Source organism: Pteropus medius, unplaced genomic scaffold (genome assembly GCF_902729225.1).
Source record: "Pteropus medius unplaced genomic scaffold, Ma_sr-lr_union100, whole genome shotgun sequence".
In the NCBI taxonomy this organism is placed as follows: domain Eukaryota; kingdom Metazoa; phylum Chordata; class Mammalia; order Chiroptera; family Pteropodidae; genus Pteropus; species Pteropus medius.
The window spans coordinates 12914647-12986735 of record NW_024352787.1 but is presented as its reverse complement, the minus strand read 5'-3'; the positions used below and the strand labels follow the sequence as shown (position 1 = coordinate 12986735).

The following is a 72089-nucleotide window of genomic DNA, read 5'->3' as shown; positions in this document are numbered from 1 at the left end:
TTGTTTACATTAAGTAAATAGAATTGGAAACCCAGACATAAAACTCATAACATTTCAACAGAAAAATGCGAATACAATAGTAAAACCGGAACCAGTGAGCAGATGAAAGTCCAGAGGTCATTCTACCAGGAAGAAGAGAGGTAATTTTACTTCTGGGGACAAGGTCCACCTACAACTATAATAAATTTGCCACTCTTCAGGTAAAACTTGAGAAAGAGCTTTTTTCTTTATTCTCTTTAATCTGGGCAAGAAAGCTGTAGCAAAAGCTTAGATTGAAGTTAGGCAACTGGGATTCTCAGCTATAAAGATATATGAATAGCATTCTAACTTTGGGCAAATGTCTTGATCCCTCGAGCCTCATTTTTCATTTATTTGTTAAGTGGGGATAATAATACCTATTTTGCAAGATTGTGTTAAATTTGGAAATAATGCAAAGAAAGATGAATGAGTAACCCCCTTCCAAAAAGCAAAGTGAAAAAATATACAGTTCATGGAAAAGAAAACAAAAGTGGAGTTCACATATTTGAAATAAGTCTCAACTTGATTTATGAAAGAGAAATGGGTATTAAAACCACAATGAGGCATATTTTTTACCCATCATATTAGCAAAGATCATTTTATAATAGGTAATAAAGCATTTATAGCAGTATTGTTTTTAATACCAAAATATTAGAAACATCATAAATGACCATCAATAATTAAATTAATATAAGTACTATATATTATCTGTGTAATATGCAATTATTAAAAGAATAACATGTATAGAAAGATCTCTAATACATACATGCATAAACACATATGATGAATATACATGTATACAAAATTTCTGGAAGGATATAAGAGCAGCTGTTAATAGTAGCTACGTGTTAGGAAGAATTGATTCCTAGAGAATATTTTGATGGGAACATTATATACATTTTTTTTCTTTTTAAATTTTATTTATTTTAACTTTTTAACTTTTCAGTTTGAAAACTTTTTAGACTTAGGAAAAGGTTTCAAAAAATATCAAAGAATTCTTGTGTCTTATTTTTCAAATGTTAACATCTTATAAAAACACCATATAGGAAATTAATCTGATTATAATATAATTAATTGTGTACGACCTTCTTCAGGTTCTATCAATTGTTCTCTTGATGTTCTTTTTCTGTTCCAGGATCTGGTTTTCATGTTGCCTCCAATCTAGAATAGCTCCTCAGCTTTTTTGGTCTTTCATGACCTTGCCCAGTACTGTACAGTTATCTTGTAATATGTACTCAATTTCGGTTTGTCTCATGTTTTCTCCTGATGAAATTCAGATAATGCATTTTGGGCAAGAATATCACAGAAGCAGTGTTGTGCTCTTCTCAGTGCATCATATTAGGGGGCACATGATGTCAATATGTCTCGTGATTGGCAATCTTAACTTCGATCACATAGTTAAGTCAGATTTCTCCCCTACAAAAGTATTCTTTTCCCCTATTTTGTGAGGATATACTTTGAGGATATGCAATATACTTTCTCAACATATTTACCTTCATAATTTCAGTATCTATTGGTGATTCTTGTCTACACCAATTAATAGTGTTTACCAATTAGTAATTTCTATTTTCATCATTCCTTTTACATGTATAAACTGGATTTCTGCTGTGAGGAAGAGCTTTCCCTCCCCAACTTCAATTACTTATTTTCTTAATTATTTATGTCAGTATGGATTCAAGGATATTTGTTTTATTCTGTATGTTATAATCTACTGACATTTAGGAAGAACCCCTTGAATTTGGCCAGTGTGTCCTATTAACATATCCCTGTCATTGTTCATGTCCTATGCTCTTTTTTTTTTATCAAGCTTTTGGTCTTTTGTCCCTCAATATCAAAGATTTTTTTAATATTAGAAATAGTAACCATTTGTCTATGATATATTTTACAAAATCTTTTTGAATTTTATACTAAATGATTATATTTATTTTAGAAAATTTTTAAAATATACAGGAACATGAACTGAAAAGAAAGGAAGTTAAAAATATGGCAAATTTCATGATGGGAGTGATTTTGCTTCAGTTTTCAGTGAGCACTTCCCTTGGTCCTCATGATTTCGACTTGCCTTTTCTCTTAAGAACTCTCCAAGTGAGGTAGCAGACAGGTGCCAACTAGGGAGCTTGGTAAAAGGCCAGTTCCGAGCAACTGAAGGTGAGCCCTGACTCCCAGTCTCTCCTCATCTCTTTAGGTGCATGTGCCTATGCAGTGTCACTGGTTCCAGGAAATAAATAGAGAGTTACACACATGACTTACTTTCTTTCCCCATGGCCTCCTCATGCTCCAGCAAAAATTGCAGGAATGGTGTTCTTGGAGGCCTGTCAGGGATTCTCTTCTAAATATAAATTCAGAGACACTAAAAATAAACGGTGAAAAGGTGAGTTTTATTGGTTCCTAAAATGTCAGTACACCAAGGGTATAAACTTAGCTCTCAAGGAGCCAGAAAGAAACAGGTGGCTATCCACTTCTAACTGGGCCTTTGCAAATGAAAAAGACAAACTGTCTGAGGGTTGCTGAATAGCTAAATATCTTGATTTTTTTTAATTTTTTTTTTTAGTCAGCTGGACTGAAAGCAGGACTGCAGAGAAATCATTCTTTCATTGTCTAATATTTTTGTAGCTGGTTCCTTAAGCACACATAGTCTATAAGAAAGGAATTGAGGCTTGGTGAGCCCATCGCAGCTAACCAGGGCTGAAAGAATGCCATGATAAATTTCTGAATCATTAGGTGGTGAACAGGGCATTTGAACAGTGCAGAGTGCACAGAATCGTGAATCAACTAGCAGAGATGTGAGCCTGACATAGTGTCTGTCCCACAGTATGCCATTAATATGTTTTTGAATAAGTGAATAAAAAGGAATTTTATACGGTTTTGTATTGTTATTAAGGATCTGCAGGCCAATGTCAAATCTGCAAGAGTTCAGACGAGAAGGGCAAGGCAGAGAATGAGGGGCAGCAACACTCCTAAACAGATATCTGAGATAGGCAGAAGTATAGCCAGGAGTGAAACTTAGGACAGGACCTACCGATATCTAACCAAACAAAATACAACAGGTGACAATAACAGCAGATCCAAGGCATACTTGGAATGCAAGGGCCACACTTGTCACAACTGCCTTACAGAGAAGAAAGCACACTTACTGCAGGCAATATAGATACTTGAGAACAGGTTATATAACCTGTTATCAGACAAAGGCAATATTATCTTCCGGTACAAAGAAAGTGGCCAGAATATTTACACGGCCTCAATATTACCATAAGATTTATTTTCTCCAGCCACTCCTGGCCTCCCCACTCTTCCAAACAAATGTATTCTATATAACCAACCACAGACATTCTCTGAACAGGTCATATTCTCATACTCTTCCATGCCTTCGTTTATGCTATTCATTTTTCCTGTAATACTGTTTACTCATTCATTTGTTCATTCAGAAACAAATTTATTGATTTGTTTGCCAATTATGATTGAGTTTTTGATTCGCCAATTTATTGATTGCGAATTATGTCCATGTATTGTGCTAGGTGCTGGGAATATTGTGGTGAACAAAACAGACATCTGTCTCTTAGGAGAGAGATTCAATAAGCAAATAGAAATAAGTATTTACTTACATGTTGTGATAACTGCTAAGAAGAAAATGACTATACTAGGAGAGAAAACAGCAGAATAGACTGACCGTAGAATGTGGTTAGGAAAGGCCTCCTGGTAACCTACCGTGTGAAGCGTTTCCTCTCCAGCTCAAACTCCTGGCCCCATTCAATCAGTCACTTTTCTCTGTGCTCCTGTCATTTCTTCTACCTTCGATTTGACACCTTTTTACAACTAATTGTTTCTATATCTAAGCCTCTCACTGCTAAGACTATTAGTTCTCTCAATGCAAGGAGAATAGAGAGGAAAGCACATGGAATTTGGAGTCAGAAGACTTAACTATGAATAACAGACTACCATGTAAACTCTGGATATGTGGCGAGTCATCAGAGATCATGGTTTTAGTCTGGGTTCCCTGGAAGCAAAGCTGGAGTTACAAAAACTTGTGTACAGGTACTTTATTTGGGAAAAGACCCCAAGGAAAATGACCAGGGGAAGGAGGAACAGCCAACATAAGGATGCATTATTGAGTTGGCCATCACTACAGGCGATGGGCCCATGGGCCTTGGAAGGGGCCCTAAGAAATGAGTCTCAAATGACCGAGGGGAGCATTTATCTGTTGGCCCATCTCCCACTGATTAAGGGAGCCTGAATGAGCATGAACCTCTCTCCATTTCTACATTTCACACTATATGAGGTTCCAGTAGATACACCAGGCCCTCCATCTGAGGTGTCAGAGATGGTCCAGAGCAGGAAGTAGATATGCAGGCCCAAGGTCAGATGCTGTCCAGTTGCACCTGAGTGAAAATGGGTAATCTCTGCAGAGAACTGATTGAAGAGGCAGTGACTGGAGTAAGACGTGGAATGAAAGGGTTTAAATTTGAGGCATCTGATCTACAACCATGCTACCCTGAACAAGCCCGATCCCATCTGATCTCGGAAGCTAAGCAGGGTCAGGCCTGGTTAGTATTTGGATGAGAGACCACCTAGGAAGACCAGGTGCTGTAGGCATAAAAAATAAAGATAAAAAAATAAGGGATTGTAAGCTGACAAGATCCTCGCAATCTGTGAGGTCAACCAAGGGGTGCATAAACAAACAAACAAACAAAATAAATAAAAATTTGAGGCATCTGATCCCCTCATCTATAAAGCAATGCAGTAATGATAATGCCTGCCCCCTTAGACATGTGAGAGTTCAGTGAGGTGCTCTATGTGGAAGAATTCTGTAAACTGCCAACATATGCAAACGCTACCATTATAACCCTTAAGGTGCTCTTGCAGCTTATATCCCCAGTAAAGCGCCTGGCAGACAATAAAACAAAAACAATGTGAGCTGAGTGAGTAGGCAAGTAAGGGGAGTGAAGGAGCAAATACAGAGGTATCCCAGGCTCTTTACCCCAGCTTCCTACCAATGTAACAAATCTATTTCACTCAGTCCAGGTTCCTTCCACATTCAAATAGATTTGAATGATGTAAATGGTGGCAGAAGAGATATTTTTAAAGTAGCTTACTTGAAAAGTTCATTGAGGCTGCACCCTTAAGAAAGCTGGGAGAAGGTTTCTTTACCTATGAAATGTAATCCCATTAATAAGCTTAACTTCATTTGGCTTTTTCCAGTGTCTGACAAAATACTCAAATAGAATCTCAGTGAGAAATCATTTAAAACTAGAAGATACGATTCTCTCTATCTTAAAAGCTTATAACCCATGGAGAAAGCAGAGCAAGGCAAATGACACTCGGTCATGGACTGAGGCATATCACGTTGACATAGTCAATAGTCACGTGTGATAATGGTTTAACCGGATCAAAGTCAGGCAACACCAACCTGGGAATGTTTCTTTTCATCGAAACTTCATTCCAATTAGTACTTACAGGATCTAAGATAGGCAGAGCCAGCACTGTGCCAGCCAGTAGGGCTGCAGGGAGTGGTAAGGGTGACAGATAAGAAAATTAACAGTGAGAGCAAGTATAAATGCTATCAAGAGAGGTGCACAGAGGTGTTAATGGAGTATAGAGAATGGGTACAAATGAAGGGCACTTAAGTCAGCTTGCCGGGGAAGAGAGGAAGGGCCAAGGCAATTTTCCAAAAAAGAAGAGATTTCACCCAAGCCTCGACAGAGAAGGTGACATTTGTTAGATGGTGTGACAGGGAGAGGGCATGTAAAGCAGAGAGAAGAGCCTGGGCAAAGGCCTGGAGGTGGGCGGGAGCATGGGGCTTTGGAGGATATGCAAGAGGGTCAGTGTTAGGGAGTAAGAGGAACATGCTGAGATGTGGTGAGAGATGAGGCTTCAGCTGCAGGACCCTAGTGAGGCCAGGAGCGTAAGGAGACGTCTATGTCAGATGAACGCATTTGAACTTGCCAAAGGTAAAAGGCAAGCCACAGGATTTTTTTTATTTATTTATCTATTTTTAATTAAGTTTATTGGGGTACAGTGGTTAATAAAATTATATAATTTTCAGGTGCACATTATAATTTGACATCTATATATTCTATTGTGTGATTACCACCCAAAGTCCAGTTTCCTTCAGCTACCATATATTTGATCCCTTTATCCATTTCACCCTCCCCCTTACCCTGTCTACCTCTCTGGTAACCATTGTCCATGTCCCTGAGTCTCTGTTTGTCCTGTTCATTTGTTGCTTTTAGGTTTATATCCCACATACAAGTGATATCATGTGATTTTCAACTTTTTCTGTCTGATTTATTTTGCTTAGCATGATTATCTCGAGTTCCAGACATGTTGTCACAAATGGCAGTATTTCATCTCCTTTTAAGGCTGAGTAATACTTCATTGTATATATGAACCACTGCTTCTTTAGCCAATCATCTATCATAGGACACGTCGGTTGCTTCCATGTCCTGGCCACTGTGAATAATGCTGCTATGAACATTGGTGTGTAAATATCTTTTTAGATATGGGTTTTCAAGTCTTTGGGGTAAATACTCAGTAGTGGGATTGCTGTAGCATACGGTAGATCAATTCTTAGTTTTTTGAGGAAGCTCCATACTGTTTTCCATAGTGGCTGTACCAATATGTAGTCCCACCAGCAGTGTGTGAGGGTTCCTTTTCATCTACATCCTCTCCAACGTTTGTTATTATTTGTCCTGTTGATGATAGCCATTTTAACAGGTGTGAGATGGAATCTTATTCTGGTTTCGATATGTATTTCCCTAATAGCTAGCGATGTTGAGCATATTTTCAAATATTTATTGGCTATTTGTATGTCCTCTAGGGAGAAGTGTCTGTTCAGGTCCTCGGCCTATATTTTTTTTTTTGGATAGTTTGTTTTTTTGTTGTTATTGAGTCATATGAGTTCTTTGTATATTTTGCATATTAGGCCCTTATCAGAGGTGTTGCTTGCAAATATATTTTCCCATTGAGATAGTTGTCTCTTCACCTTGTTGAGGTTTCTTTTGCTGAGCAGAAGCTTTTTAGTTTGATGTAGTCCCATTCATTTATTTTAGCTTTTACTTCCCTTGCTTTTGAGGTCAAATTCATAAAATCTTCTTTAAGTCCCAGGTCCCTGAGTTTAGTTCCTATGTTCTGTTCTAGGCAATTTATTGTTTCAGGTGTTATATTCAGGTCCTCAATCCATTCTGAGTTAATTCTGGTGTGTGATAATAGACAACAGACTAGTTTCATTCTTTTGCAGGTGGCCTTCCAATTTTCCCAGCACGATTTATTGAAGAGGCTTTCCTTTTTTTACTCTATGTTTTTGGCTTTTTTGTCAAAAATTATTTGCCCATATAAATATGGGTTTACTTCTGGACTCTTGATTCTGTTCACTGGTCCATGTGTCTGTTTTTCTGCCAATACCATGCCGTTTTAATTACTGTCACTTTGTAGTCTAATTTGAAGTCAGGTAGAGTGATGCCTCCAGCCTCGTTCTTTTTTCCCAGGATGGCTTTGACAATTTGGGGTCTTTTGTGCTTCCATACAAATCTGATGATTTTTTGTTCCATTTCTTTAAAAAATGCCAATGAGATTTCGATGGGGATTGCATTAAATCTGTGTAATACTTTAGGTAATATGGTCATTTTAATTATGTTGATTCTTCCAATCCAAGAACACTAAATATCTTTCCATTTCTTTGTATCTTCCTCAATGCCTTTTAATAGGGTCTTGTACTTTTCATTGTATAGGTCCTTCACATGTTTTGTTAAATTTATTCCTAGGTATTTTATTCTTTTTGGTGCAATTGCAAAAGGAATTACTTTTTCCATTTCTTTTTTCTGACGCTTCATTATTAGAGTATAGGAATGCTATGGATTTTTGAACATTGATTTTGTATCCAGAGACTTTACTGTATTTGCTTGTTGTTTCTAGTAATGTTCTCATGGAGTCTTTAGGTTTTTCTATACAGAGAATTATGCCATCTGCAAATAGTGACAGTTTGACTTCTTTGTTTCCTATTTGAATGCCTTTTATGTCTTTCTCTTGTCTGATTGCACTTGCTAGGACCTGCAATGTTATATTGAATAGCAGTGTCAATAGTGGACAGCCTTGCCTTGTTCCTGATCTTAGAGGGAAGGTTTTCAGTTTTTCACCATTAAGTATAATGTTGGCTGAGGGTTTGTCATATATGGCCTTTATTATGTTAAGGTACTTTCCTTCTATATCAATTTTGTTAAGTGTTTTGGTCATAAATGGATGTTGTATCTTGTCAAAGGCTTTTTCTGCATCTATTGATATGATCATATGATTCTTATTTTTTTCCTTGTTTATGTGGTGTATCACGTTAATCGATTTGCGTATGTTGAACCACCCCTGTGCCCCTGATATGAAACCCACTTCATTGTGGTGTATAATCTTTTAAATATGTTGCTGTATTCAGTTCACTAGTATCTTATTTAGGATGTTTGCATCTTTGTTCATGAGAGATATTAGTCTGTAGTTTTCTTTTCGTGTGATTTCAACCCTCTTATATTTGTTGAAGCTATTTCTCTGTCCCAGTATGTGATTGATTCTTGAGAATGTTCCATGTGCTTATACTAGAGAATGTATAAGCAGCTGTTTTGGGATGGAAGGCTCTGTATATGTCAATTATGTCCAGTTAAGCCACGGGATTTTAAGCAGTGGAATAATGTGATCCCATCAATACTCTTTAGAAGAATACCTCTGGTGATGATGTGAGAGAGTGAGAGACGAAGTGGACATGTGTGGGAGCAGGGAGCTTGGTTTAGAAATGATTGTAGTGGTCAATTCGAGGAGAGATAATAGTGGCCTGTGGCAGCATAGTGGGGATAGAGAAGTGGTGATAAGTTTTCAAAGGGAACCAGTATGCTGGTGATCATATGTTTGGATGTAGAAAACAAGGGAGGAGATGATTAAAGTGAATCCCAGGTACCCACCTCAGGTGACCAGGTAGATTGTGGTGCCATTTGGTTAAAAGAAGAAAGTAGGGTGGAATTGAAAGAAGAGTAGAAACATGGTAGGAGGAGACATCTGCTTGGAATGTTTTATTTTTCTCTGTTTACTTTTGGGATATAGGATCTCTCTGTACTATTTTACACAGGAAAAGGGGTATAGTCTTCAAAACTCTCAGGATTCCCACATATGGTTATGCAGGCCATGACCTGCACAAGAGTGTCTGGCAAAGGAGAGTCAGTGGGACTGAAATGCAGTCGCTGCTCACTTATTAGATGTACCTGTCCAAGGCTGCAGCTGCCTGAAGAAAGGAGTGTCTCCTGCTGAATATTTCCCATTTGCCTCTCCAGCTCCACTCCCTACCACTTACCTCCTCTGTGCCCTGGATGGCTGGCCTGTATGGACTGCATCCTTGTTTCCAACTTCTGGCCACATTACACCAGTGGGAGGTATGGACAGATCAAAAGGAGAAGATTTTCTTTCTCTTGGCTCTTCCCCCTGCTGGGTGGCCATTCATTGTTTCTCCCTTTACTGAGGGTCACAGTTCCCATAGTTACAATTTCTGTTGAGTTTTGAGTATAAAACTCTCTCCCCTTGATCCTCAAGGCTGAATGGTAATCTTCCTACTGTTACTAGCCCCAATGTGCTACATGCCATTCCTGGTGGGTTTCCCTAAATCCTGCCCACACTTTTGTAAATGGTGCTTTCATTACACACTCCTCAATTATCCAGTTTGAAGTTGTCATCTGTTTCCTGCCAGGACCAGAATCTATTCAGAATATTTTCCTAATTAACACAAAGAAACATCTCCATTCATTTAACCATGCACCTGTGGAGCTGTGCTAGTCATAGGGACCTCTGTTTCTAATTCCTATGAAGGTGCTGTATTAGCAAGGGGGCTCTATAGGGCCTAAAACTCAGGCAGCCTTAATTCATTCAGAAAGTGGATGACAGACTGGTTTGAATTGGAAGGTAAAAGAGAAGAGAGTCGTTATATGAGTCTTCTTGGGCTACTACAACAAAGTACCACAGACTGGATGGCTTATAAACAACAGACATTTGTTTCTCATGTCCCAAAGACTCAAAGTCCAAGATCAAGGCTCCAGCATGGCTGCATTCTGGTAAGGGCTGCCTTCTTGGTTCATAGCCAGCACCTTCTCACTGTGTCTTCACATTATGGAAGGGGCTCAGAATCTCTGTGAGGTCTCATTTCAAAGAGTACTAATTTCATTCATGAGGCCTCCACTCTCATGACCTAAGCAGATCCCAAAGGGCCCAACTTCTAATACCATCACCTTACAGGTTAGGATTTCAATATGTGAATTTTGGGGGGACACAAACATCTAGAGCACAGCAGTTGGAAAGAGGAAGATGCTCAGAGTCAACAGACCCTGGGGAAAAGTGCTGTGAATTTGCCAGTGTCAGTTGTCAACATCCATCCATCAAACCTTCCTTGGGAATTGAGAGTTGACCTTGGGAATTGTTTGGGTAGGAATATAATGGCAGATGCCAATCTCCACTCTATCAAGATAGACTTCTCCCCTTCTTTAAGCCTCTCCCTTTCCTACCCAATTGCCCCCCATTCCCCACCCTGGCCAAATAAAACTACTTCTAATTTTTTTTATAATTTAACCCTGGAATCAGGTACAAGAGAATATCTTTCTTAAACTCTCTTGTTTAACAAGATATTGTGAAAGTATTGATCTCTACTCCTAAATGCTATAGAGGTAGAGAAATTATTTTTTAAAGCATATTTTTAAATGCATGCGATATGTATAAATTTAGACCCAGTTATTTGTTTATTCATTCATTTATTTATTCATTATTTATTAATTCATCAAAAAGCTATCGAATGCCATTTGAGACTAGATCCCTATATCTGTTCTCAAATAGCCCCTCACCTATTCCTCAAGGAATAGGGATGAGACATGCAAAGGCTAAAGAAAGATGGGCTAATACAAAGCCAGAATAAATAAAGGACAGGTGGAAGAGAGGTCAGGTGGGGCCTGCAGCTGATCCTTCCCCTAACTGCAGCCAGGCTGAGTATCCATAGCTAAGACAACTGTGGACAGGCTCATATTCTCACTCCATGTTTACGTTCACTTTGTCCTTACACCAATGGCTCTGCATGCATGGAGTGGGCTGTGCTAGCAGCCTATGTGTTACCAGATACCTGACCCAGCTGCATTTATGAAAGCTTTAGATCTTGCAAACATGAAGAAAAGGTCAAAGGATCTAAGGAGCCTGTGAGCTTGCTCCCAGTCCTTCCTATACTCGGTAACAAGGAGACAACTCATCTCACCACCAAGACTGAGAAAAGGGAATCCATTAGTTCATATTCTTCCTCTACCTTTCTAGGCTTTGCTGTGTGGTGCTATGCTAAAGGCAATGTTAAAGAGGCTCTGGCATCTCAAATTCATTGCTTGAATATCTAGAACCCTTATTCCAGGAAGTTATACAGCTTCCAAGCAGCATCTGTGAAATTAAACTAAAAAAATATATATTGCACTTTTATGTTCTGGGGAAATCCCAAGTATCAAGGCTCTTCCTCCTCAAAGCGAAAAATTGACAGAAGGTCAAATCTTGCTAAGGTTTGCCTGCCTTCCCCAGGGGTTTCTAATTTCCTGAAAACCAAGAGTGAGCAAAGGGCCTTACTCAGCCTTAGAGAGTTTTATCCTCTAACTTAAATTTACTTATGTTTTTTCTATATCCACTATTGATATTTGTACTGAAATGGTGGGATCTCCCCCAACATCTTCCTCTGCCTTCTCTGTTGACCATGATTGAATGACAGAGAAAGGGGGGGAAGGGAGAGAGAGAGAGAGAGAGAGAGAGAGAATTAGTCTAGAACTTGGATTAAGATCCACTCTCCAAAATTTTCCATTTTTTTCTTTTTATTTACCTTCTTTCCTTCCATTTTTTTCCTTCTGTTCCTTTCTCCCCTTTTATTTATTAATTTATCCAATTATTCATTTATTACATTGTATCTGGGTTTCAAGCTTAAGCTAGCTAGCACCCCTTTCCCATTAGGATTTAAATTTCAGTTTGGAAATGCCTGGATGATTTGTGGGGTGGGCCTACCAGGTATCTATATATGCGAGGGATAGGGGCCTCCTAACAAAGAATCCACAGGAAGAGAATTGGAGGATACATACTAGGTTCAATTGCAGCAGCCCAGTTTTAGAGTGGAGTTTGGGATAATCCTGGCAAGATTTTGGAAACAGCATAGTGCCTGTCACTCAGATGTCTTCTGGCCTAGCACCCAGGGACTTTTGCCTGAGTCTTAAGGTGAGGGTGTTGGAATAAAAAGGCAAGTAAAAACTAAAATAGCTCTTCATTTAAACATACCTAGGTTACAGAAAGCAGAAGGCAGCAGCAGCAACAGCCTGGAGCCAGGCAGATGTTAGTGTTCTTGACCTTGGGCAGAGACAGCTTTGGCATGAACAATGGTAACACCAGCATGGAGGTGATGCCTCAAAAAGCCACTTTTGGTATTAGCAGCAATGGACACCTCAGCCAAGTAAGTTCAAGCAGGTGAGGAAGAAAGTGGCAAGTGCCATGTGTAACAGCAGGGTCATGGGGCTCAGTATCTGTAGAATAATTATGGAAGATTTCCAGACTTTGGAAGATAAACTCGATGTGAGGATGGATGGTTGAAACATCCACAGAATACATTTGAGTAAATCCAGAAAACACTGTTTCATGTCCCTTATTAATTAATTTATATCGTGTTTCACTGCAAGCAGCTGAGTTTGGGGAATATGGATTGTTACACATTCCTTAGTTCCCAGAAGGATTTGCAGAAGTTTTACATGAAAGCCTCAGATATCAAAGGGCTAATCTTTTAAAAGGAAGATAAAGAACCATTGTCAAGAATGAAGACTGGAAAGAGGGGAAGAGAAGACATGTTGCACTAGAAAGCCTGGTCAAGCAAATGTTCGTGGTGGACTTGAAACCCCTATCTCTTTTAGGCTTAATTCCTGAGAATGGAAACTCTATACCTAATCAAGATCAGAAAAAAAAATGAAATGTAGTTATTCAGGCAGAGATGTCATATTTTCAAACATGTGTTACTGTGCCCAAACAGGAAGTTTCTACACTTTTTCATGTTTAGAACACTACCTGGAGGCATTGAATTTAGTTGGAGTAGATTTTTAGAAAATTCTGATTATTACTTCTTTGCCCCAATGCTATAAACAGCCCTAAAACTGAGCAAACTGAGTGCCAGGCTGGGGGTCATACAAATGGCTGGGGGAGTTGCGAGGACCCCATATTTGTCACCAGTGCTTTACCTCCTATCTTCTTTCATCCTCACAAAGACGCAGGAAGCTGGGAAGGCAGGTATAATTATCTCCACTGTGCAGGTAAAGAAACCATAAGGTAGAGAAGGCTATGACCTGTTCAAGGTCACACTTAGGTTCAGTGTTGGTGTTTGAACATAGGTCTCCAATTCTACATCCTTGCTGCATAAGCCCTTTCCTGGCCATAGTCCTGGAATAGTAACTCACCTGGATTTTTTTATAACCACTCCAGAAGATTTTGATGCTCATCCAGTTTTTGAAAATTTACCCCCCTAAACCATCTGTCTCAACCAGAAGGCTCAATGGGTGAATCATCTCAGGTTAAATAGGGGCAATAATATAGGAATATAATTACTAAATGTGATAGGAGGATAAGAAGACATGGTCCCTGAATGAGTTGTGTACAGCATGCTGGCTAATTGAGGCAGGTGTCAAAGAAATAGCAGGGCTTTTTTTTACTTAATCCCTTTAGACTGTTTATATGCCTGAAGCAAAATCATTTCAGCAGACAGTACCAAGGGAGGACTGGACTTAATGGATCCCACATTGTCCCCATTGACAAGTGCAGTTGGAATTTAAATGTCCAGAGTAGGCAGAGCAGACAGGGCTCTCACCTATCTGAGAGGGACACAGACACAAATATACCTTGTGCTCCTCTTAGCAGGAAAGGCCAAGGAGAATGTCAACTGACCTGCAATCCCCTTTGGCCCTTTAGAAATTCAAAATTACTGTAATTAAACATCCCCAGGATTTTCTAAGGTTCCCAGTATATTACAGAAAGTTGGACCTAGAAAGTTCCCAAGCAGAGGGTGATTAGGGGAACAGAAAACAAGAGAGCACTGTAGGCGAGATGGTAGCAAAGCTTTGAGGGAAGAAATGAGCTCATGCCTTTAAAACAGCAAAGAGAGCCCTGCTAGGCAAAAGAGAAGAAACAACATTTATTAGGCACCTAATATGTGCTTAACTCTGTGCTTTCACATATACCTGGTCTCATTTCATTCTCAAATAGCTCTATAGGTAAATATTTTGGTTCTATTTTATAGGTAAGGAAACTGAGGCTTAGAAAGGGCAGGTCATTTATCCAACATGACCCATTCAGCAAAAAAGAAGCCAAGACTTGAAATCCAGGTCTCCGAGGACACAAAGTCCGTGCCTATCTCACTGCATACATATGCACGTGTGCCTATGTGTAGTCTAGCAAATGCAGCATCTAGTAAGTTCCAGGCTCTGTCCTAAGTTCTTAGCAAAAATTAACTTATTTAATACTTGCAATGACCCTAGGAAATAAATGACCTATTATTTCCAGTCCACAGATGAGATAATTGAAGGAAGGAGAGAATATGTAGCTCGCCAAGATTCCATATCTGGTGGCAGAGCTGGCTGCCTGGCTAAGAGCCCATTCTTCCATTGTTACTCTATAGAGCCACTATGTGAATGGAAGCACATTTATTGAGTGCATACTTTATATTAGGCACTGTTAGTACTGTTTGAGTGCTTTAAATTTATTAACTTGTTCAGTTCACGTGGTCAGGGAATCTAGCTATTGAAGGCCTCTGAGATCATGTAGCATGGTTGCTAAATTATAAGTGTGGGCTTTGAAGTCAGTTCCTGTCATTTACTAGTTAAATGATCTTGGTTAAATCATATAACTTTCCTCATCTGTAAAGTGAGGGACATAATTGTTTCTACTTTGTAGATTTGTAGTAAAGATTAATTATTATCTATAAAGTGTTTGTTTTCTTTCTTTCTTTCTTTCTTTCTTTTTATTTTTAAAGACAAGCAAGGCACTTTGCTACAGAGTCATGAGGGTGTCCTAGTGAGATCCTGTATCTAGTTTCCAAGGATCAGAGTCCACACGGTACTGTGGCCTTGACTTACATCTCCCACACAGTCACTACCAGCTCTAGGACAAGCTGCTTGTGAGTGCTGTCCTTTGACAGGTTATGCCTCACCTGAGCACTGGCTGTCCATTGCTATTTTAAACTGAAGAGATAGGTTGGCTCTAATCCAAGAAATAAGCTGAAAGGGGAAAACTAGGAGTAACTAGGAGGCTGCAGGGTGCCAAAGGAAACTTGTCCACCGAGGACCAAAGAGCTTATCCTTGATAAGTAGCTCAGACTCTGTCATCCTTGAAACTAAGACTTGGCTGACTGGCAATTAATCAATATTTGAAAGCTTTTTGACATGGCAAAAAATAATAAATTACTCTGTGGTACCAAGATGACTGCTCAGCTTCGAGGCCAAGGATGGTGCTTGAAGGGTCCTCCCCAATGATCAGGAGGCAGAAAGCCCAAGGGGAGCAAGGCCAATATGCAGCGGTCTGATTTACCAAGGCTGTAACAAGGCTGGGTGCTCACTCCTCCACCCTCTCTCCAGCCTGGCCCACCTATTCCATTTTGGAAAGCTTGAGGCCCTGGGTATTCACCCAGTAGGGTCAGAATGTGTGTGTGGGCCAGAGCTGTTCCATGCAAGCTGGGTTCTTGCCCCCAGGAGGAATGGCTGCTTAGCTCTGAATAAAAATGAGACGAAACAGCTTAGTTTATCATGATCGTCTTCATCTTCAGTGGTCCTGTTTGCCTCCCCTGTGCCTCCTACATGCTTGATGAGATTTGCACATATTATCTCCTTTGCTAATTGGCATTATTCTCCCTGTTTTACAGATGAAGAAACTGTGGCCCAAAGACATTAAGTAAATTGCCCAAGATGGCACAGCAAGGAAACAGGTCTGGAAAGGTGGCCAGAGAGATGGGGAGGGCCAAAACACATTAGAGCTTTACCGTTGAATCTTTATCATAGAGCAAAGGAGTGCCATTGAAAGGTTTTAAGCACAGGCAGGGTGAAATTAGAATTTTGTTTTGAAGAGGACACTGGCTGCTGAGTGGAGAATAAATTAAATGAAGGGAGATGAGTTTTGAGTCTAATGCAGCGATCCAAGTGAGACAAGATGGTAAACGCAGGTGGTGGTGATGGAATGAAGTGAATGGGTTCCAGAGGTATTTGAAAGTTAAGGGCCTGCTTGCATTTCAGGGGGCTCTGGAAAATAAGTGCATCTCCTTTTCATCAAGTTTTCCAGAAAAGAAATATTTAAATGCCACACAGTCAAGAAAAAGAAAGAAATCTCAGATCCTGTGCTGACCAAAGAATAAATCTTGAAGCTCCCCAAGAATTATTAGAAAAAAAACTTGGTGCTTTATTTGCAGACTTTTCAGAAATGTAGTCAAGGCAATGAGCAACTGAGAAATATTGCACGACTTGAAGCTCTTGGAAAGAAATTAAGTTGGAAGATAGGAGAGCCCCAACCACTTCCAGACCCCTTCCCTGTCCAGCATTCTTAGTACAGAGCATTGGAGTCCTTGGCCACAGAAGCCACACGTCTCAGGAAAGACAATGCCAACTCCTCTCCCAGTTCGAAGGTCAGTGCTTTTAATCTGTTCTATTCCCAGCATTTTACCATAATCCATGTCAAAGTAAATGGAACTGGCAGTAATAGATTTAAGAGGAAAGAGTCAGAAAGCTAATTGGAGGGTCCAGAGAATGAACCTGACAACCAACTGGTGTCAGGCATTGAAATGAAGTGTGTAAACAGAGACCTTCTTGAAAAGCAGAGAAAGATGCAGAGTAACTAAGCCAAGTAAGCCCTGATTATGTAGCGATTTCCACTAAGGAACCACAGATGGAGAAGTGGGTGTGATCCCAGGCATTTCATGGCTGAAGACTGAGAGTTAGAAAACAGTGACTCTCCTAAATTTTCAGAGATAAATCAGACTCCAGGACAGGGAGCGGGGTGGGACTTTGTTGCTCTCTTTGGTTGAATGATAGAATTAATGAATTAATGAATTAATGAATGAGGCCACTAAATCTCCACTGGAAACCTGGTTCAGCCACTTGTACTCCTGCCTCAGGAACATGCTCCATCAGTCTGGAATTCTGGTCTTCATGTGGCTGAATTTCTGAATTAACCTACCAGGAACTCTCCACTACATCACTTTATTTCATTTTCCCTGAAGCACTTACCATTTTTTGAAATTTTTTTTCTAATTTGCTTGTTTACTGATCTATCATTTGTCTTATGTCCTGAAGAGCAGAGACTTTATGTTTTTGCAAAGCAAGTTCCCAGGCAGGCACTCAGTGTTGTTGAATGAAGGTCATAAGTTGATAAATAGGGAAACTGAAGCTTTGTAAATATGTTGCAAAAATCACTAGTTGGAAAATGGGAAATTCAGGCAAATAATTCATTTAATGTTCATGGTATAAAACAACTAGTTAGACCAATTTTTTAAAAATTTTGTCACTTAATTATCTTAGAATGTCTCAGGGACTGAAGCATGTTCATATTTATAAAACAAATGTAAAGTACAATATATTAATGTCAATAAAGTAACGTGCATATAAGTTCTCTGACAAAATAAGCTGTATTAGAGCACTTTTCAGTAATATTGCCAAAAGTAGCTCTAATATAAATGTTAACTGAAGTGTGAAATAAGGCAACTAAAATTTCGTTACTTCGTTTTTAGAAAGATAAATTTCCTCTTCTTCCAGGTTTTTCTAAGTTTCCAATCACTCGAAGTTGCAGCAGCAGCCTAAATAGTTTAAATAGAGCATTTTTTTGAGAGCACAATCATTGCAAGATGTCAGAGTTACAGTTGCAATTCAGACCTAGCCTCCTAGAAAAGAAAACCACGCAGGAGGAGAGTTCTAATTAGTCCTGCCCAGGGAATAAACCAAACCACCACTGCATAGAAATAAGAATAGCTGCAGGATATCCCAGTCCTTTTCCCCTCTCCCTTCAAGAGCTAGTGTTCACACTCCCGAGGTGAAGACACCCTAGAGATTTCAAGCTATAAGTTATCAGAGCCAATGTGAGCTTGGCCTCCTGTAAAGCATCCTCAGCAGAGGTGTATTACACACTGTTTAGTCAAGATGCTGAGGAAACTGACAAGTGGATGCTTTGTGTTGGTCAGGTTGTGGTTCAGCCAAGAACAATCCATCAGGAGTGTAACCATGCAAATCTTCACTTCTTTAAAATGACTTTTCTCTTCTCTTTCTCCTTGATTCAGACTGGCTTTGGGCTCACTTGCTTTTCTTTCCTTGTCCTTCGGCATACTGCAGGACCACTTCCTTAATCATTAAGGCCTTAGGTCAGCATCAAATGGTCTTAGGAACAAAGCTTCAGGTCTGTTGACCACGAAAACATTTTTTATCAAACTAAAGATAACATCTTGCAGCTCCCACAAAGGCAATAACCCTATCAGCATCCCTTGAAACCAGGAAGAATGATGTATGACTGACATCAGGACCTGATGCAATGATCAGCTGCCTTCTACCCTAGCTCTGACTCATCAGTAGAGCCCACGACCCCAACTCCCTATTGTGTCTTCCCCTATAAAACTCATCCCCTAGAGGCCATCGGGGAGCCAGGTCTTTGGGCGCTAGCTCACGTATGTCTCTGAGGTTGGCACCATTTTCTATATAAACCTCTGCTTTCTTTGCTTCAAACTCCAGTCTATGTCTCTTTGGGGTTTGACATGTGCAGCCAAAACGAACCCCTTGAGTTCTGTAACAGGAGGAGCCTGGAAAAAGTGAATAGGTAAGTAACCTCTCACCCTTCAACTTTTGCAACTGTGTACAGGCTTCTGAGCTATTGTTAATGAAACACACCTGGTTAAGAGTTTCTAAATGGAATTTCAATCTGCTAATCTGTTTTCTAAATTTCTTATTAGCAATTTGCTCTTACCTGGAGGCTAGTCAGGATAAAACTGAAAAACAGAGACATGGTCTTGTGGCTTGTGGCTCTCTCAACATTTCATTGCTTCTCTTTCCTCCTGCCACCCTTTGGACTGGAAGAAAGAGGAAGGAGAGAGGAAGTGAGTTTGCATCTTGCTGCCTGGTGGTAAGCAAAAGAAAGAAGCTTCTTGAAAATGGCAAAAGGTCTAGAAAACCCTGAAGTCTTTGAAGGACAGAGTACCTTTCTTGGTCTTCATGCCACATCGAAGCAGAAGGTATTTGATGAGCCAATCTACTTTTGGGTGCCTATTCCAAGTTTATCCACTTCATTGGATATGTCCCCAAAGTGGAGCAGTGATTATCAAAGCTATCTGTTCCTCCACTAACCCTAGGGTCTTGGCCTTCCTACTTACCTATGGGACACCACTTCACCTTCTCTCTGCTTGGGGCCCCTGCCTTGACTGGTGAATCTGTGGGGATTCAGAATAAGCCACTCCAAAATATGCCTCAGCGATATGCAGAATACTTTGAGCTACAAGCAATTTTAGGGTCAGGCTTAAGAGAAAATTCTGTCCCTCCCTTTAACCACCCAAAAGAACTTGAATCAGGGGCCTTGCCCATAATGAGATAGTCAGAGATAAATTTTTAAACCTATCTGTAGGGCAGGGCAAACTTCTGTTTACTGAACATTTGTTCTTATCATCCTGCAATGACCTTAGAAGCCTCCAAGTCACCTTATCTCATCCCTAGCTCAAGATGTCTTATATACCCATATTCCTTTTCTCTGAACCTCTCCTCCATGGGAAGTCTCTGACTCTCTCATGTATGCAAGACTTCCATGCATATGTACATATTAAAACTAGTTATTTTCTCTTGCTAATTTGTCTCATGTCAATTTGATTATTAGACCAGCCAGAAGAAACTTGAGGGTAGAAGAAAGTTTGTTTCTCCCCAACAAATCTTATATACTATTAGGGATAATTTTTCTGAATATTCAAGTTAAGATCTTCAAGTTTAAAATCTTTCAATTTCAGTCTGTATGCTGTACACATGAAACTAATATAAAATAATATCGAATGTCAACTCTAATTGAAAATTTAAAAAATTTTTTAAATTCTTCAACTTCAGATCTTTGATCTTTCAGAATATTATTTTCCTAATGCTATCTCTGCCATCTTGGAAGATTTATAATGACAAATTTATCCCTATTTCATTTATTTACACAAACATATAAACTAATACAACTACTTTTCTTCATTATAATCTTCCCACACAACAATATCCTGAGTGAGGGGAGCTCACCAAGTGTCATGGATAGGTAAGATTAGGCAAACGGTGATTTTAGCTCAGAGGATCTCTCCATTAGCCACATCTAATGATTATCTGACTGATATTGGAATCAAAGATCATTAATTAGTGTGGTGGGTGTTTTTTTTTTTCTTGCCTGAAGGCACTACCCAATCCTCATAATTCCAGTGGCAAAAAATCACATTCTTATTAGCTTAAAGTGACAGAGAAATTCAGAGCTGACAGAACAGCTGGAAATTTGGGGTGCAAGGAAGAAAAATCAAAGTGATGAGGCTCAGAAATAGTGAGACTCAAAATCTGAATGTAAACTCTGCCCCAATCCCTAGTGAGTGCTAAATCACACATACATAAGGAAAACCTTGGGGACTCCATTTAAAAAAAAAGTAGGACAGAATTGCGTTGGGTAAATTTATGAATTTGCTGCTTTTTGATTGAGTACTTTTCCCCTACACACTTCTAATACCAGATGATAAAGCTCAAGGCAAACAGACTAGCAAAGGAACTGAAAAATCTGATCATAAACCCTACCCAACAGAAATGCAACCTATTATACCATATTTAAGTTACCTGGCCTTGTCGCATCCCACAACCATTTCAGTTCACTTTCCTAATGTTATCAGAGAGTGAAGATCCTCTCCCAGCGTGTTGTCCAGGTTCTTGATGTCTCGAACAAAGAATTGAGCAAGATACCAAAATACAGTAGTAGAAAAGAAAAGCTTTATTAGAAGGGAAATGACACTTCCAGAAGTGAAAGTGAGCCTAAGTAAGAGAAGTGTAGCTCAAAAGGGCTGGTAACAAAGCTTTTGTGGTTTTTATCCCTATTTGCTGTGGGTGGTTACTTTTCTTAGAGGGGTGGTCTTCCTTGATTGGAAACTAAGATTGACAGGACTCAGTGATTCATCATTTGCTTTCTGCGCATGTTCGTTCCCTGAAGTCAGTCTGTCATAATGATATTAATGAACTTCCGGGCATATGCATCATATTATAATAATGACATAATGAGACTCAGGTGAGTTGACAGTCCTTGGGGTCTTCATTGCACAGGTGCAAATGACTGGCTTAAACTGATACCTAATTCTGCTTACTTGTTTCTTTGTGTGAGTTAAAAAAAATGCTTAATTATGGGTGGATTAGGGTGGACCCCTTCTAGGATAGGACAACCTCAGTATTTTTGCAAGCAGACCCAAAACCCCCTAACTTTCCTGCCTAACTCTTTTTCTAAGAGCCATGAACCCCCTTATTATTAATATGGATGTTGAGGGACTAGAGGTTTCTCCTTCCATATTTGCTTCCTGCTGAGAACGGCTGTTGTCCGTGCCTACTGGGGTTTCATGAAACTCTTTCCTTTTCTGCCTCAGTCGGGTGAGGTCTTGGGTTTCCTGCTGAAGTGCTGCCTCAGTCCCTAGACAAGGAAAAGAAGATACGAACTTGTTATTTGAATCATATATCTATTAATTTCTATTATTGATTTGCCTATGAAGTGAGTAAAGGGAAACAGGCTTGGTTAATATATTTCTTAAAGATTAAAAAAGACCTTTGGCCTAAAGTCCCCTCCCCTCTCAGACCTAAGGGCCCTGTCTGGCCTAACACCATTTCTGCTAACAATGGACTGAGGACCCTTATCAATAGCCAGAGAATATGAGTCACCAGTTTGGGGGCAATTATAGGCATTTGACGGAGAGGGGCTTTCTCTCGAAGAAGGGAGGGAAGAAAACTTAACTAGGTTTACTAAAAAGATTAAGAACTCTGCAAGAGATGTCCCATTTCATTTCCCTCTAAAAGATTAATAATTTTACAAGTGATGTCCCGTATGCCAACACACACACACACACACACACACACACACACACACATACACGAATACACATCCCAGGAAGTAGTTTTGAAATGCAGCAGGGACCAACAGTGGAGGTTGCTCTGGATGGGTTAAAGTCACCACAGAAGTCTAGAGGTAGAGCTTCATAATATTTACTGTTAAACAGGCCGTGGTATACGAAAAAAAAAATAGGAGAATGAGAGATTAGAAGAGTTATGAAAAATGTCTTGCATATATGTAGAGAATTCCCGAAACCAAATTTTACTACATTTCTTTGAACTATTAACAGCTGATAGGTAAAGAACAATAGTAGACAGACCCTCAGATGAACTTCAAGCTCTGTCATTAAATATGGGATGAGAAAGTAATCTTCCTTATTACTTACGAGAGCAAAGGATTTTAAAATCTGTACTGCTGGAAGCATATGAGTTTGAGCTCTTCTGGCCATTTACTGTTTCACTTGAAAGTGATTCTCTATCTCTGGCTTACGTCCTATCTTTTAGACTGAGGACTTCTCTTTGCTTTACAAAACAAAACAAAATGATCAACTATTTAGTTTATCTTTTATACTAATAGAGATTTTCATATGCTGACTTTGTCCAGTGTAGTATCTACCCTGACAACTAGGGTTAATAATATCAATCTTGCAAAAAAAGTCATTTAAAAAATACTAACTTTTTAATAGCAACCAAAAAGGGAGAAACAAAGTTACACAAAGGCTAGTAAACATTTCAAAATTCTCAGCCTCACAAGAAAACAAAACAAAGCAAAAATGCATATCAAAAAATGAGTCTTCTCCTATTAAATTGGCAAATATTTTAAAAACCATAATATTCATTATGTTAAGGAAAACAAGCATGTAAATCTTTCCATGGAATAGAAATTGATAGATTCTGGAAATTATGTCACAGTATTTGTCAAAAGCTTTGTCTTAGTTAAGTAGGTTAACTCCTAACAACAAAAATACACTCAAAAAGACAATGACCCAAACAGTAAAAGTTTATTTCTTGCATACATAATAAATACTAGATGGGAGAACAGAAGCTGCCAGCTCTGCCATCTTTAATATATGGCTTCCAAGTTTCTGTGGGGTTCATCTCCATTTTGACTGGATGGAAAGGTGGAAAACATGTTATACTTCCTAGGACCAGGCCAGAAAGTGACATACAACCCTCCTGCTCAAATTCTGTTAGCCAAAATTTTGTCCATGACCATATCTTATTATAAGAGATACTGGGAAGTATAGTCTGTGTGCCCAGAAAGAAGAGATGAATGTCAGTTTTGATGACTGGCTAACCGTTTCAGCTAGAAAACTTTAAAATATAGTTTAAACATTTGAACTCAGTAATCTAGGAATCTGTTTTAAGGAAATATTCAGAAATTCAGTCTGTAGCAGACCTACTAATTGTCCTCCAAAATCTATTTCCCCCTTTTTTTTCCTTAGTAACAGAAATTTTATATATATAGATATAGATATAGATATAGATAGATATATATATCTATCTATATCTATATCTATACACACACACACACACACACACACACACACACACACACATATATGATTTGAGAGAACAATTTCTTATTGTAATAAACCAGAAATACCAGAAACCATAATTTTGCTATTGCATAAGGAAAAAAGGCTATCTTTCTCAGCCCTTCTTACAACTAGGCCTGATATATGACTATGGTTGCAGCTAGTGAAATTCCTGTGACAGTTCCTAAATTCAATTCCTAGAACATTGCCTAATGTGCACACTTTTCTTTCTTTTTGGACTCTTCTCCATCCTTCTGCCAAGAACATGGATGTGAAACCTAGACATCTTGATGTCATTTTGGACCATGACGGCGAAGGCCACAGCCTAGGGATGACAGAGTGATGAACTGTATGGAATCAAGGGTCTCTAGAAGTCAACAAGCAGAACCCCACTGCCCACTCTCAGTTTGGAGGTAAGACAAAAATAAGCTTCTTTCATGTTCAAGCCGGTTATTTGAGTTTCTGTTATCACAGCCAAATCTAATCTTAACTAATGTAAGCCAGAGATTTGTCTTGTAATACATTAATCTTTTTTTCCTGCTTTTCTATATATAGTATGATGACAATTTGTTAAAATATAATTTTTATAATTTATTGGGACATATTTTTCTATAATGAAATGGGAGATTGGAAATGGGAGCTGTTTTCTCAAAGCTGCAAGCAATGTCCCCGTTTAAAGACTGAGATTTCGATTCACTTTTGTGGAAGGCTGTGACTTTGTTTTATAAAAATATCACTTAAAAGGGTCCTTGAGGAGCACAAAAGTAAAAATAAATAAATAAATAAGAACCAACCAATTGTTTGTGTGGAAATTGTGATGTTCTCGTGTGAAAATGAAATTTGTCATATACAATGGAACTAATGTCTTCAGACTTTTGTTTTTGTTTTAGATTGTTATTGTTGTGGTCTTAGGTGACAGTGGGATTGGAAAAGGGAGAGAAAAATGCTTCCAGGGTGAAATGAATGGAGGCAGGGCTACGTCTGCATTGTGGCTTGTTCCTGTGCAAGGAGCTATTTGTAGGTGGCTCATTTTAGTTGGCCTGTTGAAAATGAAGAGAAAGGGGAAAATCTGAAATGGATGATTTTGTGAGGACTTGGAGAGGAGCATGAGTCATGAATGCTTTAGAAGTGTTAGAAAAGAAATGAACAAAGTGTGATATTGGAGCGTTAGGAGGGTTGGTGGAACATGTTAGATAGGGTGGGTCCCATGATGTGAGTTTGGGGAAAATGGTTCAGACAGAGAGAGTAAATGTGTAAATTTCCATAGGAAAACAGAAACTCTGAGTCCCTGTAGTTAGCTGCCCACTAATGTCTCCATAAGGATGCCCTAAAGGTGTACCCTCCTCATGGCTACTCAAACCACTTAACCTATGTGCAGTCACTAACTCCTTGATACTTTCTCCTCCTATCCAAACAACCACTAAGTCCTGATCATCCTTCCACTTACATATCTTCAAGTCAATCACTTCTTTCATCCACACACTTATTAATATCTCCTTTTTAGCCCACATAATCTCTTGTGGGAATTTAAACAACAACTTTCTACTTGATTTCTTCTCCCTCCAGTTTCCTCCTACTCCAATCCATTCTCTGCATTTAAGACAGAATCATTTTTTTTTTTTAAATCTGGCCAATAATAGGAGAAAATTCTTCGGAGAAGGTATATTTTATTTTTCAGAAAAACCTCAAATAATGAGAAAACATTGCCGGGACATGTTTAAATTCTTAAATTGATAGATGCACCGTTATCCCTAATCACTCTTCTATTGAGTTACCATTAATGCTATACTCTCCAGTGCACCAAATCAATATTATAAAAATCTCCTTGTGCTTTGTTCCAGCCCTTAAAGGTTACTGTCTTCTTTTCTTTCATTTCAATCTTTCATTCACACTGATGTGCATTACTCAGAGCAACCCTTGAATATATGGCATACAGCACATGTATAATTCTAAATACATTTCATAGACTTGATTGCAGTTCCTACTTACCAGTCTTTAATAAATTGTCACTGTGGCTACTGTTTATCACACCAACTATCCAAGGATGTTTATTTGTGTGGAGTTAAGCATCACTTTCATCTTTCTAGGCTTCATCAGTAACACGAAGCCAGCTGGCCTATTTCTGTGCCATAAAACTATCTTTTAAAAAAATAAAAGACACTTGCCTTATTCTCTGAAATTGAGTTATTTAATTTTATTCCACCTTGCACTTCTTTTCTCCTGATTTTCTGGGTTACTAATTACTTGACTCATCTCCTGTATATAACTCCTAAGACTGGATGCATCAAGGTGTTTTGATTTAGTTTTTCTCTCCATCTATATCTCCCACTCACCCTCATTGCATTTGTCTGTCTCTGGCCACCTAGTCTGCTCCAGTCCAGTTCCCAGCATAGACTCTATGAACCCCATGTCGCTATTAAGTCTTTAGCTCTCACAGCTGTGATCCAGAATTAGTTTATATCTAAGATCTTTTACTGCCCTAAAATTCTTTAATGTCATTATCTAAAAGAAGTTATGTGAATATAACTTTATTATTTGACCCCTGACTTCTAAGTTCTTTAAAAAGCTCCTAATTTCTTCAATAAATACTTATCGGGTACCTGACTATGCCATGCATCTTGGTCTAATGGCTCTCTCAGACTTCCTTGGCTTCTTCCCTCTTTCCTTTCATGCAGGGATTTTCTCTAATAAAATCCTCACATGTTTAATCCCATTGTGGCATCTGTTTCTTGGAGAACCAAGACTAACATACACTGGTTTTGAAGTGTAGTACCCTCATTGCTATTATTTCTTTCTCTTTTTTAAATATCTGTCTAAAGCCAGGGGTTTTTTTTTCAGTTTTACTAAAGTATAATATACATACAATAGAATTTACCTTTTGTAAGTGTAAATTTTGATGATTTTTTACAAATATATTCAGCCATGTAACCATCACCACCCTAATCAACATACAGAGCATTTCCATTGACCTAGAAAGTTCTCTCATTGATTCCTGTTCTCAATCCACAGCTCCAAGCAATCTCTGCTCTGCTTTCTGTCATTATAATTTTTTCTATTCTAGAATTTCATATAAATGGAATCACACAATATGTAGCTTTGTGTGTGACTTCTTTCACTTAGCGTAATTATTTTAGACTTATCATATTGTGTAAATTAGTATTTCTTTCTTTTCTTTCTTTCATTTCTTTTTCCTTTTCTTTTTCTTTTTTTTTTTTGCTGAGTAATATTCCATTGTATCACAATTGTTTTTATTCATTCACCAGTTGTTTCTAGTTTGCCATCTTCCTCTCATAAAACACTTTTATGCAGTTTTCCAAAGTGACCGTACCATTTTTCATTCTCATAAGCAGTGTATTAAAATGACAGGTTCTACACATCCTCGCCAGTACTTGATATTTTAGTCTTTTAATATTTACCTATTCTAGAGGTAAATATTATCTCATAATATATCTCATAATATCTCATTATGGTTTTAAATTTACAATTCCCTGATGACTATTGATGACAAGATTCTTTTAATATAATTATTGACCATTTGCATATCTTTTTGTGTCTGTTGAAACTTTGCACACATTTTTAAATGGGCTATTTATTTTATTATTATTGAGTCATAAAAGTGTTTTATGAGAGGAAGATGGCAGACTAGGTAAAAGCAGCGTTCATCTCCTCCAAGGTCCACACTGAAATTACAACCGAATTATAAAATAATCAATGTGGAGAATCACCTGATGTCCAACTGATCATAACACCTACATTTGATAATATAAAGGAGCCACATTGAAGCCAGTAGGAGGGGCAAAGTCATGAATTGGGCTGGACCCGCACCTGCGGGTGGTGGAGGATCACCAGAAGGATGAGCGAGGCTGCAGAAACTCTCCTGAAGGAAAGGGGGTCCTGGTCTCATCTGGGGCCCTCCAGCCCAGGGTCCCAGCCCAGAGAAGAGGAGATTCCAATAACTCTGACTGTAGAAACCAGAGGGGATTCCAGCTGTATGGGTGAGACGGAAGGAGACTGAAACCCTAGACCTCCCTTTGAAGGATCTGCACAAAGGCTTTCTGACCTGTGGACACTCACCCGGGACACCTGCGGTGAGTCAGAGGCTCACTCAGGATTCATTCTGAGACAGTCCGCATTATCTGGCATCAGGAGGAGGGCTGGAAAGGCAGCTGCCATTGTGCCTTAGTCTGGCCCCTACAGGAAAATCGACAGACCATACCCGATTGATTGTGCAGACTCCTCCCACAGAACCATTAGGAAGCACTGGTCAGAGGGGATCAGTTCTCCCCACCCAACCTGTAGATTGCCCCGGGCAGGTGTTACTGGATGGCTGCCGAGTCCTGCTCCGATTCAGGGCCAAGTATTCACAGCAGGGAGCAGCCTGCACTGTGTGGATATATTCCAATCCCAGCAACAGCGGCCAGCACTGTGAACCAAATTTCCATTCTCAGTGGGCAACCTGCACTGGGAGCCACGTTTCAGAGATAGGGTCAGGCAGATCACTGCTGCCAACATGAACTCAGGCAGATATCGGGGTCCTATGGGCCAGTCTCAGACAGCAGCTGGTCTTGCTATGATCTGGGAATTCTCCGGGAACCCACACAAAGGTCACATCCAGAGCTCCCGATTTAAGGGATCAAGAAGAGTGCATCACTGGGCCACACAGGACACCTTCCACATTAGGCCATCTGGCCAAGGCTGAGAGACGAAACAAATATTCCTGACACATAGAAACAAACACAGAGAGGCTAATAAAATGAGAAAACAAAGAAACATGCTACATATGAAATAACAGGAGAAAACTCCAGAAAATAAGCTAAATGAAATGGAGGCAAGCAACCTACCAGAGACAGAGTTCAGAATAACGGTTATAAGGATGCTCAATGAACTTATGGGAAGAATGGATGAGCACAATGAGAACCTCAGCAGAGAGATAGTAAGCATTAAAAAGGACATGAAAACCATAAAAAAAGAACCAGACAGAAATGAGGAATACAATAAATGAAATGAAGAATATACTAGAAGGATTCAACAGTAGACTGGACAAAGCAGAAGATCAAATCAGCGATTTGGAAGACAAGGTAGCTGAATACACCCAACCAGAACAATAAAAAGAAAAAAGAATTTAAAAAATGAGGATCGTTTAAGAGACCTCTGGGACAACATGAAGCATAAAAATATCCGAATCATAGGAGTACCTGAAGAGAAAGAGAGAGAACAAGGGATTGAGACTCTCTTTGAAGAAATAATGACAGAAAACTTCCCTAACCTGGCAAAGGAATTAGACATACAAGTTCAGGAAGCACAAAGAGTCCCAAACAAGAGAAGTTCAAACAGATCTACACCAAGACACATCATAATTAAAATGCCAAAGGTCAAAGACAGAAAATCTTAAAAGCAGCAAGAGAAAGGAAGCTAGTTACTTACAAAGGTACTCCCATAAGAATGTCTGCTGATTTTTCAGTGGAAACTTTGCAGGCCAGATGGAATGGCAAGAAATATTCAAAGTTATGAAAAACAAGAATCTACAACCACAGATACTCTACCCAGCAAGGCTTTCAATTAAAATGGAAGGTGAAATAAAGAGCTTCCCAGGTAAGAGGAGAAAAAACTTAAGAAAAAAACTTAAGGAATTCATCACCAACAGGCCATCATTACAAGAAATGTTAAAGGGTCTTCTGTAAAAAGAGAAGGGGTAAAAAAGAAAATAGAAATAACAAATATGAATAATAAAATAGCAGTAACAATGTAGCTATCAGTAATCACTTTAAATGTAAATGGATTAAATTCTCCAATCAAAAGACATAAGGTAGCCAAATGGATAAGAAAACAAGACTCATGCATATGCTGTCTACAAGAGACCCACTTCAGATCAAATGACACTCACAGACTGAAAGTAAAGAGATGGGAAAAGATATTTCACGCAAATGGAAATTTAAAAAAGCTGAGGTTGCAATACTTATATCAGATAAAATAGACTTTAAAACAAAAGCTATAATAAGAGATATGAAAGGGCATTACATGATAATAAAGGGATCGATAAATCAAAAGGACATAACACTAGTAAACATATACACACCCAACATAGGAGCACCTACATACATAAAGCAATTATTGACTGACATAAAAGGAGAGATCAATAGTAATACATTCATAGTAAGAGACTTTTACACCTCATTGACATTAATGGACAGATCTTCCAGGCCAAAAATCAACAAGGAAACAATGGGCCTAAAAGACACACTAAAACAGATGGACTTAATAGATATTTTCAGAGCATTTTACCCCCAAACAGCAAAATATACATTCTCCTCAAGTGCACATGGAACATTTTCAAGGATAGACCACATGTTAGGACACAAATGAAGTCTCAATAAATTTAAGAAGATTGAATCATATCAACCATCTTCTCTGATCACAATAGTATGAAACTAGATATCAACTACAAGAAAAAAACTGGAAAATACACAAACACATGGAGGCTAAATAACATGCTACTAAATAATGAATGGATTATTAATGAGATCAAGGAAGAAATCAAAAGATACCTAGAGACAAATGAAAATGAAAACACAACGACTCAAAATTTATGGGACATGGCAAAAGTAGTCCTAAGCGAGAAATTCATAGCAATACAGGCCTACCACAAGAAACAAGAAAAAGCTCAAATAAACAATTTAACCTCTGATTAAAAGAACTAGAAAAAGAACAGCAAACAAAGCCTAAAGTGAATAGAAGGAAAGAAATAATAAAGATCAGAGTGGAAATAAATGAAATAGAGTCTAGAAAACAATACAAAAGATTAATGAAACCAAGAGCTGGTTCTGTGAAAGGATAAACAAAATTGACATACCCTTAGCCAGACTCATCAAGGAAAAAAGAGAGAAGACTCAAATAAAATCAGAAATGAAAGAGGAGAAATAACCACAGACTCCACAGAAATACAATGGATCATAAGAAAATATTATGAGCAATTATACACCAATAAATTAGACGATCTGGAAAAAAATGGGCACATTCCTAGAAACATACAATCTCCCAAGACTGAGTCAAAAACAAACAGAAAATCTGAACCGACCAATTACCACCAACAAAATAGAATCAGTAATCAAAAACCTCCAAAAAACAAAAGTCCTGGACCAGATGGTTTCATAGGCAAATTTTACCAAACATTCAGAGAAGAATTATCACCTATTCTCCTCAAACTATTCTAAAAATTTCAAGAAGAAGGAAGGCTCCCTAATCCCTTTTATGAGGCCACCATTACTTTGATTCCAAAACCAGACAAAGACATTACGAAAAAAAGAAAACTATAGGCTGATATCTCTTATGAACATTGATGCAAAAATCCTAAAAAATATTAACAAACTGAATTCAACAATGCATTAAAAATATCATACAACATGATCAAGTTGGATTTACTCCTGGGATGCAAGATTGATTCAATATCTGCAAATCAATTAATGTAATACACCACATTAACAAATCAAAAGATAAAAACCATATGATCATAGATGTAGAAACCAATAGATGTAGAAAAGGCATTCGATAAAATCCAGCATCCATTTATGGTAGAAACTCTTAGCAAAGTGGGAATAGAGGGAACATACCTCAACATAAACAAACCTACAGCTAACATTATACTCAATGGGGAAATGCTTTTAGCATTTCCTTAAGATCAGGAACAAGACACCACTCCTCTTCAATATTGTGTTGGAAGTCTTAGCCAGCAATAAGACAAGAAAGAGAAATAAAAAGCATCTGAATTAGAAAGGAAGAAGTAAAACTCGTGTTATTTGCTGATGACATGATACTATATATAGAGAACCCTAACGATTCCACCCCAAAACTGTTAGAACTGATCAATGAATTCAGTAAAGTAGCAGGTTACAAAATAAATATTCAGAAATCAATGGCATTTTTATATATCAATGATGAACTTTCAGAAATAGAAATTAAGTAAACAATTTACAATTGCATTGAAACTATAAAATACCTGAGAATCAAATTAACCAAGAAGGTAGAAGACCTGTTTTCAGAAAATTATATCATTGAAAAACAAAATTGAAGAAGATACAAATAAATGGAAGCATATACCCCGTTCATGGGTAGAAAGAATCAACATTGTTAAAATGCCTATAGTACCCAAAGCAATCTATAGATTCAATGCAATCCCTATCAAAATACCAGTGGCATTTTTCAGAGAGCTAGAAGAAATAAAATTTATATGGAGCCATAAAAAAACCCGAAAAGCCATGGCAATCTTGAGAAAGAAGAACAAAGTTAGGGGTATCACACTATCTGATATCAAACGATACTACAAGGCTACAGTAATCAAAACAGCATGGCACTGGCATAAAAACAGATACATTGATTAATGGAACATAATAGAGAGCCCAGAAATAAATCCACACCTATATCGTCACTTAATATATGACTAAGGAAGTAAGAATATACAATGGAGTAAAGACAGTCTCTTCAATAAATGGTATTAAGAATATTAGACAGATACATACAAAAAAAAAGAAGCTGTACCATCTTCTTACACCATATACAAGAATAGACTCAAAGAGATTAAAGACTTAAATGTAAGACCCAAAACCATAAAACTTCTAGAAGAAAACATAGGCAGTAAACTCTCTGATATTACTAACAGGAATTTCTTTTCAGATATATACCCTCGGGCAAGGGAAACAAAAGAAAAAATAAACAAATGGAACCTCATCAAACTAAAAAGTTTCTGTACAGCAAAGGAAACCATCAACAAAACAAAAAGACAACCGACTGTTTGGGAGAAGATATTCACTAATGATACATCTTATAAGGGGTTAATATACAAAATTTATAAAGAACTTATACAACTCAACAACAAAAAAACAAACAATCCAATTAAAAAATGGGCAGAAGACCTGAACTTCTCCAAAGAGGAAATACAGATGGCTAATACATGATAAGATGCTCAAGGTCGCTAACCATCAGAGAAATGCAAATTCAAACCACAATGAGATATCATCTCACACCTGTCAGAATAGTTATCATCAATAAACCAAAAAAACAACAAGTGTTGGCGAGGTTGCGGAGAAAAGGGAACCCTCATACATCATTGGTGGATTGCAAATTGGTACAGCCTCTATGGAAAACAGTATGAAGGATTCTCAAAAAATTAAAAATGGATATACCTTTTGACCCAGCAATTGTACTTCCAGGCATATATCCAGAGAAAACTAAAACAATAATTCGTAAAGATCTATGCACTCCAATATTCATGGCAGCACAATTTACAATAGCCAAGATATGGAAGCAACCTAAGTGTCCATCGACAGACGATTAGATAAAGAAATTACGGTTCATATATACAATGGAATATTACTCAGCCATAAAAAAATGAAATCCTACCATTTGCAATGATATGGATGGACCTAGAGGTTATTATGCTGAGTGAAACAAGTCAGACAGAGAAAGATACATACCATATGATTTCACTTATATGCAGAATATAAGGAACAAAAAGAACAAACCAGTCAAAAACAGACTCACAAATATAATGGACAATTTGGTGATGAACAGAGGGGAGGGGCATGGGGGGACTAGGAGAATGGGGTGAAGGATTAAAGAAATACAAATTAGTAGTTGATAGTTGGTCACGGAGTAAAGGAGCATGGCAGACGGAATGCAGTTAGCATTTATATGATGGCTAGGTGGAGGGCCGGGGAGGGAATGAGCAATTGGGGGGATTGTTTTATAAACTATATAGATGTCTAACCAATGTACTGTATACTTGAAACTAATTTAAATAAATGAATTTTTTTTAAAAGTGTTTTGTATATTCTGGATACAAGTTCTTGTCAGTTATATGTTATACAAACATTTTCTCTATGTCTATGTTTGGGGCTATTTATTACATTTTCTTAACCATATCTTTTGAAAAGCCTCTGCTCTTATTTTAACAAAGTCCATTTTATTAATTTTTTTCATTGCTTGTGCATTTTATGTTTTAAGAAATTTGCTCAGCTCCATGTCACAAAGATTTTAACCTATTTTCTTCTCTAAGCTTAATTGTTTTAGTTCTTATATTTAAGTCTATGATTTACATTGGGTTAATTTGTAGCATAGAAAGAGTTAAGAAACTAGGTTTATTTTTTTTCTTATACAGATACCCAATTGTCATTGAATTATGTTGACACTTTTGTGGAAAATCAAATGACCATATAAGTGTGGGTCTATTTCTGGCTTTTCTATTGCATTTCATTGATCTATATGTTTATCTTTACAGTAATACCTCACTAATCAGCTTTATAGTAACTCTTGAAACCTGGTAGTATAAGTCCTTCTATCTTATTCTTTTTCAAAATTATTTTAGCTAACTCAAGTCCTTTGCATTTGCATATAACTTTTTAGCATCTGTTTGTCAATTTATTTATTTATTTTTTGCTTATTTTTTTATTCAGATTGCATGAAATCTATAGATAAATTTAGGGGAAATTATTTTAACAATAATGAGTCTTCCAATCTATGAAACATGCTATATTTCTCCATTTATTTAGGGCTTCATTGATTTCCATTGTAATGTTTTATAGTTTTCAATGTTCATATCTCACACATGTTTTGGTAACTATCCTTAAGTATTTTATTTTTTTATGTTATTGTAAGTGGACTTTTGAAATTTCACTTTTTAATTGCCTGTTGTTAATATATAGAAATGCAATTGATTCTTATATGTCTATCTTGTATTCTGTGACTTTGCTAAATGTACTTATTAGTTCTAGGAACTTGTTAATGGATTCATTAGATTTTCAATGTGTATTATCATATCATTTGCAAATAGAGACTGTTTTACTTCTCTTTAATCTTTATGTATATTATTTTTTCTTATCTTATTGCACTGACTAGGATCTCCAATGCAGTGTTCATTAGAAGTACTGAGAATAGACGTTCTTGCTTTATTATTTTATTTAGAAAACAATGAGACATTCAATTCTGATATGAATGTAGCTATAGGTTCCTTGTTTTTGTAGATATTCTTAATCAGGTTAAGGAAGTTTCCTTCTTTTCCAAGATAGATGAGAACTATTTTCATAAATGGGTATATTAAGACTTTTTTATTGCCAATATTCTATTTTGTTAAGTGTACCACATAAACTTGAGAAATATGCCCAATATATTCTATTTTGTTAAGTGTACCACATAAACTTGAGAAATATGTATTTTAATTTTTTGTGTACTATTCAATACATTACATCAAGATGATTAATAATATTCAGATCTTTGTTGAGAAAGTGTTAAAATCTGCAACTATAATTTGAAATGTGTCGATTTTTCCTTTTAATTTTGTCAATTTTTATTTCATGTATTTTGAAGCTCTTATATTAGGTATACACACATTGATTTTTTTTCTTCCTCATGAACTGATACTTTTATGATATGAAATGTTCTTCTTTATATTTGGTAATCTTATAGTATAAATTCATTTTGTCTGATATTAGTATAACTAATCTAGAATTTTAATACTTAACTGTTCTCATGGTTTGTCTTTTCTCATTTATTTAGTTTCAGCATATCTGGGTCTTCATATTTAAAGTATATTCCTTATAGACAAAATATAGTTGAGTCATGTATATTTATCCCTTCTGAAAATTTCCACCTTATGGTTGAAATGTTTAGACCTTTATCATTTAACACAATTATTGATATAGTTGAGTTTGGGTCTGTTGTTTTATTATTTGTTTTCCACTCATAACTTCTGTTTTCTATTTTTCTGTTTCCTTTCCTTTTTTATTATTATTAGAATGATTTTTGAATTTCATTTTAATTTTTTACTGGCTTTTGTCATATTCCTTTGTATTACATATATTTAATGATTGCTCTAAAAGTTATAATATATATTTTTAATTTTTCACAGCCTACTAATAGTTAATATTGTATCACTTTATGTAATAAATATAGAAATCTTACAATCATACAGGTCCATCTATTCTCACCCCAGTCCCTTATGCCATAGTTGTATGTACTATATCTACATACTTTAAACTCCATAACTTTTTTCTTTTAAAATTGTATGTATAATAAATTAAGAGGAAGATAGTAAAAACCAAATAATTTAGCATTTATCCAGATAGTTACTATTTCTGATGTTCTTCATTCTTTTCTCAGATCTGAGATTTTATATGACATCATTTTCCTCTAGCCTGAAGTATTTTCTTTAGCATTTCTTGTAATACAGATCTGTTTGCAATCAATTCTATTATTCTTGTTTGATTTGAGAATTTCTTCCCTTCCAGTCTTGGAGCCTATTTTTATTGTCTGTAGAATCCTGAGTTTTTAGGGTGTGTGTGTGTGTGTGTTCTTTCAGGGCTTTAGAGATGCTCTGTGTTCTTCTGGTCTCCATAATTTCTTACGAATATCAGCCTTCTGAAATACTCTCAACCATCTGATTTCTTCTACAAAAATTAATTGTTTTACTCTCCTTTTACAGGAAAACTAATAAACTTGACCAACTTTCTTTTGCCAAAGAATTGGCGGAGATGTGAAGAGAATTTTTAGTTCTTTTATTTAGTTCTAAATAAAGGTAATTGGGGTGGGGGGGAGGCACCTATCAAACCCAAATGTCTCCAACTTTACCTTGAATTAATTATCTCTGCCCCCTGGGAAAAAGAAAGAAAGAATATCCTTTGCTAGCCTCAGGATGTATGTTCCTGAATTACTTTTTCAGAACTGAGATGAGAGATAAGTGTTTGCTTTGATGGCAGGCTTTTATTCCCAGGTGTATGAGAAATCTGGTATTGTGCATGGCTGACCTGGGGCTGGAATTAAGCCTATAATTATTTTAAGAATAAAATATCAAGGGGCTAAACACCCTTTCCGGAAGTACTCTCATCTCTGCCCAGATGAAAAGGGAGAGAGGTGGCAAACCCAAAGATCTAAGACGTATGTGTAAACAAGAGGAAATTAACTTCCGAAAAAAAAAATAATAAAAAAATAAAAATGAAGGAAACAAAACACACTGTGGTTCTGCCCTTTTAAACTTGTCCCTTCCTGTATCCAGAAAACACACACACACACAAACACACACCGCGTTTAGGGTTCAACCACATTTGTCTTTGGTCTTTTCTAAGAGGCTTTTGAAGGGAATGTGTCCTGTACTAGCATGCAAAAGGTGCTTTAGACTCTTAAGTCTCTGAAGAGGTACACTACAATGTTCCTCCTGGGTGCAGTGCAGCTTGAGAAGCCATATGGTGTGGTTCAGACTACAGGCTTTGGAGCCAGTGAACATGACTTCAAAAACCTTTCTGTGCCTCTGAACAGCTGTGTGACTTTGAGCATGTACCTTTAATGCTCTGCCTCACATCTTTTTGAAAGACATCAAAAAATCAACAACAAATATTCAACCTCTCATTTGTTAGTATCTGTGGCAGAAACTTCTAATGCTCATCAGTTCTTAGCTTTCTTCTTTCTCCAGGCACTTACATAATTAATTTGCATTTCCAACCCGCCCTTAAATCTGGGTGGGTATATGAAACTGAGTTCTATTCAACTGAGTGTGGGTCCAAATGATATACACCAATTACAGGCTTGGCTATAATCATGCCACAGGACACTCCTTGCTCTCTCTTCACTATCTCCACCCCCATTAGTGGGGCCTCATGATGGGAGCAGCTGGATCTCTGAGTTATAAATTGAAGGAGAGCCACCAGGATAGCCACCCATCCAGAAACATCCACACTAGATTTTTGCCTGGGCAAAAAATAAGTCTGTTTTGTATTAAGTTTCTGAGATTTGGAGGTCGTTTGTTATAGCAGTTAGTCTTCCTGATTAATAGCCTTTCCTAACTATTCAATGGGAAAGATAATATTACCTGGTTGGATTATGGTGAGGATTAAATGAGCGCCTAACCTAAAAATTGGCACCCACCTGAAGAAAATTTTGTTCTTTTCTATCAGACTACCAGAAAATTCAACTGCAGTCTCTTTTTCTTTGTGTCAAGAAAAACTACAAAACTGTAAGTTGCTAGGCAAATGAGACCTCAACTCTTCTCTGGCCAGTCTGGTCCCTCTAGGTGACTGCATTACAAACAATCTAAAGGTTTCTAATAGCTCCAGAACTTTTCTCAATGGTTTCTCCAAATCTATGTCTTCCTTATCCTTCCCTTCTAATTTTTAATTATTAAAAAAACTTCAGGTTTAATAATTGAAGCAAAAGCTTTAGATCCAAGGAACTTTGAACCAAATCCATACTCCTAAGCATACCAGTTTCTTTAGGCTAAAAGTTGGCAAAATCCACTCTCCATCTTTGGGATACATGACAATATGCCATCTAGCTGCATGACTTAGGCATTTTTTCTGAATTTGAGGCATAAACTGAGACCACCATCATGTCTGTGGTAAAAGAAAGACCCTGGAGCTACATGTATACTTATTTCTTCTGTTTCCCCCAAATTTCCCGATCTATGACCAGTTCAGAGCTTCCCCCTGTAAAGTAAATGATCTCTTCCTGAACATATCCTATTTCTCCTCCCAGAAAATTGTGAAACTTAGGAAAAATCAGAGCAAATTACAAAATTTGAAAATGTTTCCTAGCTTGTTGACCAAACATAAGAAATTGTCATTTGGGATGGACAACCCCCTGATATTAACATAAGGTAGAGAGGTTTGGGAAAATACATTTTTTTTTAAGTCCCCATTCTTGACAACTTACAACACTCTTCTTGGTTTCAGTGTGCTATGACTATAAATTGAATAGAAGTATAAATGTTGTGTGGGATTATTAAAAAATAGAGATCGATTTAGGTAGTTCTACATATAAGTAATATATAAGAAGTTCTCTAGAAATCATTTAAGTTGATGGCAGATAAGGAGATAGCTTTAAATATTAAATATAAGGTTGAGGCTAAGAAAATACCTGAAGGAAAATTCTCTGTTGGTACTAACAGAAGACCATCTATCAAAGTAAGAGTCCTGAGAAGATGGACAGGGTGTGCTCCTGGGCAAATGGGATCATAGAAATCCTCTTCCCACTCACCGCTTCCAGTTGAGGATGTCAGTGCAGGCTTATAGCTGTCACATAGTTATCTTGCTGCAATAAAAACCAAGTGCCCAGACCAAGGTGTCTAGCAAGCCATTCCAAGATAGCACAGCTTCATGGATAACTTTCAGTATGAAGATCCATGAGGAGCGCCCATGTTCCCAAGAACACTGACCTCTACTGAAAAGTTCTGCCACCTGTTGATGGTTGGTCCATTTGCTTCCCTGAAAGAAAGAGGGCACCTGGGGAGTGAAATCTATAGTCAACCTGGTTACCCTACCCCTTTATTTTTGTTGTCAAATTCAGAAGGATGGTGTTAAAAGGAAATGGCACTTAAGCCGCTACTTGAAAAAGTTAAATGCCTTTGCCTTTCTCCTTTCTTTGTATTCAACTTTGGGGTAAAATTATCTGCTCTACAGGCAAGTTCATAGAGGCTGAATGGGATTTGGGAATTCAAATCTGACAGAGAATTCCACTTGTAGGAACCTTTTATTATCATTCCACCTCCACTGTTGGAGTATTTTTTTTTTTTTTTATTTCACTTTAGATTTGTCTCAGGCCCACCAGCTTTTTCCAGTATATACAATTGCAGTTGTCACACAAGGGGCCTTTTGGTACATGAGCCACCAGCTATTATGACTTAGATGCTAACAGATCCTTTAAGAATTAACAGGTGATTTTAAAAATTAAAATTAGAAAACACAGAAAGAAAGAAATATAACATTTACCATCATGGATTTTTTATTCTAATAGAAAAGCTAAACTCAGATCCTGCTATGTCTTTCTCTCTCTCCCACCCTCCGCCACCTCCCTCACCCTCTTTCTTTCCCTTCCTTCCTTCCTTCCTTCCTTCCTTCCTTCCTTCCTTCCTTCCTTCCTTCCTTCCTTCCTTCCTTCCTTCCTTCCTTCCTTCCTTCCTTCCTTCCTTCCTTCNGAAGATCCATGAGGAGCGCCCATGTTCCCAAGAACACTGACCTCTACTGAAAAGTTCTGCCACCTGTTGATGGTTGGTCCATTTGCTTCCCTGAAAGAAAGAGGGCACCTGGGGAGTGAAATCTATAGTCAACCTGGTTACCCTACCCCTTTATTTTTGTTGTCAAATTCAGAAGGATGGTGTTAAAAGGAAATGGCACTTAAGCCGCTACTTGAAAAAGTTAAATGCCTTTGCCTTTCTCCTTTCTTTGTATTCAACTTTGGGGTAAAATTATCTGCTCTACAGGCAAGTTCATAGAGGCTGAATGGGATTTGGGAATTCAAATCTGACAGAGAATTCCACTTGTAGGAACCTTTTATTATCATTCCACCTCCACTGTTGGAGTATTTTTTTTTTTTTATTTCGCTGAGATTTGTCTCTAAAAAGGCCCTGGCTTTTCCAGTATATGCGATTTTGGCTGCTCACTGAGGGGCTGTGCTTTTTTTAGGTACATAGACCACTTGGCCTATTATGACTTAGATGCCATGAGATCCTTTAGATGAATTGATTTTAAAAATTAAAATTAAACACAGAAAAGAAAAAATGGGAACATTTGCCATCATGGTTTTTTATGTGTCTGTGGCCCCTAATGAAGAAGCTGGCCTCAGACCCTTACTGCATGTCACCTCTCTCTCCACCCTCCATACACTCCTCACCTCTTTCTTTCCCTTCACCCTTCCTTCCCCCTACTTCCTTCATACCATTATTCCCTTCTGTACAGACTTCTTCCTTCCTTCCTCCTTCCTTCCTTCCTTCTTTCCTTTCTTTATTAGGGGGATCTGGTTTTATCTTACACCATATTATTCTGATTCTTAACCTAAGGCTAACAGAGGAGAGGCAGCATCTGAAAAATGCAAAGGAAAGGGCTTATAGAAATGACCGACTCAGCTGGTTAAAGTCCATTCCTAATTGCCCTCTCCCATCTCCAGTTCACAACTGTTGATTCATAGTTTGCTATCCAACTAATGTTCTTCTTTATCTCTGTAGCTGTTTAGGAATAACATGACTGTATAAAACTGCTTGTTATGTTACAATCAGGGCTCAGCCTTTGGATAGGAATCTGCTGAGCTGGTGCCGGCATCAATAAATGCTACTTCCTGCTTATAGCCTCAGTGTCCCATCTCTCCATTCGAGAATCCTATAACCATGATGATAATGCCAAAGGTGCAGGTTCTACAAGGCAAACAACTTGTAAATAGATAAAGCCAGTGGTCTGAAAGTCTCTCCGCCCCCTGCCACCGCCGCCCCTTGCAGCCCCTCACCTGAAGCTCCTCCTCCCCATCCTGAGTCATGAGGCACACGTGAAACCTCAGATAAGGGAATCACGTGCCCTTTGCATGGACACTGCAAAAGTATATAAACTGTAATAAATCTAACCAAAGGGAGCTTTGGTGCTGTTGAAAGCCCCATGCACTCCGCAGGCAATAAATTCTCCTTCCTCTAACAAAGTTGTCAGGTGTCGCTTCCTGCAACAAGACATTTAGGGGTTGGTGTAGATACCGAGTGTTTTTTGCATCCAGCTTCAAGGATTCTACCCCTGGACTTGGACCTTTATTTGCCATTAGGCCCTGACCTATCCCAAGCTTCTGAAAGTGGACCTTCCTCTCTTCTTCCCTCTCTAAGCAAATTCTACTCTTCTGCAAATTTCTGTTCTTCAACTATTGTTCTTCACTGTGCCAAACCTTTAAAACAGAATTTTAAGTCATTTCGGATTTTTAATTATATAAGCACTGCATGAACATTATTTCCTCATACAAATTGAAACAATGCAGGCTAGGCTTAGGTCCCTTTGACCATCTCTCCAATCCCAGTATCTTCCCAAAGGTAACCACTGTGTGTAATCTAGCATCGATATAGCATAAATTCTTCTAAAATGTTTCTTTGCACTTACTACAAATATATGTATCTATAGAAAATATGTAATATTATTTTACTGTTTTTTTTTTAATTAAAGATATACTATATGAATCATTTTGGAGCTTGCTTTGGGCCAAAACTTTAAAGCACCCTGACTGATGATAGACGTCTCTTTTCTTTTGTACCTGATTTTCCTAAAAGCCAGAAGATGCCTTCTATCCTCCCAGTTCTAGGACTGGCCTCCCAGTGGTCCACTCACAAAATTCCTGCTCCTTCTCGAAGAGAGCCCTGGGAGCTGAGATGACAAAGAGAGGGTCTGAGTTCAGTGAAGGAGGGAGTTAGACTGGCCACACACATCTTGTGTTCTCACCCTGTAGTTCTTCCCTGAGAAGCAGTGACCTTACAAAGTCCTTTTATTATGCAATAAAACAAGACAATTTTCTTCTCCCCTGGTCATTAGCTGGAGAGTTCAAAACCAGGAAAAGGTGTCATGCTGAGCTGCGTTTTACTCTGGGAAAAAAAGGGTGGAGTCACAATCCTGCCATTGTAATAGGAATTCTTAACTCACTGCTTAAAGAGAAAAGGCAAAATCTGACACATTTAAATGATCAGGTTTTGTGCAGTCAGTTATTCAGGAGTAATGTCCGTGTCGCTTTGATGACTTATTTCATATTAATGATCACACCATTTTCTAGAAGGTAGAAGCTGCTTAGGAGAAATGATCAAAACTTCACCACAGTTTTGTATGACCATAAAATGACTTACACATTTTATACAAAGAGTATCTGAATGTTTCAAGGGTCCAAGAGCTCACTAACTTAAAAAAAACCACCTACTACATTGTGGAGCTGCTAATCAGCTCTTTTTTGTATTGTAATTTTGGATTCTATTCTGACTTGTAGGGTGACAAAGAATAAATTTAATCCCTCTTACTAATGATTGAATTTAATCAATTTAATTAGTAAATTTAATCCCTCTTACTAATGAGCAAATTTTTCACACACAAAATCTAGTTAATCTGAGAAAGCCTGTACCTATCTAGAATATGGCCAGGCCTTCAAGGCAGCTTATTTTTACCTAAATACTGTACATCAGAATTTAAAAGTGTCAACTTTTGTTTCATCATTAATAATGTGGTTGTTTTGCTTATTATAAAGTTCTCTGTTTGGAACGAGATATTTGGAATAAATCTCCTTTTCTTTTCTTATAGTTTCTGTAGAAATGAAGACCAAGGTTTTTTTGGATTATATGATGTTTGCCAAAGCAGGAACCCAAGAAATGGTAAGTTATGACCTAGCCCTTCATTCCGCACAATATTTAATGTTACCATTGCTTATTCTCATTTCACTTATTTTAATCCCATTGGATTGGTGGTTGATGAAGAAGAGTTTTGAAATGTTAGCTCATATTCTTCCCTTTAAGAGGCAAAAATCTTCAAATAAGAATTTGAATAAAATGGTGCTTTATAAAATAACGTCACCTGGTTAACTTTAAGATACAAAAAAGTCATATAGGATTATTCTTTGGTCCTTGTCCTCATGCCATTTTCACTTTATTTTGAATTGGGTGAATCTTCACTCATTTTGAGCTGCTATTTGCCAGTGTTTTATTTCTCTTAGCTATAAAAACAGTTCTGATAGCCTACTTGCCTTTAGATAGCCTTTCTTGCATTGTTGCCAACTTGAAAATGGTTTCAGTCTACTCAATATGCCTTGGAAAAGAGATACAGAGATTCCTGTGTGACCTTGTGAGGGATATAGCAAGAGATGAAGAGAACTTCTCTATCTCTTACATCCTATCACTGGCCCATCAATTTGATATAAATACTTCTCACTACCACTTGTCTTTTACTACATCCACCTGTGTTGGATATAGGGAGTGAATTAGTTTCCTTGGGTTTCCATGACAAATCATCAAAAATTATGTGACTTAAAACAACAGAAATTATTCTTTCACAGTTCTGGAAGCTAGAACTGTGAAAGAATAATGGGTCAGTAAGTTTGGTTTGTTTTGGAGGCTCTAAGGGAAAATCTTTTCCATGCCTCTCTCCAAGCTTCTGGTGGTTGACAGCAACCCTTGGCATTCTTTGGCTTGCAGTTGTACCTGCCTATCATCACATGGTGTTCTTTTTACATGTCTCTGTGCCCAAGTTTCTCTTTTTTTTTTTAATAAGGATACCAGTCAGTGGATTAGGGCTCACCCTAATCAGGTGAGCCCTAATTTTAACTTGGTTCTATCTGCAAAGACCCTATTTCCAAATAAATTCACATTCACAGAAACTAGAGGTAAGGACATCAACCTATATTTTTGGATGACATAATTCAACCCACACCAAGAAGGACCGAATTGGAGCACAAGCTCAGATGTTCTTGTGCTCTCCCTCAACTAGCCTGAGGTTTCTATTTGGGTTTCTATCATCTAGTACCACCTACCTCCAGGGGATAAAGGTGCAAAATGCCTTCTATTTAATCTCATTTCACATAATTTTATTGTTTAATTCCTTGGATCCTCTTCTCCATGATAGAATAAATCTATACACCTTCATGTCTGGCAGAAATTGCTCCTCCATTATGTCCCCTTTACAAAGACACTCCCTATGAAGCTCACTGCTCACATCTCTCAGCTTTGCTCTGACATGTCAACACTGAAGGCTGGTCAGAAAGATTTCCCAGTGCCCTTTGCTTGGGCTTAGCCATGGCCTTGCATCCATGGAAACCAACTGATGCTCAGGTGGGTCACCACCCCTGTTTACTCTAAATAGTATTCTTTTTCTCCTTAAAGACCTGGATATTCTCAGTATAGATGGTCTTACCCTTTGAATGAAGAACTTAAGGGGTAAAGGAGTTGTGGACTGGCTGACTCAGCAGATCACAGACCCCAGTGGACGAGGGGAAAGACCTAGTATATATTCATCTCTCCAGAAGTAGGAGACTTTAGAGATGAGATTAGCTGGTTCTGCATGCACAGAGTCCCCAACATGAAAGTACTATGCAACCCACTGTCTATGTTTAACTTCTTCATATAAGAAATTAATCTATTATGCTCCCTCTGCAGACTCATTCCAATTCTATTGGGTTCTTCAGCCCACTCAGAGTGGCTCAAAGTTGTTTGATGTGAGGTCATGAGTACTTTATCTGTGGTCCAAGTGCCATTAAAAAATAATACTGGTTTTATCTAAGCCTCAGTTTCCTTATGCATAAAATGAAATGGTAATAGCCTCTTTGAAAGGTTGTTATCATTATTACATAAAATATGTACAAAGCAACTAGTCTAGTGCCAGGTATTTAGGGAATGATTATTAAATAGTAATGCCCTTGCTTTAGTCTATCCTGCTTCTCTTTCTCACTCGAGATCATACCGTGTCTCTGAAATTGACCATCATTTAAACACTCCCTATCACCAGAAGAAAATTAAGAAAGGAAAAACAGTATTATATTCTCTAGAGCCCCTCTTGTCCACTTCCCTACAAGAGGTAACTTTAGCTAAGATTCAGAGGTTTTCCTGGGCATCTCACACCTCAGGCCAGACCTGATTCTATAATTGGTCAGCTTAGCTATATGAAAGCATTCCTAACTACAGAAATTTATGACATGTATGCCAATTCACCATCTTGCACAAAAATTATGTATAGCACAAAATATGTCTGAATTTTTTTAGAAGTGTCATTCGATCATCAGATTAATTTTAGTTTACATGTGTGCATTCTTCACCATTTGTTGCTCACAGTATCTTAGAAAAAAAGGAAATGCCAGTCAGTCACTGCACTGAGTCCTCTGGGGAAAGGAAGAGGAGTGGGTTCCAGGACCCCCGCTTTCCCATTCACTGAAGCCTTCTCTTCATCCAGGTCTGACCAGCTCAGTACAGAATTTTGTTGGAGAGGAGAGTAAGGGGCTAGCATCTCATCTGAGAGAAAGAGGATGTGAGAATTTTATTAAAAGGAAATAGTAAAGACTCAACTGGGAGTGTCTCCAAAGCAGCAGTTGGTTGGTTGGTTGGCTGGTTGATTAATTGGTTGGTTTTGTTTTTTGTTTTGTTTGTTTTGTTCTCTTGCAACAGATAAGCAAGCCCCTCCAGACGGAGTAACATTAGATAGTCCCATCTTAATCACTGATACCATCATTCACTCTGTTGCTTAGGTCAAAACCTAATAGTCATATGTGGCTTTCTTCTTTCCCTCATATCCTGAATCCAATGTAGCACCAATTTCTATCAGCTCTGCCTCCAAAATATATCTCAAATCTAATTCCTTCTTCCACTTCCGCTGTCATCTCTCGCCTAAGTCACAGCTTCCACTTGGTTCCCAATCTCTGCTCTGGTATCTCTACAGTCAATTTTTCACCCAGGTTCCAGAGAAATCTTTAAAATGTGACCAGATAATTTTATTCCCCTATTCAAAACCTTCCAATAGTTTCCCATTGTACTTGGAATGTAAATCATATTCCTTATCTCAGCCTGCAAGACCCTGAAATGATATCTCTAAGAAATTTTCTACCACTCTCTGCTTCCTCATCACTCCACTTTAAGCACACTATCCTTCTTGCCATCCTCCCCATCACCCAAACTTGCTCCCTTCTCACTTGCCCTCTGACTGGAACATTCTTACCTTCTTCCTTTCATTTAGATGTGACCAGTTTAAAGAGGCTTTCCCTGCCCTTCTATCATTTTCTGTTCCATTACTGGGTTTTATTTTTTCTTTATAATTTTTATCACAGTATTAAATTACATAAGTGGTATATATTTTCTTTGTGTATTTATCTTTCATCTTGCCATCTACATGAAAGCAAAGAATCCATTATGGCCATGGATTCTGAAGAGTGCATGGCCATAATGGATGCTCAAGAACAGTCTTCAAATGAAGGGATGAATAAATGATACCTTTAAAATACCTTCTTGTATTTCAACCTTCACCCTCAACCCCCAGGCTCTGAGTCTCCATATCTTCAATTAAATTAGTATTTCTGGGGATTTAGGATTCAGGAATTTTTTTAACTGCCCAGATGATACCAGTTGGCAGTCAAGGTTGAAAACCACTGAGATAAATCAGGGATTTTCAACAGATCATGTACCTGGAGATCTTGTTAAAATGCAGGTTCTGATTCAGTCATAGTAGTAATAGGTTTAAGTCTGAGAGCCTGCATTTTTAATAAGTTCCTGGTGATACCACTGCTGCTGGTCCATGAACAGTTCTTGGAGTAGCAAGGGTCTAGATGATTTCAAAGATCACCTACAGTTCTGCATTCTCTAACTAAGTGAAGATAACTCGATCCACCTTAACCTCCATCCAAGAAGCCTGTTAGTTTCTTCTACCTTGGACAACTTTGGTTTGAGCACTGTGGGGCACAACAGAGGATATATCACTTGCTTCATTTAAGATAATTTTTTTAATGCTTAACTTTAATTTTGAAATAATTTTATACTTACAAAAATGTGGCAAAAATAATATAAAGAACATCCTTCACCAAGATACCCTAAATGTTAAGTATCACTTGCGCATAGTATAGCTAACAGAAAGTTAATATCAGTATAGAATATTAATCTACAGACCATATATAAATTTTACCATTGTTCCCACTAATGTCTTTTTTTCTGAGGTCGAATCTAGCATCATGGATTGCATTTAGTTCTCATATCACTTTATCTTATATGACCTTGAAACATTTGTAGTGGGTTGGCCAGTTGTTTTGTGAAATGTTCCTCAATTTGGATTTGTCTAATGTTTCCTCAGGATTAAATTCATGTGGTGAATTTGGGGCAAGAATATCACAAAAGTGATGTTGTAACCTCCTCAGAGTATCATATCATGAGGCAAAAAATTTGAATTTATCCTACTACTAATGATTTTAACTATAATCTTTTGGTTAAGGTGGTATCTTCCAACACTATTTTTTCCTTTGTAATTACATAGGTATGTTGTTGGGAGAAACTTTGAGATTGTAGGTATCTGGTATTTCATCATATTTTCACCAACTAATTTTATATTTATTAATTATTCTTACCTGAATAAATTATTGTGGTATTTAATCAAATAGTAGTTATCAATTTTCTTTATTATTTTCTATATTTATCAGTTAGAACTCTGCTGTAGGGAAGAGCTTTCCTATTTCTCTCATTTATATATTTTTTAAATTATTTATATAAGTATGAATCTATAGATTCTTATTTTATGCTATGGATTATAATCCATTGCTACAATTATTAATTTGGGGGGGGGCTCAAATTGTTCTCAATTTAGCTAATAGAAACCTATTTGATCTGGCTTCTGTATCCTCTGACATGTCCTCATTTTTTGAGTACTTTCTATTTGGAACCACACGATATTCTAGGCTCATCTTGTACTTTCTCTGCCCCAGTCCAGAATCAGCCATTTTAAAAAAATTGCTAGTTCTTTTTATAAGAAAATGATATTTAGAAATCAAGATTTGGACACAAGATATGCTCATCAATACTGGGATATGTTGATTCTAAGTACATGCATTTATAAACCTATCTATTCCTATTTCTCTATATTAAATCTATATTACAAGTCATGAGTTCGTGCTGGTGATTTTTCTGTTTGTATTAGATTTTGGAATCACTGTCACCACCATCTTTAATTGATTTTAATTATCTCTTTCTCTCCCCCTCCTCCCCTCCTCTTTCCACTCCTCCCGCTTCCTCCTCTTCCTCCTCATCATTCTTCTTCTAGTCTTTGTCTCTTGATTTAACATGTGGCCATCTGGTATAATGAAAAGCAAAACTCTGGGACCTGAAAGATCTTCAGTTTCTGGCTCTACCATTTTATAGTGTATGGTTGTGGGCAAGCAATTTCTCACACTAATAGATCCTCAAAAAAGCAAAATCCTTTCCAGGCTCAATCTCTAGAATCAGGCCAAATTGTTTTCCTTTTTAACTCGTAGGTCTTTTTAATTCTCAGACCTTATGGGCTGGTTAACCTCTTTATCCCAACTTCAGTTCAAGTTTTCCTTTTATCAAGGCACACAGGCAAGCTACCTTCCACAAGCTGTTCTTCCCAGCACTCCTAAGAGTACTTTACTGTTTCCTTATTGATTCTTTTCAGACAAATGCATCAGCCCAAGTTGCCTACCTACTATGGTACTATGTGATGTCAGTTTTTGCTCCATTTTCATTTATCCCCTATATCCATTTACATAATGGTCTATCTAAGTGTCTTTCTGTCTATCCGTCTGTCTATCTATCATCTATCATCTATCTATCATTTGTCTATCATCTGTCTATCTATCATCTATCTATCTATCTATCTATCTATCTATCTATCTATCTATCTATCTATCTATCTATCTATATTTCAGGAAAGCAAAAGGATTAGAGCACTAAACCATCAATTTGAGAAGAACAATTCCTATCAGGATTGGTGCTATTTTTTCTCTTAGCAACTATGGGACAGCATCATAGACAAAATCATTTTGATTATCTAAGCTTTAAATGTTGTTTATTCCAAGAATATACTCTCAAAGGGCAGTTATATTTAAGATTATTTAAGAACAAAGACTTTGGCAAACCTGCAGTGGCATGGAACTATATTCACATTTGGGGGCATTTATATTTTAACAGATTGAGAAGTAAATCCACTTTTTAGAGGGAAGAACTATTTACCATCTGTGGTTCGTTAATATCTGAGGCAGGGAAATCTGTCATTCACACACATTTGTGATGAAGTTGGCAGATTTTGCTTTTATGTAAGGTTTCATCAGCAATGACTGATACAGAAACAACCTGCTCCTGAAAACCTGCCTGGTGCAATATGGTAACCCAGCTACTCAGCTTCTGTTTGTGGTAAAAACGTTAGTATCTTAAGAGTTATATCTTCTCTTTTTTTTCTTGTGACAAAAATTTGAGTATCATTGGTGGAAGAATTGGTACAGTCTCAGACAAAATAGTGACCAATAAATATATTTACCAGATTTCCAGGTATTGGTAAAGCAGTTCAAGTGGAATCAGGCTGCATTTTCCAAATGGCCTTGTGCTGCAGGGAGGGCCATAGATAAGGCATACAGAGAAGAAGGAGGCAACACAGGGAAAGAACAGGAACTCAAAAAGCCACCTTATGAAAGAGGACTATGTAGGAGCAGAGAGAGAAAAAGGAAATTTTGGCCATTGCCACGAGTGAAAAATTCTAGATGAGGAAAAGATGCTTAAAGAGGATATATAGAAAGGTACCAATGGTATGCTCTAAGCAAACCTTCTAAGCTGCCTTTTCAAGAAAGCTTAGCATAAATATTTATAGTATTTTTTAGGTTGTTTGGTTTAGACTGATGTTTCCTAATTTAAAACACACACACACACACACACACACACCACACACACACACACACACACACACACACACACACACACACACTAAGCACCTGCAGGATCTAGAGGTAATTTGGTATATTTGAATAGTAAGCAGGAATGCCACTCAATATAATGAATAATCACAGGCATTGGCACTGATCCATTAGAATGGATACTCAAAGAATTATAATGCAGTGTGCCACACGGATGTGTGACAGTATAACATCACCTCTGTTTATCAGTGTTTCCTAGGCCTGAAAGTGACAAGAACTCAAATGTCTTTTAGTGCTAGTTTTATCTGAGCCTCATGAGAAACTGTGGGGAGAGGGGAGGGCAAAAGCTAATGAATCATCTCCAGTGGCCTGACCCTTGCCTTTTGCATTTCTAGACAATGCTACTATCAGACATACATTTACTAACTATATTTCAAATGTAATAATAAGAGAAAGGGCAATCTTGTTCCTTTTTTGACCATATGTTAGAATGACAGAGTATAGGGTATCAGAGATAGTGCACATCAAATATCTTTTTCTCCCATTTCCTAGCATCGTTGAATTGAGGTTGGGGCCATGAGTAATTCTGGCCATTGGACTGTAAGCAGAAGTGACATGGGTAACTTTTAGACCAAGGTGGTTAAAAGTCAATGTGCTTCTTCCATCATTCTCTTGAGATAGCAGCTTTTAAGGCTATGCGTCCCAAATGGAATGGCTACCAGAGAGAGAAAGGATACCCAATCTGCATCAAACTTTATGTGAGAGACAAATCTGTGTTAAACCACTGAGATTTGCACAGCATAGCATAATTTATCCTAACCAGAAATCAATCCCTGCAGACACTGCATAATAGAAACATGAGGCATTTTCTTTGGATTTTTTTTTTTTTTACTGAAAAGCAGTGAAGACATGGATATTGGAGATTAAAAAGCTGTTGATTCATGTTATGCAGTAGCAAAACATTTTCTAAAGCTTCCATCTGCAATAATTTAGGGAGGTGGAGCATAAGCATAGTATGTCAGCAGTTCTGGAGGAAGATGTTAGAAAAAAGAATGTAAATAGTGTATACTGACTGCCTTTGGCTAGGTATTACAAGAAAAAAAATTGACATAAGAAAGAAATTGCAGGCAAAAATAAAAGTGAATAAAGAGTGTTCAGAAATCCAGAATCTGGTAGAATTTTTAAAGCCAGCTTTCCCTAGATCCCAACTGTAATAGACAAGATAGAAAAGATTTTGGTTCTGCTTCCACTTAGGATTTAGGAGGTAAAAAGCTTCAAGAGAACTTTTCTCTCACACTACTGAGGAAAAATCCTGGTGACTTACAAAATGATAAATTTTCTTGAACCCATCAAAATCTGAGATCCCAATATAACAGAGCGAAATGCTCAGTCTCTCTGTCTTCATCTTGTTCAAGCCTGCTTTGTTCCTATGGCCTTCAGGCTAATAGCTTCTGTTTAGTCTCGCATGTAGAAATGCTACTTATTAGAGGAATTCTGCTTACAGCTTCAGTTTCATAAAAACAACCCTTGATGGAAGGTGCCCCTCCTGAGAAGATGGGGAAAATATGTACAACAATATGATTGTTTATCAAAGATTTGCAGGAGCCTCATGATGAGACTGAAATCAACTGGGGTCAATGGACTGGGAACAAAGAGGTTTCACAGTCTTCTTCGGGCCCCTACTGGTGTCCGTATATCTGTGGTCCTCAATCACCTCTTGCTCCCAACCCCCACATATCCCTTTCCCTTGACATAAAGGAAACCTGAACACTGTACTTTCAGAAGATAGATTCCAAGTACCACTAGGACTTCCATCTTCTTGGTTAATGCCTTTTTGATCAATAAATTTTTCCTTACTCCAAACTCTGATGTTTTGAGTTTGGGCCTTTCAAAGTGCTGGGCACATGCACTTTGTACCAGTAACAACAAGATAACTAAGTAAACCAAACTCTATAGAGTGAAATTCTCCTAGAAGAGATAGGACACATGAACTGCCTCGCCTTTAGCAAAGCAAGGTAGAATGAGGTGGCCAGAGTAAAAATAGTAATAAGAAACCAGTTAAAATGTTACTAAATTCTTAAAGGCCCATTGTGGGTTAGCATAACCATTTAAAATACTCCTGGTAGTCCCCAAACCAAGGGGAGTTGGCAATCAATGGCAAGCTCTTTTTTGTGGACCTTCACCAGAAAAGCAACTTTGCTTTACAGAAAATCAAACTGAAAAAACCTGGGTTAAACATCAAATTACCTGCATTCATGGAGAGTGAAAAATAATGTGAAGAACATCAACTCACATTTCACTTCCTAGGCAAGTGCTATAAAACATTCGGTCTTAGGTCACAACCATTTTCTTACAATTAATTAATCAATTAATTAATTTATTCATCTTTTAAGACAGGCTCTCTGACTTCAGTATGTATTTATTTTATCTATAATAAATATGTACAAATATCTACTTATGCCTAAACATAAGCACCTCCACCTTAGTGTTGGCTCTGAGTTTAATTGTTTGTATACATATAAATTTTAAAACTTTCAGGTTTACAAAGATTTTATTCAAGGTTTGAGACTTGAACTATATGGTCTATTATTAGGTGTAAAGAAATCATTAAAGCTTCACAGATGAAATACAAAGTAAGATTATTATGTCGTTAATGAAAAAATACAAGGTTTAAAATCCTTTGTCTCTTGCCTCTACTAGGCCTATTTCAATTCAAGAACTGCTGAGAACCAGAAGAATTGCAAGGCCTTAACAGCACTACCTCTTCACTCTAAAATTTTTTTTCTGTGTTTAAAAACTATTGTTTTTTCTTTACTTAAAAATACATTTATATCAGAGTAATTTGGAGAAAGAAAATGAAATAAAAACCATAATCCTTCAACTAGGTATAACCAGTGTTAACAATTTACTATATATCTTTCCAGACTTTTCTTTCCTGTGCATTTATATATTTTCAAAATTTGTTTCATATATTATAGTCTGTTGGACCTTCTCAAATTTCTGACCCAAAATCAAGTATCTGAGAGTCAAACAGTAGGCTTATAGAAGGATCTGCTTCTAGAGAGCTCAGAACATTATAAAAATCCATAATTGTGATTAAGACATCATTTTTGCTTGAATATGCAATGTATACATATTATTTAATTCATAAATTCCCATCTATTATCATCTTTGGTAATGTTTCAATTACATTATACGGTATGGGAATAACTTCAGTTTCTACTAGTAATCTGGTTCAATAAGCACCGAATACTTTCAAACACAACCTAACCCAGAAAATCAAGTGGACACATTATTAAATAGTTAGGTTTTAAAATTTATGTTTTAGTTTATTCTAAATGCAAATAAAATATAGCTTCAAACTGAAGAGTTTTATTTTGATATCTCTATTTAGTTATAGACTAGGGATTATTGTTTCAAAGCATAAACTATTTAAGAAAACATATACTTAGAAATCTATATTTTTTTTAAATTAAATATACTAGAGTGACATTGGTAAATAAAATTACATAGGTTTCAAGTGTACAGTTCAATAATACATCATATGTATATTGCATTCCGTGTTCAACACTCAAAGTTAAACTTCCTTCTGTCACCATATAATTAACCACCTTTACTCTTATCTTTATTTTTATTTTTTGATTTTTTAAAAAAGTTTTACATTTTTATTTTTTTCAATTACAATTTTTTCAAATACAATCTTATATTAGTTTTAGGTATACAGCACAGTGATTAGACATTTATGTAACTTATGAAGTGATCACCTCAATAAATCCAGTACCCATCTGACGTCATACATAGTTATTACAATACTACTGACTATATTCCTCATGCTATACTTTACATCCCCATGACTACTTTGTAAGTACCAATTTGTACCTCTTAATCCCCTCTCCCATGCACCCATCCCTCTACCCCACAATTTGACAGCCTTCAAAATGCTCTCTGCATCTATGAGCTTGTTTGTTTGTTTGTTTGTTTATCCTATTCTCTAGATTCCACATATGACATTTGTCTTTGTCTGACTTACCCTACTCAGCACAATACCTTCTATGTCCATCCATGCTGTTGCAGATGGCAAGATTTCATTCTTCTTTATGGCTGAATAATATTCCATTGTGTATATATAACACCTCTTCTTTATCCTTCATTTATTGATGGACCCCCAGGACATTTTCATATCTCGGCTACTGTAAATAATGCTGCAATGAACATATGGGTTCACATGTCCCTTCAAAGTAACGTTTTGAGTTTCTTCAGATAAATATCCTGAAATGGGATGACGGGGTTCTTCTTTGTCTCTTGTTATAGCCTTTGTTTTAAAGTCTATTTTGTCTGTATGTGTCTTTGGTTCTGAAGTGACTCTCTTGTAGGCAGCATATGTAAAGGTCTTGTTTTCTTATCCATTCAGCCACTCTATCTTTTGATTGAAGCATTTAATCCATTTACATTTAAAGTAATTATTGCTAGATATATAGTTATTGCTATTTTATTATTCATATTTTTTATCTTTTTTTCTTCTTCTTCTTAAAGAAGTCTCTTAAACATTTCCTGTAATACTGGCTTGGTGATGATGAACTCCTTTAGCTTTTTCTTGTCTGGGAAGCTCTTTATCTGTCTTTCCCTTCTAAATGATAGCTTTGCTGTGTAGAGTAATCTTGTTGTAGGTCCTTGCTTTTTAAATATTTCCTGCCAATCTCTTCTGGTGAGAAATCAGCTAATAGACTTTTGGGAGCTTCTTTGTAGGTAACAAACTGCTTTTAAAATTTTCTCTTTGTATTTAAACTTTGGCCTTTTAATGATGATGTGTCTTGGTGTGGGCCTCTTTGGGTTCGTCTTGTTTGGGACTCTCTGTGCTTCCTGGGTTTGTATGTCTATTTCCTTTGTCAGGTTAGGGAAGTTTTCAGCCATTAATTTTTGAAGTAGGTTTTCAATTCCTTGCTCTCTCTCTCTTCTCCTTCTGGTACCCCTATGATGCAAATGTTGGTATGCCTGAAGTTGTCCTAGATACCCCTTAAACTAGCCTCTTTTTTTTTGGATTCTCTTTTTCTTGTTGCTTTCTGATCGGGTGTTTTTTGCTACATTATCTTCTAAATCACTGATTCAATCCTCTGCTTTATCTAAACTACTGTTCATTCCTCCTAAAATATTCTTCATTTCAGTTATTGTAGTCTTCATTTCTGACTGATTCTTTTCTGTTTTCTATCTCCACTTTTATGTTTTCTATCTCTTTGTTAAAGTTCTCACTGAGTTCATCTACTCTTCCCTTGAGTTCACTGAGCATCCTTACAACAAGTGTTTTGAACTCTGCATCTGGTAGATTGCTTGTCTGCATTTGGTTTAGTTCTTTTCCTGGAGCTTTGTTCTGTTCTTCCATTTACAACATGTTTCTTTATCTTCTCATTTTGGTTGTCTCCTTGTTTGTTTCTATATATTAGGTAGGGCTCTTAAGTTTCCCAGTCTTAGTAGACTGGCCTTATGTAATAGATGTGCTATGGGTTCTAGTGGCACAGTCTTCCCTGTTCACCTGAGCCAAGTGCTCCAGGTGTGTCCCTTATATGGTTTTTGTGTGCTCTCTTGTTGTAGCTGAGCCTTGGTCGCTGTTCGCACATTAGTGGGAGGGATTGATTCTCAGGCTGATTGGTTGTGATGACTGGCTGTGACCAGTGAAGTCGCTGTTGTGCAGGGGCTGACCCAACAGAGCAGGATTTGCTTTAGCAGTGTTCTCGTGAATGCCCTATGTGCCCTTTGGTGTGTAGTCCTCATATGTGACCCTGGGTGGTACTCCAGATCAGAACAAAACCGGCCACCAGGAGTGCAGGCTGGGGCCTCCTTGGAGGGGCCCTGCTGCAGGCCAAGTGCAACTACAGCCTGTGCCCTGCCCAGGGTTACATGGCATGAATCATCAAACAATCTTCAGATGGCTGCCACCCACGCTGAGCTCGGATGCCTTGGAAGGCCAAGCTGGGAACAGAGGCCAGCTGCCACTCGTGCTGGGCTTAGGGCTGCTCAGCAAAAGGTACAGGGCATGCTGAGGCCAGATGCAGCTTATTTAGGTTTTGTGAACCTTTGAGAGATTTTAGAAAAGTTCACAGCATGAGCCAAGACAGGCCATTTGTATGGAAAATCTACTGGAAGTAGCTTGGATAGGCCGCATTTTGGGAGTGGCAGGGCCTGAGAGAATCACCTGGGCAGTGTGACCAGTGTTAGGCATATTGATAGAGACTCAGATATGGCACCTACCTGCATCCTCGAGCTGGGCTAGGGTGGACTCAACAAAGGAACAATGCCATCTGCCAGCACTCTGTCCAGGAAAAATCCATCCCTCCAGTCCTCATCAGACAACCCAGTCTTTCTCCATATGTCCCTGGCACCTCTTGAGCTTCTGCCCCAGAGATGAAGCCAAGCGTGAGTGAGTTCATCAGTAAGTCTGTGAGTGGAGCCCTAAAGAGGAAAGTCTGTGACTCCCTCAGCCTTCTGTCTCACTCAACCACAATCTCCACTGGTTTTCACAGCCAGAAGCTGTAGGGACTGATCTTCCCAGCACTGGAACCCTGAAATGGGGAGCCCAGTGCAGGGCCAGGACCTCTCACTCCTCCAGAGGGACCTCTGCAGCGAGATATCTCTCCTGATTCTCAACTGCCACATGCAGGTGTGGAACCAGCCTGTTTCACACCTGTGCCTCTCCTACCAGTCTCAAGGTGGCCTCCTGTGTGTCCCTAGTTATAAGACTTCTGTTCAGCCAGATTCCAGATGACTCCCAATGATGACTATTCTGTAGTTTAGTTATAACCTTGATGTGGTTGCGAGAAGAGGCATTCACCTACTTCACCATCTTGACCAGAAGCCTACCCTTATCTATATTTTTAGAATGTTTAAAAAGCAGGTCACCACAAGCTTCAAACTATTCTAAGCATGATGTTATGAGTGACTCCACTGTAAAATACTTGAGAAAAATAAAAACAGCTCAATTGGCAAAGGAATCTATATGTGATCCACTTCTGCTATCTCTTCATTTTTCCCATGAAGACTGAACAGCATCCTCTTCCTCTTGATTCTTAGTTTCTTCAATATAAACTAAGTTCTATTTGAATCATGGTGACAATATTTCTAGCACATGGTCAGATCCATAACTGTCAATGCTTTAGGGTGTTATTTGCTTGTTGCCTTTTAAATGCCTCCAGGCAGCAGTCACTGGCCTGAAAGCCAGTGAGTAAGTGACCTTGATACTGAAGGGCACTTCTGCTTCACTTATTTTTGGAAACATACAGAAAACAGATTCAACATTTGCATTATAAAAAGAAATATTCTTTTTCAAAAGAACACCACAGTGTCTTAATGAGAGACGTAGAAGGCCACCTAATAAGCCATATATAATTAAAGTCCCTTACATTTGTATAAAATAAATTCCTAAAAATGTATTCGAAAGTCCAGAAGTCAAGAGGGTTCTGCTATCTCTAGAGCCCAGAAAATTATAAAATCCATAATTGTAATTAAAATTTTTTTCTTAAATATGCAATGTGTTTATATTATTTAATACATTAAAACAATAAACAAAGTATAGATTTTAATAAGATATGTTTTAAAGTAATTTCTTCTTTCAGCTGCTAGTTATCTCAGCCTAGAGAAGAAACTTATTTAAAGCTGGGATAAGAACTAGCTAATTCTATTTAATGGTGTCAAATAAGCTTTCTTAAAATGGTTTTTAAGAGCAAGTGGAATGCCAGCCATCATTTTCTCTGAGAAGACATCAGCAGGAAGCAGTGTCTCTACAGCCTTATACATGTCTCCCTGCATTTAGATCGCTGATCATTTTCAGTTAATACTCAAGCAAGGATCCCAGTTCCTACATCATGCTCTTTAGTTGGTTTTCTTCCTCTGCTGCTTAACTTACAGTCAACCATTTGAAGTCCATGGAGCATGGACTGAGGAGCATCTGACTGAGGTCAAGATGACCTGCCCTCGGCTTATTTAACTGCATCATCGCTGGTATTGGCCCTTTCATTTTGCCACTTTCCAGTAATTTTTACAATATAATAAAAGCAAAATGCTATTGATATTCAAACAATTGCATGAATATCCACATATAATGATTGCCAAAAATAGAATGCTGGCAGGCAGACAACCACCATAACACGGCTTATCATTTGTTTGTTAGCTGGGGTATAAACGCTCTGATCAGCACAGTTCCAAAGATCCAACATATAAAAGTTGTATAAAAGTCAGAGACTGCCTAAAACTCTTTGAAGAATAGCCATTGCTAATATTAAAGACAGAACATTACAGACATTGCAGCATTAGTTTATATGAGTATACTTAGAAAATTATTTTTTCACAAAACTTTGTGAATATGCTTTCTTTCCCTAAAAGCATACACTTTGACTCTGCCTGAGTAGCAAGAACAATTGAAGCAAATAAAGGTGAGAGACAAGCAAACTATAACACCATGCAACAGACCAAAAATTCTAAACTCAGGTGGGGCTCCCAGAAAAGCTGCTCACTAGTAGACAGAGAGGATGGCCAGGCAGAGCCCTCTGATGTTTCAGAATTATATGTGGCAGGGGTGAAGTGGGGCTTGAGCTCACTCCTACCTTGTCTGGCTTCCAGTACTTACAAGAGCACACAGATGTGTTTTGTGCGTACTAGGCAACATTGGCTTTAGTACCAGGAGATCTGCGTTCTAACCTTTGGGAAAAAATTATGTAAATAAGTCCTTACTTTGGGAAAGGAAAATATAATATCAGAAATACAAGTCTCCTTTTAAAAAGAGAAGTGGCTTTAATTAAAAGAAAACAGAAATAAATCACTTGGATTTAAAAAGCACTTTATTTAGTCAGGTGCTTTTCTGTAATAACTTTCTCTGTGCTGATAAAAGTATGAAAAGATACAGAATATTTAAACCCAGGGACTAAGCAATTTACTAATAAATTTGAGGCAAAAGTCTAAAGTAAAATTAAATTTGATTTTGTTAGGTTCTGGGCTGTGGTGCCGCACAGTACCACCATTACAATTAGGCAATCATGGAGGGTGGGAAAGAGAGGAAAGGCACACTTTAGAATACAAGTTTCCCCGGCACTCACCCGTGCCCACCAATATTACCATCAGGTGGGATCCCTGAGCCCTGGTCCGGGTGGTATGGGCCTGGTTTTCGTTTCTCCTCTTCAGTTGTTCTCCAACCCTTTAAAACCCCTGTTTGGGGTCCATCAGATGCATAAAGTAGCTCTAGGATTTCCACTTGTAAGGTGATCTGGTGTTTCACTTTCTGAATGTATCCTAGGTGAGTAGCCAGGTGAGATAATCACTCCTGCTGACTAGAAAAAAATTCTTTTGAGATTGGGCCACCAGAATGGTACTGACATGCTGATTTTGGATGGCTTTAATTTGTATTGGATAGAGGACAAGTTCAGGGGTCTGGGCTGGCCCTGATTATCCACTGCTGACCCATGGTTTTGAGCCACTGATGTAAGCCTATTGATTAGATCTTACATATTTATACTCTGACCATGGTGCTGCTTTTAGTCTCCAGTATCTGAAGGCAGTAGGGGTGGCAGCGAGCATCCTTTACTCTGTGCTCCCTCTGTTGTTAGCACCCGAGATTACCCTATATCTTAGAGGGCTCTAACCCCAATGTTTGGCAGCACAGCTCTGCAGGTGGCTTTTGAAGGCTATCTCTTTGAGGGCTTTTGAAACAATTGCTCAACAATGCCAACAAACTCTTCTAATTGAACTCTTCTTTTGCCTATGATTGATATCGTGACTTTGCAATTTCCCAGGTCTGTCCTAACCCATGTGGAAGAAGGATTAAAGATTCCATGCATTGGCTAATGGAGCTATTCTAGTTGCTCTACCCATAGCCCACTGGCTCACTCTCTTCACTGACTGCCACATGGAAGGCAGGATGCAACCAAACATTAAAGAGATCACCTTCTGGAAATGCAGTGATTGTGGCCTAAAGAGCTTAAGAGAATCTGTGTAGAATGTGTTTTTCTATGTTTATGTTACGAAATTCTAAAAAATATATACAACATAACCAAAAAGCAAATTATCCTTCATTTTTCTGCACAGTCTGGTTAAGACTTTCATTTGCGGTCATCATCAATGTAGCACAGTGAGGGTCATTGGAAACCAGTATTCACAGGTGGCATGATAGATAATGCCACACCATGAGTTATGATATAACCAGCATTATTAAATAGATGGTATTAGGGAACTGCAGAACCAAGAAGATTCCTATCATTTCAACAGGTTCCAAAGAGCGATAGCATTATGAGTAATAACCGTTTCTTATGGTGGAAAATAGGGAATTAGTCAGGAATTACATATTGGACAAGAAAGATGAAGAACATGGTTCCTGGACCTAAATAGGAAGAAATTTTTTCTGGAAACTAAAGAATCATTACATCCTCTGGCTGGAAAATTTAAAAATACTTAAGTACCACTTCCCTGTCCATTATTCTAAATCCTCATGAATAGATCACCATACCTCTCATGTACCCATGAATTTTGTGAAACATTTTTTAAACAAGTTGTTTATACAGATAGGAGCCCAACAAAATGTATTTGCCTGGCTCTCACATACCCTAAGGGTAGTCCTAGTGCCAGAAGGTACCACAGAACTTGGCTTGCTTCAGCGCTACCATTCCTCCTTCACCCAAATCGACACTACCTTGATGTGATTGAAGTGAAGTCCCACAGAGCTGTGTGCTCCTGGGAATTTTACCCTCTTCCCTTGCCATCGCTTAACAGCTTTGTCATCACAACCTGCTCTGAGATCACCAGGAACACTCCTGTCATATCCTACATTCATGACTACCACAAGCAGCCTAGGAATTCCAAGTCCTTACCCTCATTCTAATCTGACCCAATGTCACAACCAACCCCAAGTCCCTAGACCTTTGTCTTCTGGTCTAGGTCTACCATTAGCAAAATCCTCTATAGTCTTACCTTCTTGCATCAACTTAGGTGTCTGTTGCAGCCCTCTTCCAATCCTCCACAAATCTATAGGCTCTACATTCAATGTATATCGAGAATCCACCCACTTCTCACCACATTCACTATTCTCATTCTATTCCAGCCACTATTTTCAGAATTTCCCAACCGCCCTACAAACAGAACCTCTCTTTCTCCTTACCCTCCCCCACCTTGCTTTATTTTTCTTCATAACACCAATTCCACCTAAAATATTTTTATTTGTCGGTTGGTCGGTTGGTATATAATTTTCTCCCCAACTAGAATATAAGCTCTGAGAGCAGGTACTGCATATATTTTGGTCATTGCTATATCCCCAGTGCCTAAAATACTGGCTGGTACACACTGGATGCTCAAGAAGTACTTGTTGAATACAATATTTGTTGAACACCTGACATTCAATATAAACAGAAAGGAAATTCTTATAAATTTTTGTTATAGAGCCTATTTTTATCTATCTAAAACAGACCTCTGGACAGAAAGACAGAAAAACATGTTTTAGATAATTGTGGAATGTAAAAAAGTCTAGTGAAGGAGATAGTAAAATTTCATAAATTGTACATATTACTAATCACTTTAAACATAAAGGAACTTTTGGTGAAATGCCAGCAATTTATCATTAAGTTTTTACTTTTATTACATAATTTATTTATATATGTATGTAATATATATTATGTACATATATATTACATAATATATACATAATATATATAATATATATACATAATATATATATGTATATATATATAATTACTTTACAGAATTGGGCCCAGAGCTAATTCCTTTGTTCTGTACAATATAAAAAATTTTATTACAGTTGCATGTATTTGATATAGCTCTTCCTATTTGCACTCTCCCTGCCACAGTTGTTTACAGTAAACTTGAGTCAAATAAAATTGCTTTTCATAAATTTAAAGTCTAAATACAATCAAAACCCCATTCATTGACAAGACTCAGTTCTGTAGGTATCCACCAACTATGTGACACTCAGCTAGTCATTCGTCTCTCCCAAAGGGCCATTCTCCCTCATTTCAAACCCTGTACACATGCGACTTCCTCTGTCTGGAGTTCTCTTCCCACTGCCCCCACTGCTTGCCTGCCTTCTTCCTCCTCATCCTTCACTTTCTATTCAAGGTCTATCAAGGCCTATCCTGATACCCTAAACCTGTCACATTTCCCTTTATGTGTCTCAAAGATCTTGAACTTCTCTCATTTTAGAACTCATTATAGTCTATTATTATTGCTTCTCTTCCTCTGTCACAAGACTGTACTGTGAGGGTTGAGGTCAGATTGAACTTATTCACAGTTATGAGCTCAAACCTTGTCCTGTGCCTAACAGGTAATAAGTGAATAAGGAAAATTCGTGAAATGAGAGTGATTTTTCCCCATCAGTGAAGACCAAGGGTAGAACTAAAGTAAGACTACATAGACTTTTAAATGACATGATTTTACTCACCACATCACTCTGTAGGGTTGATATGAGGCTTAAACAGCTGAAAACAACATCAGAATCTACTGAAGGCCACATAGTGTTGCCTGTTCATTTGTGGACATTGTTATGGACATTTTCAAAGTCACATAATTAATTTATTTTTGTTTAATCTGAGATGTGGGAGGTGAAGGTGGAAGAAATGTGTAGATTAGAGAAATGAGATTTGCCTTTGTATTCTTTGGTTGTTCTTTGGAAAAAACAAATTTCCAAGTCAGTGTGGGTTCTTCGACCTGGTTCAGGCTTGCAAGCCTAAACATCCTCCTTCCACTGCTTCTTCTGCCACTCCTGGTGGCTGGGCCTGCACTGTGTGGGAGAGATGCGACCGTGAGCACCAGGGCGCTCTGTGCTGCTTCTTCACAGACTTGAATGTCCAGGCTGCACTGCCTGACTTCTCTAGCATTTATTTTTCCTTCTGTCGACATAAGAAGTGCTCAAACCCATAAAGAATTTTTATAAGAGATTATTTAAACCAAACAGATGACATATGCAGGGGATCTCAAATGCTCCTCAGAATAACACTTTTGCTGGTTCTTTTATACATTTGGAATTGAGGAAACATAAGGGAGATTACATGGAGGTGGGAGAAAGCAAGGTGGGGATTGGATTACAAAATAGTTTAATGAGATTATGTGCTCTCTTGAGGGTGGTTACTTATTTCAAAGTATGTTAACCTAGATGCACAGAAACAATGAACAGGGCTTGCTTAAGGCTAAGGTAAACCCTTTACTAAAATGTTATATGCCTGGAGTTTGACTATCCACCATGACCTGCCCAGTTAGAAATTAGTGATCACATCACCCTATAAGGTTACTTTCTATAGAACCCTGTATATTTGTCCATATTTTTTAACCCAATTGCAAGCATTTTGATGTGTACAGCTTCGTTTGTAGAATAGAAGACATTCTTATTAACTATTATTACACAATTTATTTGATAGGACACTGACTTTTACATTAGGGATAAGCCTAACAAGAAATTTGTATTTTACTTTCAGTAGTTTCTATTATTGCTTTTTCCCTCACCAAGATCATGGAATAGCCTACTAAAACATGATACTAAAGTAGAACTGATAAGTGGGTGACAAATCGTTATTTGAAAGGTATTGCTTTTTAAACTTTACATAAGATGAGAGAGGATTTTGGCTAAAGTTTTTGATGGTTCATCTACATCTGATGTCCAATTTATAAGAGATGAGTTATTTTCTTTCTATGAATTTCAGGGGCTTCTGGAGGGCACATGACACTACACAATTGGAATTTCTTAGAAACTTTGTTCAACCCTATAAATTAGGAGAAGTATGCCTCAAACTGTGTGCATGGGTTCACCTATTTAAGATCGGGGTATTCACAATATAAAGGTCTGTGGACTTTTTACTTTCATGTTAGAGCAAGAAGTGTAGCCCTTGAATCTAGAAAGGGCCTTCACTCCAAGCACAATGGTAGTCACTCAAATAGAGGACTCCCTATGGGAATGGAGAATGTTAGATTGGGCTGACACTAGAACCCATCATGTATCAGTCTCCTTGGCCCCACACAGCATTACCTTGGATGCTAGTAGATACTTTTCTGGCTGAACTTTTTGAGAAGCACAAATAATTTTGAGAACTAGGCCTGCTTCCTAAGGTCAAGAGAATATCAATTTCCTTTTCTCCACATAAGCCTTAGGGCTTTGACTGGAAGTCACTGGGGGATCTTGTGTCTTAAGAGCATGTAAATATTCTGGAAAAGTACAAACTCAAGGATTGCCTAGAACAGTAATAGCAGGCCATACCTAGGAATTATTTTAAGTATTTTTTTATTATAGTAACTATAGTAAGCATGGCTCTGTGAGGTAAGTATTTTACAGATGAGGAAACTGAGTTTAAGGAGGTTAAGTTACCTGCCTAAGAACACTGGGTTTTTGTGTATTTGGGCCAGAACTTGAAGCCAGTAAGTCCATTTCCAAGTCAGTGCTCTTAACCCTACTCTGGCTCCCCACCTTTTGCCCTACCAGACCTGCTTACATATACCTGAAAACAAGATGCCAACTAATTTATCAAGGTATATAATGGAAAGATGGGATGCATATTTTTTATCAAGGTAAAAAAAAAACAAACTTTAGACCCCATTTACTGGGCCCCAAACATTTGCCAAGGCAGCTCTCTACTCTCAGAACTGTTTAAATCTTCCAGACTCTTCATATTACTAAATTAAGGAAATAAACATTTGTCTTCAGCAGAATCTCCAGTATTCTCCCATAAAATAAAAAAAGAATGAAGTGACAAAGTAAGCTTGGACTCAAAGTTAGGTCAGAGCACATGGCTAGGTTCCTGGGTGGAGTAAAGCATTTAATTGTCTCCAGGTCTCCACAGGGTATTTGTAGGGCTCCATATTGGTTTGATGAGGCATGGAGACTTCTTTCTCTTCCTCATTTAAACCAAGACCATAGAAACTGAAAGAGAACCACAGGCAGAATAAGAACAAGATAAATACCTTTCAGATCAGTTGAGGGAGAAAGCAAGGAGAAATGTTAGGAAAGTCCAGGCTTGAGCCAGTGTCAGAGAAGTAGAGTGACCAGCAGAGGGGGTCTGGCTTGCCTGGGGGAAAGTAAAGTCACCAGCCTTTAGGGAAGGAGAATTCTAAGAGGAGAATTGAGATCACTGAGGATAATTCTCACTTGCTTCAGGCTTTTACCTGGGGCCATACTTTAAAGGGCAGGAAGGATATCAAAGTACTATGTGGTGATTATTGAGCTATTTTTTTAGGGATGCTAAATTCTGTCCAATCCCCAGAAACCTCCAAAATGGTCTCCAAATTCTAATGTTTCAGCCTCTAAATGACATCACTCAAACTGTCATGCACATCTGGAAGCAACGTAAAACCCTTTGCAGACTTGATGATTGGCTTGAGAAATACGATTCCCATAACTATTTGTAGATTCCATTAACTCATTTATCAGGCACATATATATTAAGTGCTCATGTGTTCCAAGTAAACATTTTCACTGAATATACTAGAAGAACAAGGCCCAGGACTTACAAACGAGTAGCTACAGAAATGTCTGTAGCATCTAATTGAAGTTCTAATACATAAATGACTTATTTCCAAAATTGGAACAGGCATTTGAAATGGCAAAGTCCACAATTTCCACTGCAGCGACTGTTGAGACACATCATCCTGCTGAAGCCCTTTGAGCATGTTTTCCCCTGAGCCGTCACATTAGATTTGGGTAACCACATGGAGGAGCACGACTCTGTAGAGGCACTTGCCTATTTTGATCATTAGATTATTAGATGCTGTGATCAGAGTGGCTCCAAGAAGAGTCTCCGGAAAGATCTCAAAAAAGAAATAAATACTAGGGAGGAGGAATATCAAACAGCTACATGTTGGTGGCAGATTTGCTTAGAAAGGAAACATGGAGGGAGGTGGGGAGCACGAGAAGCATCCTAAGTAAACAAATCACTCACTATGGGAAAAGTGAAGTCTGAAGAAAAATAGTAACTGTACCCGATTTATGGCAAAGTTAGGAAAAGGCACCTGTCTCTAATTCTCTACTACACTTTGGTTATGATTATCCAGGCCTTTAACTCCCAACAGTATGGCTAACCCCAAGTTTAATGAATAACAGGACTTTAATAAACATTTGGAAATAACAGACAGGAATTAGAACTCTTAGAGTGTTAAAACTGGTACTAGAAATGAGGAATCATAAAGTTCACAGGTCAAATCTCTCCATGTAAAATCTCTGCTAGTCACCACCCAGCCCAGTTCCAGGGGCTACCCCAGTCCTAGACTCTCTAGTTCCTTCCATCGGAGAGAGAAGGAGGGAGAGAAAGAGAAGGAGAAGGAGAGAGGCAGACCTCTGGTTAATCTTTCCATGGAGCCTTTGCCTCACAATCTCTTTTTCAATGTTCCCCCAAGTCCTCTCTTATTTTTGTTCCCCTTCTGACATGTCCCAGCATGATTAACAATTGAAATGTCCTCACCATTCAGGGATGGTTGGCATTGCTTTAGGGTCCCTAACAAGAAAATGAACTAAATTAAACATCAGTCCTCTTCCAGAATCTGGGTCAAACAGCCTGGAATATTACAAAGAGTAGAGCTTCAAACAAACCAGCCAGATGGGCCTTGAGCTGCCCCGTCTGGCTCTCCTAGTGATCCCTTCATCAGCCTGAGCGAGGGTAGATTTCCAATGCCGCCCTCTGCACCCAGCTCCCAGTCTCCACTTCAATGAGAACATCTACTATTTTCCAAGAATGTGAGACTCTGAAGGCTAAATCTTTTTCAAAGATGAAACATTTTCCTATAGAAAACAATATGCAGAGCTGTAATTCTACCTTTGATAAAAACAGCTTCTTATGACTACTGTACATGACAGCAGAACCGCTTGTAATGGCAGAGTCTGAATTTCTGCATTCTAGAATACGTATTTTTCCTTTTAATAACCAAATACTCATGTTAGTATCTTCCCAGAATAAAAGACTATTTACCCCAGAGGGGAATATTTGCCCATACCCCACACCCCACAGTCTATAATACATCAAAGAAAGAAAGTTTTGAAAGTACAGGTCTTTTTTTTCTTTCTCAAGATTTCAAAGATTCCAAGACGAATTCTTTGTCAGGGATCAAGATCAAAGAGTTATGTCCTTCCTTTCCCTCAGGAGTCTCTGTAAGAAGGATGTTTTCCCAAACATATGGGGTAAGGTGGGGAGACTGCATCATATTCTGACAGCAGGATTACAGAGATTCGCGGTGGGAGAGGCAGAGGTGGTATCCTGGCAGCACGTGCCATGACTATAAGGCAAGGGCTCCAGTTTTAGCCTCCCTTCCCCAGGGTCTCTGGAAGGGCCATCATTCCTTTTTCAGTCTTTCCCTATAGATGTTAGCTCTAGAGCAGGGGGACATGTCAGTATGTCTGTGCCCACATTCTCTCTCTTAGACTTCAAATTAAGACACAGCAGGAACCACCTTCCTATGTTTTGCTTCTCAGCAGAGCATTTTACATGCAGTATTAGGATGTTAAACCAGAAGGGGCCTTAGGGTTTCTCAAATCCAACTTTGTCATTCATTCTGATAAATAAATTGATGTCCAAAAATATATTGACATTGCTAAAGTTGCAGAGCTGGTTCTTCCAAGAGCTGGGACATAAGCCACTTGCCTCCATGTAAGATGGTCTTCTCATATAGCAAGGTTTTATGCTGATGATGATATAAAAGATTGGGGGAAAGCCTACTGATTTTGTCACTCAGAAAGAAGGCCCTACTCCCTCGAGACAAAGCCATCTGCATTTGGGGGGCCTCTATCTGAGAGTAGCATCAGGAGTTTTGGATTTACCCAATTGTTTGTTGTGTCTCTCTACCAGCCAATGAGTGGATTTATAAGTAGGGTAGTTGTCCTGTATGTACGACTGAGAACTCCTGTCCCCTTTGTTTGGGATTTCCCCTTGGGATTAGCCAATTTGTTTTTGCGTTCGTTTAGGGTACCCTGTTGGAGAGGAGAATAGTTGTAGGACTTGCACCCTGATTTGTGAACTGGCTGGTTTGCATTCATTTGTTTGGCCATTTGAATTTGAAATAGATAACTTGCCTAGTGTGTCTGAGACTTGGTTAGGAGCATCCTCAATTTATTGTCTTGTTTGTGTGTCATCTGTGTGTCAGTCAGAGTTTTCTTTCCCTATTGATTTGGAAGTAAGAAGTAAAATGGCATTTGTGTGTACTTTGCTTTTGGTTTGGAAGTAAGGAGTAAAATGGCATCTGAGGCTTCTTCTTCCCCTCCCCTATCTTCGTCTCTAGACATGTGGCAGCCTCAATCCTGTGCTCAAGCTCGATCCCAGCACCATCTTCCTCTAGGAAAATCTGCCAATTTTAGTTCAGGCTTTCTGAAGCCCAACTTTTTTACTCTCTGAGCTTTCCAATTTTATTGTGCACATTGGCTTCTGTTCTTTGTGTTTGTCAATAAGTCCACCTTAAGGAGAGGATCTCAGGCCTTTTGAAGAGAATGGAATGCATTCTTTGACCTTTTATGAATTAATTTTTAAATGGCTTTAAAGGAACTCTTACAGCATGCAAAGCTTTGGTAATCTGAGCAAAATACCTCTGAGTTTCACATAGTGCCTGGGACGCAAAAGCTAGCATTTTAAAATGAAAACTATGAGATCTCTGTCTATCTTTATCTGTATATTTATGTATGTCTATATATGTATATAGCATATTTCTAGCACTAAATGGTATTGCTAATTTATAGTATTAGATTGGCTAAACAAGCAAGCACTTACTTGAGAATTCTCAAAAATATAACAGACACTAACGCAAACCCTTTTCCGAATCATGTGATCTGGAAAAATATTTGATATAAAAGCTGGTTTTGAGTTTGGTTTATTTAAAGAGGCATATCTTTAGAATTATCAGCATTAAATAATACTTTATTCTACCTGAGTTTATTAGTCAAACAAGTTTATATTATCCCTATTGCAAAATTTGTCAGCAAGAAAATAAAATTTTTATAAGTAATCTAAACTTAACTGTTAGAAACAGTAAATTAAATAGACGTAAGTAAGAGTAAAAGTTTCTTTGAGGTGAACTCTTCAGTAATAATTATATTGTGTAAGTCTACTTAAAATGATTTTCTAAATCTCTTTGGTAACTTGGAACTTTAAAGTTTTGTTAGCTAACTTAAGTAATGGCTAGTTGTTGAATATCTAAGTCATTACAAAATAAGAATCTTGAGAAGGAAAATTTTATGTGTGGTCAAGCTTATTAAGATTAAAATAAATTTAACCAAGTAAGCAAATTTAAATATCGCAAGTAAGTTGATGCAAAATTAGAGTTAAGTTTTTTTCTCTGCTAAGAAGGACAGAATTTCTTGAACTATTGGTCTGCTACTGATACCATGAAAAAGTTTTCTGCCTAGAAACCAAAGATTCTGTGTTTTATCAAATAATTGTTTGGGGATGTAAAGTATAACATAGGGAATATAGTTAATAATATTATAATAACTATGTATAGTGCCAGGTGAGTACTAATCCAATTGGGGGGATTACTTTATAAGTTATATAAATATCTAACCACTATTCTGTACACCCGAAACTAATATAAAATAATATTGAATGTCAACTGTAATTGAAAAATAAAAATAATTTTTTAAAAGATGGTAAGTGTGAAATAAATATATTTGACTGAAAAAAACTTAATAAAAACATAATAATAATCAGGCCCTTGATTACTTAAGAAAACTGAACCTCCTCAATAGTAAGAACTAAGTATTGCTAATAATTATGTAAACTTCTATATTTGTGTTCACAATTTTTTATTGCCACTTTGGTTAAACGAATAATTAAGAATTGCTTCATAATGACATATGAGCCTATTTAATCAAATGTCCAACCCTTTTGATATACTTTGACATATTTCCCAAACTTTAAATTATAAATATAGTCTTAACCTAGGAATAACTGAGGTATTTCAGAAGGGCCCTGAAACATCTCAAAAAATTTGTTTTCTCTAATACATTGATCAATGGAACAGAGTAAAGAGCCCAGAAATAAATCCACACCTATATGGTCACTTAATATATGACTAATGAGGTAAGAATATACAATGGGGTAAAGACAATCTCTTCAATAAATGGTGTTGGGAAAATTGGACAATTATATGCAAAAAAAAAAAAGAAGCTGTACCATCTTCTTACGCCATATACAAGAATAGACTCAAAGAGATTAAAGACTTAAATGTAAGACCCAAAACCATAAAACTTCTAGAAGAAAACATAGGCAGTAAACTCTCTGATATTACTAACAGGAATTTCTTTTCAGATATATACCCTCGGGCAAGGGAAACAAAAGAAAAAATAAACAAGTGGGACTACATCAAACTAAAAAGTTTTTGTACAGCAAAGGAAACCATCATCAAAACAAAAAGACAACCGACTGTTTGGGAGAAGATATTCACTAATGATACATCTTATAAGGGGTTAATATACAAAATTTATAAAGAACTTATACAACTCAACAACAAAAAAACAAACAATCCAATTAAAAAATGGGCAGAAGACCTGAACTGCTCCAAAGAGGAAATACAGATGGCTAATAGACATGAAAAGATGCTCAAGGTCGCTAACCATCAGAGAAATGCAAATTCAAACCACAATGAGATATCACCTCACACCTGTCAGAATAGTTATCATCAATAAATCAAAAAACAACAAGTGTTGGCGAGGTTGCGGAGAAAAGGGAACCCTCACACATCATTGGTGGGATTGCAAATTGGTACAGCCTCTATGGAAAACAGTATGAAGGATTCTCAAAAAATTAAAAATGGATATACCTTTTGACCCAGCAATTGTACTTCCAGGCATATATCCAGAGAAAACTAAAACAATAATTCGTAAAGATCTATGCACTCCAATATTCATGGCAACACAATTTACAATAGCCAAGATATGGAAGCAACCTAAGTGTCCATCAACAGACTATTGGATAAAGAAATTACGGTTCATATATACAATGGAATATTACTCAGCCATAAGAAAAGGAATTCCTACTATTTGCAACGAAGTGGATGGACCTAGAGGTTATTATGCTGAGTGAAACAAGTCAGACAGAGAAAGATAAATACTGTATGATTTCACTTATATGCAGAATATAAGGAACAAAAAGAACAAACTAATCAAAAATAGACTCACAAATATAGTGGACAATTTGGTGACGAACAGAGTAAGGTGACATTGCATTTTCAAGGCCCAGCATTGGCAGAGACACAGGAAGGTGAGGATAGTCTGAGTGACTCTCCGGAGGGTACCCTCAACCATGGCTTCCCAGGAGGCATGTTCTTGAGCTGAGGCTAATGGAGGAGCAGGAGTCTGGACAGGGGCATCTCAAAGAGCAGCACTCACCAAACCATAAGCAAGGCACACCTCGTGAAGGGGACTCCACCCCACACACCTGGTCAGCTGGCCTCAAAGCCATTTGGTCTCCCAGGGAGCTCTTGTTCCTCGAAATTAACTGCTTAAAGGGAGCCCATAAGTGCCTGCATGGGGCACTTACTGAGATGGATAATGAGACAGATACTGAGACTGGGGCCAAGTAGGGGGAAGGGCTACCAAAAGCAAAGCAGAGGGAGGTTAAAAGTACAGGCTTTGGAGCCGGACTGCCTGGGTTCCAACCGTGGCTCTGCTTCCTGCCCTTGTAACCTTGTGCCGGTGGGTTAGTAACTGGCCTGTAGTCTTCTCATCTGTAAAATGGGGGTATAGAGGTAACTACCTCATGATATTGTTGTCAATATTAAATGAATAAGTACACATAAAGTGTCTGGTCTAAAATAAGCATTGGGAAAGGAAAAGGTATCTAAGCTGCTCCAACTTAATCAGTAACCAAGAAAACACAAAAAATTCTTAACCAAGGCTTTTCATGTATACTTTCTCACAGTCTCAAGTACGAAGGTAAATGATTACAGAAGGCAGTGGCTATTTTTTCTACATCCTGATAAAAATCTCAAAATAACTGCTTCCAGACTCCTTCTCATGACTCCTTGATTCCAAGTGCTTGATGACCCTACCTTTACCTTATCTGTACATTTTCTCCACCTTATGTAAAACTATTAATTCTTAAATGTTTGTAACTAACTAAAATTGCTGATATATAGCTGTATTTTTCTTTGTCCTTTTGCCACTATTAACATCCCCTCACTTTCCTAAAGTTAGAGTACTGTTTCAAGACATCTTGGAGCTCTGCTCAGTTTGGCCCAAATAAATTTCTTTTCCTAAATTTACAGGGACTCAGTTTCTTTTCATTGACAGTATTTAATAACAGATATTATTAAAGCTGAAAACATAGTCCTTGTTCCCAAATTCCTTACAATTTAATGAGAG

General features: G+C 37.8%; 2 long non-coding RNA genes and 1 pseudogene across 2 annotated transcripts; 2 read left to right on the top strand and 1 right to left on the bottom strand.

Annotated features, from left to right (window-relative positions):
• Positions 1–4489: 4489 nt before the first annotated feature.
• Positions 4490–4608, top strand: LOC120592100 (uncharacterized; annotated as a pseudogene).
• Positions 4609–15954: 11346 nt separating this feature from the next.
• LOC120591772 (uncharacterized) lies at positions 15955–70085 on the top strand. The gene is made up of 5 exons (XR_005649986.1): positions 15955–16681; positions 19113–19267; positions 23916–24066; positions 42709–42779; positions 70036–70085. It is a non-coding gene; the product is annotated as an uncharacterized LOC120591772 (long non-coding RNA).
• Positions 17793–21005, bottom strand: LOC120591773 (uncharacterized). Its single transcript, XR_005649987.1, has 3 exons — positions 20868–21005; positions 19003–19105; positions 17793–18443 (listed from the first exon to the last, which is right to left on the bottom strand). It is a non-coding gene; the product is annotated as an uncharacterized LOC120591773 (long non-coding RNA).
• Positions 70086–72089: the final 2004 nt, after the last annotated feature.